We start from the raw sequence: 72,089 nt of genomic DNA on the forward strand, positions 1-72,089 counted from the left end.
TCCTAGCATGCCCTCTCAGCCTCCCCCTCCCCTCGATCTGTTGACCTGTTAATATCCTGCCCTCTCTCCGGCTATTTAGAAGTGATCTCTCCCTTTTCCAACCCCTCAGAGGCAATTTCTAATTTTCTTACGCATGCATTATTTATTTCATATTATACTTGCTATAAGTATACATGTTTGATTTCATATTATGGTTATGTTATAGATTCTGAGCTTCTTGAAAGTGGTCCTACGTCTTTCTTTGTAGCTCCCTCTGCTGTAGCAATGTCTTGCACATAGTAGGTACTCAATAAACGTCTCTTCAATCAAATTGAATTGCTATTGTGGTACCAAAGGAAACATAATGTACTCTTTAAGGGGTACCACCTTGTGAGGTAAGGGCAGTTAGGTGACAAAGCTTGATAAAGCAGTAGCATAATGGTTAGAGCACCTGGCCTAGAACCAGGAAGATTCATCTTCCCTAGTTCAAATCCAATCTCAGACATTTACTAGCTGTATGATCCTGGACAAGTCACTTCACCCTGTTTGCCTTGGTTTCCTCATCTGTCAAATGAGCTGGAAAAGGAAATGGCAACCCACTCCAGGATCTTTGCCAAGAAAACCCCAAATGGGGTCATGAGGAGTCAGACTTGACTAAAAAACAACTAAACAACAACCACAAAGACATTGGGAGGTGGCATAATCAAGGGCGATCTAAGCATTGGAGAAATAAAATCATCTATAAATACACTAGAAAAGAACCATCAGCTAATACTCTCAGGGAAGTCCTAGAAACAAAGGAAATCATTCAGGACGTTGGTGATTGGTATCATAGCTCCATGACACTGCTCAAAAAGTGTCTGCTTTCTAACGATACCACTTGTGACCAGGTGCGAAGTAGACATGATGGAGCTAACATGCTAGGCCTAAGCCAGAGGGCCTGGGGCTGCTAGATGGTACACTGGATAGAGTCTTGGACCTGAATTCAGGAATAGGATGCAGACGCTTACTAGCTGTATGACCTTGGGTGAGTCACTTCTCTCTTCTTTAGTTTCCTAAACTGTAAAATGAGGAAAATAATAACAATCTCCTGCTCTTTGTAGTGAGGATTAAATGAGATAATATTTGTAAAGTACTTAGCAAAGTGCCTGGCACCTGGTAGATACTTAATAAATGCTTATTTCCTTCCTCTGTCCTTATTTTCTTCCTTCCTTCCTTCCTTCCTCCCTTCTCTTCCTCTCTTCCTCCTTCCCTTTCTCTCTTCCATCCTTCCTTTATTTCTTCTCATATGTTGCATATCATCCCTATGTTCCCATGATCTTTCCACATATTTATCAAAGTGCCCTGTGTCCCTTGTTCAAAATTCAACAAACACATATTAACTTCTTTCTGTGGGCTAAGAATTGACCTAGGCCCTGAGGAGACGCAGGCAAAGATCAAACAATCCCTGCCTTCAAGAAGATTATATTCTACTGGGAGAAAATGAGAGTACATAAATAAGTGAATATGAAATACAATAAATGCAAAGCAATCTTTCCTTACTGTCCACTGCCCCCTTTCCCCCATTCACTCCTTTGTTTATACTTAACATTGAGCTGTTGAGATTATTCTGTTTTAAGATAGGGTTTCCAAAAGTTTTATTTGAACCAAGACAACTCCCATGTCCACAACATTCCTCACAAACTCTATTAAGTATAGTCACTCATGAGCTCCAATGAGAAGCCATTTCTCTCCAAAATGACATGATTGATGAGTGTTCATTCTAGCTGAATAAGCCATGTCAGGGTGAGCTGCACCAAAACTGTAGTGACCCATAATGTAAAAACCTCTAGGGGCGGGGAGGGGGGAGAAATGGACAAAACCTGAACAGAAAAGTGTGTGGAAATAGTTCTGGAAGCCAGTGGAAGCCATTGGGCTTCTCATTCATTATAGTACTGTCTTACATACTTAGAGAAAAGTAATCCCAGTCAGATAAGTCAAATATCCAAGCACATAGCTGGTGTCAGGAGAAGGAAAATTCCACTAGGAAGGCTGTTTGCAGTGAAGATAACAGGGCAAAAAGGGATATGGTCCAAATTGCATAATACCTGCTCCTTTAAATCTATGAATTGGGACCTATGATTAGAAGTTGATTCAGTCCGTCAACCAGTTGCTTTGTCTGTACAAATTCCAAGCAGCTGGTTTGGCTGCAGTTGTCCCTGAAATGACAGGTTGTCGGCCCAGCAGAGCATCCCCACACGTTGGATTTCCTAAAAACTACTGAGAAAAATGTTTCCACCAGGACCACTACTGGGGACAAAAGTGACAATCTGCTCTAAATGGGACTATTTGATAGGGAGCAGGGGACCTGAGAGAAACGAATTTGTCTGAGGCCAGGGAGTTCTCAATGTGTGCATCAATCACTTACGTTTCTATATAATTTTACAGCTTTTAAAGTACTTAAATGCCTACTTCTCACGTGACTCTCAGAGGAGGTCTTCTTTTCTCAATCAACCAACAGGTATTTATTAAGCACTTGCTATGTGTCAGCCACTGTACAAAGAGAAAAAGTAAGAGTCCCTATCCTGAAAGAAGAGAAATATAACTGGGGATGAGGATGTAAGTATGCATTTAGAGCACTTAGTATATTATTTTGCATATAAATAGGTGTTCAGTAAAAATCTATTCAATTGAATTGAACCCTACTATGGCACAAGAAACATTTATGGGTATGAACAAAATAGATACAGGATCATTTGGGGAGCGGAAGACACACTCCCAGCTAGTTGGGGGCACATACAACATAGGCAAGAATGAATGAAAGAGAAAGCCTTTATAAGGTGTGCCTTTATTAGGTGTTTAAAGTGTGCCAAGCAGTGATAAGAGTTGTATAGGAGAATTATCAGATCATAGACAGCTGGACGAGATCTTAAAAGCCATCACTTCTTAGCCTCTCATTTTGTAGATGAAGAAATGAGACCCAGAGTTGTTAGGTGACATGCTCAATGGGATACAGCTGGTTGGTCACCCGCTGACCAGCTCCTACCAACAGGCCCTGGGAGTGGCAGGCCCCACCTCCCAATCCTGCTTTAAGCTCATTCCTCACAGCTATCATCTGGGGAAGCAACTCCATTGGAAAAGGGGACAGCCATCTTTACCAAATGCCCCACACAGTGCAGGCAAGCTAGCCTGCTGGAAGGGAAAGACAGGAGGTAGCAAGTGCCAGGCAAGGCAAATCACTATCATCACTTCACTCACCATTTCCCCTCAGCTCCTGATGGGGATGGCCCAGGATCCTGACTCCAGGAGCTTTGACATTAATGCTAATTTCTGTCCTGGTGTCCCCAGACACCATCTTGAGGAGACACCATCTCCTAGGGAGATGCAGCCTGGCAGATTTCCCAGCAGGGACTAAAACCACAGCTAATGAAGACCTAGGAAAGAAATCTTGTCACCAAATCCTTGGTAGTGTCAGTTGGCTCAATCTCAGGAACTGCAATGATTAAGGAAAATTGTCTTAAGGAAGAGGTATTGCCATATGCTTTGCTAATTCACCCTAAGGACCATGGGACGTTTCCAACTTATTTGCCCCTAAAATATCTCATGTGTGTTGTGTCCCACATTAGAATGTGAGATCCTTGAGGGCAGGGACCGTCTGATTTTTCTATATGTATCTCCAGTGATTAACATAGTGCTTTGCATATAGTAAGTGATTAATAAACGTTTCATTCATTCAAAGTGTCAGAGGCAGAAGTCCTGCAAAGGTCTTCTGGTTCTGAGTCCAGCGCTCTTATCTATTTATACCATAAGATAGACAGGTTTGGATCTGTCCCACTGGATAAGGGACCCACACCAATGAGATCACAGATTCCTCTGAGTGTACAAGTATTGCCTACCAAAGAAAATACAATCTCCCAGGGCCTGAGGGGGGGGTGTACTCAGAATAGGTAGTATTATGCTGCATTTTGTCAGTGAGGAAATGGAGGTCCACAGAAACAGTAGGTCATCATGGGAAGAGTTCTGCCCCAGGAGTGAGAAGACATGACTGAATTCCAGCTTCATTTACTAGCATGTCAGTCACCTCTCTCAGCTTGGTTTTCTTATCTGTAAAACGAGGATCATAATATTTGCACAGCCAACCTCACCCTGTAAATGTGAACTGTCATTAAGCAGCAAGTGTCTAGGCTAGGACTCAAATCCATATCTCAGTGGTCCTTCAACTCAGCATGTTTCTCATCCCCTTCGATTGCTTCTTCACACTTTCTTTTTGTAGCCCTAGTAGGAAGAAAAAGTAAGATGTGAGAGAAAGTTTCCTTTCCCTTCTACTCCACTTTCTCCCTACCAGGGCCGTGGGATGGGATACAGAAAGGAGTTGTTATTGTTGTTGTTGTTGAGTCATTTTTCAGTCATTTTTGACTCGTGACCTCACTTGGGGTTTTCTTGGCAAAGATCCTGGAGTGCTTTACCATTTCCTTCTCCAACTCACTTTACAGTTGAGGAAACTGAGGCAAACAAGGTTAAGTGACTTGCCCCAGGTCACACAACTACAAGTGTCTGAGGCCAGACTTGAACTCTGAACTTCCTAACTTCAGCCCTGGCACTCTATCCACTGTGCCACCTAGCTGCCTTGAGAAAGGAATTAACTTTTCATGAAGTTCATTTGACCTGCAAGTGAAATATTATTGTGTCCTAGGCCCTCAGAGATTCAGTCTTTGCTCGATGGGTGAAAAGATGGACAAAGTGTAGGTGTTGCCAGGATGTATGAAATGTGCCCAGGAGTGAGAGCTGGATAAAAGCATCCCTTCTGAATAGCAAAACCATTGCATTGGAATGTCTCAGTTCACAATGGAAATTCGGAAATGGTTTTTGAGTGTGGCAAAGTCAAAGGTTGAGGTTGGGTGGGGGCAAGGAAATGTCATTGGGGAGGGTGTATGACTCAATGAGCTTAGTCTTTCAACCAGTTAGAAAAAGATAGAAAAAAACATTTTCTCTCCTAGATCGAGGTCTTTGATGACAGTCCCTTCTGACTTCATTTACTTCACCATATTTACAACTACATTTTCCATTTCCTTTTACTTGCCTTAGCCTTTTTTTTCTCTCCTCCCAATAAAAAATGCATAGAATGCCCTTTGGTTTCCTTCCCTGTCTTGTGAGTGAGTTGTGTCTGTAATGTTTTCCTGGCTTGAAATGGATGATAATGTTGGCACTTGGAAATGTTATTCATGTTTACCTCCCTGGCTATCCTGCACAGTCTGTAGCACTATCTAAGGCTACTGAAGAGGAGATGTTGATTGAAAAACCATCTTGGCCCTGCCACTGGTGAGCACAGGGACGGTTCAATAGCCCAGGAAGCAAAGGAGGCCAAGCAGTCTCCCTGGTGACTGGATAATGTCTTCATGATGAAGCTCATTGTCAGTTTTCATCAAAATGAAGAAAAGACCCCTTCCGTAATAATGATCAATAGATTCTTTAATATAGCTTGTGGAATAGTGTGGTTCAGAAGCAAAATGAACAGCCATTTCTGAAGTCTACTATGTACCAGTATGTGTGGGAGGCAGCTTGGCATAGTGAGGAGAGAGCTCACATCAGAGCCAGGAAGGCCCGGACTCAAGTGTAGCCTCTGGCAAACAGTGCTTGTGCAAATCTGGGCAAATTGCTTAACCTCACAGTGATCTGGACAACTTTCACAGACTCTAAGTTACAGAGAAGGTGCCAACTTGCACTGGTAGAGGGAGTTTTCTCAACTTGAACTTCTCTAGACCAGTGAAATCACAGTCTAATAATCCCTTTCCCCAATCTCTCTTCCACCATGTGTATGGCACATATCTGTGACTAGGCAATTTTGGACTTAGACTAGTAGCATAGCCCATAATGCTCCAAGGTCAAATGGGGCAGGAGACACCCTCACATGCTTCTGGGTAGACTGTCAATGGGCTGGAAGGAAATTCACTTGAGATTTGGATGCTGATGGGGTAGAGGAAGTGCATGCCATCTGGTAGCATCCTGTTTTAACAAATTATTCTTACTAACCAAGTGCTAAACTCAGTTGTTTCTATACTTGTCAGAGATTTCAAGTGCTTTTGGCCCTTTCTAAATTTTGGTATACTGGGGCAAAGTTATCCTTACCCCACCCTAGTCACATCTCTCTCTAGGTGCTTGTGAGAAAAAGACAGACTTGAAATGGTCCCTGCCCTCAAGTTTCCAGCCTTCACAGGGAAGAGGAAAAATGCCATTCCATCATGAACCAGACTCTTCTCTTCCAGGAAATAATCAAAAGGACATTCTATCAAGTCTCCAGCCTGGTCTCCTGCCCTGGGAGAAGGGCAAAAAAACCATTCCTTTAGCTCCAAGCACCTGTCACCTGATCTGAACTACCTAAGGCCTTGGCTAAGGTCAAACCTCTATGGACAATGAACCCCTTCCCCCTCCTCCACTGCTCAGTCCCTTGTTTCCGTTCCCCTTTACTCACCTCCTCTCCATATCCCACTCTAAAGCTACTCACCCTTTCCTCTATGTTTTCTAAAATGCCTGCTCCATAAGCAACAAACTTGCTTTCATCTTAAATCTTTACGTTTCCCACTCCTTCCGTCTTCTGACCCTCACTGAAACACGGCACCTTCTTTATCACATGGTCTCCCTGGCCCCCCTTTCCAGTTCTGACTATACTTTCATTCATTCCCCCCAACTCATAGGTAGAAGTGAGGGAGTTGAAATACCCCTTGTTCCCTATTGCTGTTTGTACCACTTGGACTAAGTAACCTTTCTTTTGAGATTCTCTCAATCCATATCTACCAATCAGAATTCTGGTAGCTACTGTTTACTACCCTCTAAGACACTTCCCTTCTTTCTTTAATGAGTTAGAGCTTACCTCATAGTCTTCCTCTTCCTTTCCTCCTCAACTCCTGACCCTTATATTAGGGTACTTCAGCATACACACTGACACTACCTCAAACATCTTAACCATCTAGTTCTTCAACTTATTGATTGCTTATGATTTATTCATTTACTGTACCTCAGACACACAGAGATGGCCTTACCCTTGATCTTGCCATCACCGAAAAAATGTACCACTTTGATTTCATTATCTGTTATCATTCCACCTCTTCCTTTGCTTGGTAACCCCAAATCCTATTTTCATTCACACCATGACCTCCAACCCCTCAGTTCTTTCCCAGGTCACCATCCCTCCATCTCCTCCTTTCCTCATCTTGACTCTTTGGTCACCTAGTTCAGTTCTCCACTATCCTCTTTTCTTGAATCCCTTGTTGCTTTATCGTATCAATTAGCTTGTCTTTCAGAACTTCAGCCTTGTATCATTCCCACCATCTGCTGCCTACATTCCTATACCATGCTGTCGAATGAAATTGGAGAAAATCACAAAACTATGCTGACCGGGTCCACGGCAAATTTATGTAAGCTCAACTGGGTCATTTTTGCAGGAAGGCATCTGTTTCCATCTCCTTAATAACCCACTTTCCCACTCACCACAGTGACTTTTCAAAGCTTTTCATCTTTTCTTAAACCTCCATGACTCAACCTCCCCTCCCCTTCATATTTTACTGAAAAAAGCAAGACCATTTGTGGAGATTCCTTTTTTGCTGTCTTTTTTCATTTCCTATCATTCATAATTTATTCTCTTCATTAAATTGTAAGGTCCTTGGGAGTAGGGATTGTGTCTCGTTCGTTTTTTCATCTCACATAGGCCCTTAGTCTTATCCATACATAGTAGCAGTCTGAAAACCTGTTTGTGGAAAAAAATATGAAAGAACTTACTACTCCCTTTCAATATTTGCATTTGATTCTTAGAGTCATGATAGCCTTGGTCAGTGTCCTCATTTTCATCGCAATTCTACCCACTATGTTTCTGTAGTTTTCCCATCTTCTCTAACTCTCCCTGTTGAGAGCTATTCTAGTATACCACCTCTTCTCCCTGTCCATTCTCAACTCCATCTGGACTTCCACCTCATTGCTTACTCATGTTTTCTTCTCTCTCTCATTCCTTCCTTTGTTCTTTACATTTCTCTCCTTCCCTCTTTCTCCTGAGTTCCCTCTTGTACCTTCTTTGACTCCTCTGGGTCTGTCTGTCTGTCTGTCTGTCTCTCCCTCCCCATTTCTCTGTCTCCCTCTTCCTGACTCTATTCTCACTTCCTGGCTTCAAGGTTTTCAGCAAAGTCACCTCTCAGTGCTCCCCATCAATCGGGGTTGGGTGAGGGGAGGCCTGTCTGAATGCATAACCAGGCTGAGTAATAGGCCAGTTCTGAAGTGTCAGTTTTTTTTAACCTCCAAATGAGTGCACCCACTAGGTTTACGTATAGGGAGTGGAAGGTAGGGCCATCCAGCCTAGATGGTGCTTATATATTCTGACAAATACTGTAGAGATGGCTCTGCAGATGCTTCAGCTGTAGGTATTCTTTTATGATTACTATTTCCCTGGTTCCCATCATTAATTAGCTTAGCAAACCTTTTTGAATAGATACAGATCAAATCCAATTAGATGGGAAATGGTAATAGCTTTCTTTTCTTTCCTCCAGGAAAATCCACCTAAATTCCTAAGCCATAAGGAGATGCAGAGGCACAGCTGAGTTAAGAGGCCTGGCTGGGTAATACATGGGATGGTGGAAACAACACAGGATTCAGAGTCATGAGATCTATGTTTGAGGCTACTTACTAACCATGAGACCTTCTCCTCTCTTGTCCTCAGTCTCTTCTGTAAAATAAGGGAGTTGGACTGAATGGTCTCTTGGGTCCATTCTCTCTCTAAATCAATGAGAACTTTCCTCTAAGGAAGCATTTATAGGCCTTCTCTTTACTTATGAATTTACTGCAACAGATGTTGGGGTGTTTGTCCCTTTCTCTCATTCTCCCATTGGGATATCTGGGAAAAAGAAAATATGTCCACCCTGTGAATGGCAACAGGTGGGGCCAGTAACAGGGAGAGAATGAAGAATGGAGAAGAAAAGAAAAGCAGAACCAGAGGAGGGGGCAGTGGCAACCCATTCAAGAAGGTCCCTGAGGGTTTTTGCCTTCATCTTATAACAGTAAGATGGCATTAAATAAAGGGAAGGGGAGAGGGAGCAAGCATTTATTAAGCCCCTACTATGTACCTGGCTTATCTCATTGAACAATTAGAGGGCCCTTGAGATGAGCCTTCACCAGACTTGAAAAACCAATGGACCCAGTTGCCATCATGTAGAACCAGTAGGAATGGGAGGAAGTTGTAGGGAAAGTATGATGCCCCTTGCCCCCCTCTCCATTTTGAGAGGTGAGAAGCAACAGGACAGGCATACCTAAATATGTGTATGAGTATACACACACTCATGGTAACACATGTTCACGGGTTATATATATATACATACATGCATACGTACATACATAGGGTTTTATATGTATGTATATGTGTGTGTATATACATATCTGTGTAATTGGAACTAGTGGAACCTCAAGTCAAGCTCTCTGTTTTTTCTCCTTTTAAAAAAATTCAGAATTTAACAAAAAACAAATAAAACAAACATTTCCATATGTTTTGTTTGTCTTTCTACCCAAACCCTCGCCCTCCTAAATTCTCTATTACTGCTGAGGGTGCCACCATCCTCCAAGTCCCTCAGTCTCAAAACCTACGTGTCATCCTAAACATGTCCCATCTGAATTCTGTTGCCAAGCCTTGTTGCTCATTCCTTCATAATAATCTCTTGGATATACCCTATTCTCTCCTCTGACATTACTACTCCTGGTTGGACTAGTTACAATAGCCTACTGTTTACTCTCTGCCACAAGTCCCTGTTCCAGTCTGTCTTCCACTTAGCTGTCAAAGTGATCTTCCTAAAGCCTAGGTCTGACCAAGTCACCCAGTCCCCAGTCACACACTCACTAAACTCCAGGATCAAATATAAACTCCTCTGTTTGGCTTTGAAAACCCTCCCTGACCTTTCCACTCTTCTTACACATGGCTATCCAGTGACACTGACTTCTTTGCTGTACCTCAAACAAGATTCTCCATTGCCCGACTGAACATTTCACTAGTTATCCCCCTTGCCTGGAATGCTCTCCTTCCTTATCTCAACCTCCTGACTTCCCTGGGTTTCTTCAGGTCCCAGCTAAAATCTTACTTTCTACAGGAAGCCTTTTTTAATCCCCTTAATTCTAGTGCCTTCATTCTGTAGATTATTGCTACTTTATACTGTAGATAGCATTTTTTCCCATAGTTGTTTTCACGTGGTCTCATTCATTAGAATGAGCTTCCTGAGAGCTGGACTAGTCTTTTGCCTTGATTTGTATTCCAACACTTAGCACAGTGCCTGGCACTTACTAAATGTTCACTGACTCATTCATTGATCAATGTACTGAGGACTGATGGTAAAATCTGCCTCTCGTTCTCAGGAGAAAGGTGGTGGACCATAGGGATAGTGTGAGATACTCAACACATTCAATACATTCGATGTGTTACTTGGTTTTGCTTAAATGTACTTCTTACTTAACAGGAAAGGTTCCATATTAACAAGGGGAGGTTTTGGGAATTAAAAAGGCCATTTTCGAAAGCATCAATACACCATTTTTTAAAGGAAAGGAGAGTCAGAAAAGAGATAAAGTATTTTGAATGGCTTTAAAGTAGAGTGAGGATTACTTTGCAATAACCCTTAAAATTCATTGAGTAGGCAGTTACCTATTTCATTGTTGCCTGAAGTCATTTCCTTAGAGACCAAGAGCTAAACCCTTAGGTCTTGAAAATGCTTCTCTTTCTCTCTCTCTTTCTCTCGTGAAGTGACTTATCCAGGGTCACACAACTAGTAAATCTCAAGTGTCTGAGGCAGGATTTGAACTCAGGTCCTCCTGACTCCAGGGCCAGTGCTCTATCAATTGTACCACCTACTTGCCCCTTCCTTTCTCTTAAGAGGCCATCTTTCCACTGGTTTATTCAAGTCCAATCTTTGGGACCACATAACTAGAGAATGGGGCTTGTTCTGTTCCTACTGATGATATTAAGCTCAAGCTATAATTTTTCAAAACCCATTGCAGCTGATTCCCACCCCACCATTGCCCCCACCACGCTTCCTCTTCCCCTATTGCTTTATCTCTTTAGACTCTAAGGCAAACAGGGGTCCAATAAAGTGTAGATATGTTCAAAATCTGAGGTTCCTTCGTGGAAAAAAAGTGAAAGCTGTAGTAATCATAGCCTTTATATAGCAGAGAGATACACAAAAACACAGAAGGGATTCAGTGAAAAGGAAAGAGGAATATTTTATTGCAAAAACCAGGGGCCAGGAACCACTGGGGGAAAAAAGACCCCTATGAGTAATCAGGGTAAGGGTGAAGAGATTTTGTCAAGAGATTTTGTCGAGAGAGAGAGAGAGAGAGAGAGAGAGAGAGAGAGAGAGAGAGAGAGAGAGAGAGAGAGAATGAGAATATATTCCTTTCATCAGGAAATGCCTATAAGCACATTCATGGCAAAGAATTAGAAAAACATAAATCCTGGCAAACAAAAGCTTGTCTTGCACTTAGTAGAATACACCCACCAATATAAGTGGGAGTGAAGCATCACTATAAAGATTTGTAAAACAATAACCCCCAAACTACCTCAAGGGCCCCTTTGGCAAGAAGGAAACATGAACTCCCAAATTTGATAGAAAAAAATGACTGACTCTAGACCATTGAGATTCAACATCTGGACAATCAACTCAGTCAATCATCCAGATGGTTTGCTTATAAGAATGGCAAATATGTGGCTTGCTTGAAATTTTGACTGAATTGGGTGCAGGAGAATGACAGAATTCTGAAAAGGGCTTAGAGTTCATCTAGTCAACTTCCCTCTTGCATTTGGCACAGGAGGAAACTGAGGCCCATAAAGAGAAAGGGATGTGTCCAGTGTCATACAGTGGTAGAGGTTGGGTTAAGATACCAGGTATTCACCAGATGAACATATAGATGCCTAATGGGGAGGGGGGAATCCTCAATTTAGTAGTCAGTGTAAGAGTCCAAAGAAAGATTAGTATTTTGAATTGTTTCAGTCTTGGTCATTGTCAGAACCTTTCCTCTTTCCCTGGCAATCTGTTCTATGCTACCCCTAACTTCATGTAGATGAGTTAAGCAGAAGAAGGCAAAGAAAAGGGAAGTCAGACTCCAAGCACTGAATCAGGAGATCCTGAAGAAAGAATGAGTGAATGGAGCACTTCAGGAGCACTCAGTAAGATAATAAGAGGCTGATACAAAGGCGCACTGGCCATGGAGGGGTGGTCAAAGGTCTGGTGACCAATGCCTCTGGGAATGCTCCATGGTATCTGCTTCAGGTTGTCTGCCCCTGCTCTTGTCCATCTGTGCAGTATTGTTTATTTTTTAAAAAATATTTTAATATCTAATTTATTTTTCAGTTCTCATCATTCACTTCCACAAGAATTTGAATTCAAAAATTTCTCCCCATGTCTCCCAACCCTCCACCCCAGGACAGCATGCACCCCATTCACCCCTTCCTCCAGTCTTCTATTACCCTCCCTTTCTTTCATGCCCCTCCCCTCTATTTTCCTGTAGGGCAAAATAGATTTCTATACCCCACTGCCTGTATATCTTATTTTCCAGTTGCATGCTAAAACAATTTTTAACATTTATTATTAAAGATTTGAGTTTCATATTCTCTCCCTTCCTCCCTCCCCACCCACCCTCATTGAGAAAACAAGAATTCAATATAGGTCATACATGTGTAACAATGCAAAGCCCTTCCATAATAGTTATGTTGTAAAAGACTAACCACATTTCCCTCTGTCCTATCCTGCCTTTCATTTATCCCATTCTCTCCTTTGTCTTGTTCTCCCACAATAATGTTTGTTTCTGTTTATCACTTTCCCTAATTTGCTGTCCGTTCTATTATCTTCTCTCTCCTATCCCCTTCCCCCTTGCCTTCCTGCGGGGTAAAATAGATTTCCATATTCAATTGAGTGTGTGTTATTCCCTCCTTAGGCCAAATCCCATGACAGTAAGGCTCCCTTATTTCTTTTCATCTTCCCCCCCCCTTCCCCTCCATTGTAAAAGCTCTTTCTTTCCTCTTGTATGTGAGATGATTTGCTACATTCTACCTCTCCCTTTCTCTTACTCCTAGTACATTCCATTCAACAGTAAATTTTATTTTTTAGATATTCTCCCTTCATATTTACCTCACCTTGTGCCCTCTGTCTGTCTGTCTGTCTATCTATCTATCTATCTATCTATCTACATACACATATACACCCATATACGTATACATACCTACACAAAAATACACATACATATTCATAAATACCTACACATATAGGTCTTATGAGTTACAAATAACATCTTTCCATGCAGGTATGTAAACAGTTCAACTTTAATGAGGTCCTCTTTCCTGTTTACTTTTTCATATTTCTCTTGATTGTTGTATTTGAAAATCAAATTTTCTTTTTTTTTTTAAATTAGTTTATTTATTTAACTTTTAACATTCATTTTAACAAAATTTTGGGTTCCAAATTTTCTCCCCTTTTGTCCCCTCCCCCCCAAAACACCGAGCATTCTAATTGCCCCTATCACCAATCTGCTCTCTCTTCTATCATCCCTCTCTGTCCTTGTCTCCATCTTCTCTTTTGTCCTGTAGGACAAAAGATGTCCAGATAATTTTCTATACCCCTTTACCTGTATTTCTTATTTCCTAGTGGGAAGAACAATACTCGACAGTTGTTCCTAAAACTTTGAGTTCCAACTTCTTTACCTCCCTCCCTCCCCACCCCTTCCCTTTGGAAGGCAAGCAATTCAATATAGGCCATATCTGTGTAGTTTTGCAAATGACTTCCATAATAGTTGTGTTGCATAAGACTAACTATATTTCCCTCCATCCTATCCTGTCCCCCATTACTTCTATTCTCTTTTGATCCTGTCCCTACCCATGAGTGTCAACCTCAAATTGCTCCCTCCTCCCCATGCCCTCCCTTCCATCTTGCCCCCCACCCTACTTATCCCCCACTTTCCTGCATTGTAAGATAGGTTTTCATACCAAAATGAGCGTGCATTTTATTCCTTCCTTTAGTGGAATGTGATGAGAGTAAACTTCATGTTTTTCTCTCACCTCCCCTCTTTATCCCTACACTAATAAGTCTTTTGCTTGCCTCTTTTATGAGAGATAATTTGCCCCACTCCATTTCTCCCTTTCTCCTCCCAAAATATTTCTCTTTCACTGCTTGATTTCATTTTTTAAAGATATGATCCCATCCTCTTCAATTCACTCTGTGCACTCTGTCTCTATGTGTGTGTGTGTGTGTGTGTGTGTGTGTGTGTGCGTGTGCATGTGTGTGTGTGAAATCCCACCCAGTACCCAGATACTGAAAAGTTTCAAGAGTTACAAATATTGTTTTTCCATGTAGGAATGTAAACAGTTCAACTTTAGTAAGTCCCTTATGACTTCTCTTTGCTGTTCACCTTTTCATGCTTCTCTTCATTCTTGTGTTTGAAAGTCAAATTTTCTTTTCAGCTCTGGTCTTTTCATCAAGAATGCTTGAAAGTCCTCTATTTCATTGAAAGACCAATTTTTCCCCTGAAGTATTATAGTCAGTTTTGCTGGGTAGGTGATTCTTGGTTTTAGTCCTAGTTCCTTTGACTTCTGGAATATCCTATTCCATGCCCTTCAATCCCTTAATGTAGAAGCTGCTAGATCTTGTGTTATCCTGATTGTATTTCCACAATACTTGAATTGTTTCTTTCTGGCTGCTTTCAATATTTTCTCCTTGACCAGGGAACTCTGGAATTTGGCCACAATGTTCCTAGGAGTTTCTCTTTTTGGATCTCTTTCAGGCAGTGTTCTGTGGATTCCTTGAATATTTATTTTGCCCTCTGGTTCTAGAATCTGAGGGCAGTTTTCCTTGATAATTTCATGAAAGATGATGTCTAAGCTCCTTTTTTGATCATGGCTTTCAGGTAGTCCCATAATTTTTAAATTGTCTCTCCTGGATCTATTTTCCAGGTCAGTTGTTTTTCCAATGAGATATTTCACATTATCTTCCATTTTTTTCATTCTTTTGATTTTGTTTTGTGATTTCTTGGTTTCTCATAAAGTCATTAGCCTCCATCTTTTCCATTCTAATTTTGAAAGAACTATTTTCTTCAGTGAGCTTTTGAACCTGCTCTTCCATTTGGCTAATTCTGCTTTTGAAAGCATTCTTCTCTTCGTTGGCTTTTTGAACCTCTTTTGCCAATTGAGTTAGCCTATTTTTCAAGATGTTATTTTCTTCAGCATTTTTTTTGGGTCTCCTTTAGCAGGGTGCTGACCTGCTGTTCATGCTTTACCTGCATGTCTCTCATTTCTCTTCCCAGCTTTTTCTCCACCTCTGTAACTTGATTTTCAAAATTCTTTTTGAGCTCTTCCACGGCCTGAGCCCATTGAGTGGGCTGGGATACAGAAGCCTTGATTTCTGTGTCTTTCCCTGATGGTAAGCATTGTTCTTCCTCATCAGAAAGGAAGGGAGGAAATGCCTGTTCACCAAGAAAGTAACCTTCTATAGTCTTATTTCTTTTCCCTTTTCTGGGCATTTTCCACGCCAGTGACTTGACTTCTGAATATTCTCTTCACACCCACTTGGCCTCCAGATCCGCCCAGCCAGCACTTGGGGTCTGAGATTCAAATGCTGCTTCCCAGCCTCAGGGCTTGGGGTGGGGGAGGGGCTGCCATTCAGTGTGAGATCAAGTTCAGGTGCTCAGGTGGGGGCAGGGCCACCTCACGGGCTCAGTTCCCTCAGGGGGTTTATGTAGAGACCTTCAACAATGGATCCAGGCTCCTGCCTGCTTGGGGAGCCCCCAGTCTGCTCTTGCCTCTGCTGCTGCCTCCCGAGGGGGCCTGAGCTATGGGGGCACCCCACTCCCCTCTCGACCCACCAAAGAAACCCTCTCACCAACCCCCATCACCTGTGGGTGGAGGGACCCACGTGGCTGCTGGAGATTCCACCCCTGAAGCCCACTCAGATCTGCTCCTCTTGGTGCTGCGGTGCCACGGCAGGGCTGTGCTCACTCCGCCTCCGCAGTGCGACGGACCTTTTGCAAGATGTTTGCAGGGCTCTCTGGAACAGAAATCTCTGCTCCACTGTTCTGTGGCCTCTGCTGCTCCAGAATTCCCTGGGAGTTCTTTTTACAGATGTTCTATGGACTGTGGGTTTGGAGTTATGTGTATGTGCGTCTTTCTACTCCACCATCTTGGCTCCGCCCCCCCAAATTTTCTATTCAGCTCTGTCCTTTTCAACAAAATGCTTGGAAGTCCTCTATTTCATTGAAATTCCATTTATCCCCTGAAGTACTATACTCATTTTTTTTTTGGGTAGGTGATTCTTGGTTTTAATCCTATCTCCTTTGATCTCTGGAATATCATATTCCAAGCCCTTTGATCCTTTAGTATAGAAACTGCTAAATCCTACTTGAGTTGTTTCTTTCTGCCTGCTTGTAATATTTTCTCCTTGACCTGGGAACTCTGGAATTTGGCTACAATATGTCTAGGAGTTTTCCTTTTGAGATCTCTTTCAAGAGGTGATAGGTGAATTCTTTCCATTTCTATTTTACCCTCAGGTTCTAGAGTATCAGGGCAGTTTTCCTTCATAATTTCTTGGAAGATGATGTCTAGGCTCTTTTTTTGATCATGGTTTTCAGGTAGACCAATAATTTTTAAATTATCCCTCTTGGATCTATTTTCCAGGTCAGTTTTTTTTTCCAGTGAGATATTTCACATTGTCTTCTATTTTTTTTCATTCTTTTGTTTTTGTTTTATAATTTTTTTGGTTTCTCATAAAGCAATTAGCTTCCATTTGCTCCATTCTAATTTTGAAAGAACTATTTTCTTCAGTGAGCTTTTGAACCTCCTTTTCCATTTGGCTAATTCTGCTTCTTAAAGCATTCTTCTCCTCATTGGATTTTTGGACCTCTTTTGCCATTTAAGTTAGTCTATTTTTAAAGGTATTATTTTCTTCAGCATTTTCTTGGATCTCCTTTAGCAAGCTGTTGACTCACTTTTCATGATTTTCTTGTATTGCTCTCATTTCTCTTCCCAATTTTTCCTCTGTCTCTCTTACTTGATTTTCAGAATCCTTTTTGAGCTCTTCCATGGATCAAAGAATGGCAAATATGAGACAATTGTATATTTTTTCCAGAGGCTTCAAACCTTGACCTTGCTGTCTTCATCTGATGGTATGCTTTGCTCATTCTCATCTGAAAGGATGGAAGAAAATACCTTTTCACCAAGGAAGTAACCTTCTATAGTATCATTTTCCTCCCTTTTGGGGCATTTTCCCAGCCAATTATTTGACTTTTGAGTCCTTTGTGAAATGGAAGGTACACTACCCTAGGCTTCAGAGGTTTTGTGCAGCTGTTCTCTGAGATATCTCTAGGGACCTGTAAGTTGTCAGTTCCTCCAAGGTGGCACAATCAAGGGAGAGGAGTTTATTCCTCTCCTGGCCTATGCTCTAGTGTGTGAGCAACCACAAGCACTTTTTTCTGGCCTGGAACTGTGAGTAGGATTCCCTCTCCACAGCTTTCACCAGCTCCTTCATGCCAGCACTCTTCCTCACCCCAGGTCCACCACTCAGGATTGAGACCTAGATCAGCTGCTTGATTCCCCCAGGGTCTTTAGACAGAGGGCTCCAAAAGTGGATGCTGCAGTGGTTGCCGCCACCCTGAGGCCTGGGCTGGGGTTGGACCATGATCCCCTCTCACCCAGGGGAAAGAGATTTCTTACTGACCTCTGAAGTTGTCTTTGGCATTTGTGGGTTGAGAAATCTGGAAACCGTGGCAGTTGCCCATGACTCCATGCCCTGAAACCTGCTCTGGTTCAGTCCATGCTTCACGGCCCACACTGGGCTGTGCGCTGCTCCAAGCCTAGTGGGATAGACCTTTCCTGTTGACCTTCCAGGCTGTCTTGGGCTGGAAATCTCTTTCACTCTGTCATTTTGTGACTTCTGCTGCTGTAGAATTTGTTAAGAGTCATTTTTTACAGTTATTTTATGGTCTATGGGGGAAGAGCAAGGGTATATCTGTCCTTCTAGTCTTGACTCCATTCCCCTGGAGTAAAATCCCATGAAGTATTCTTAAGGGAGTCAGTCATGCTTTTCTAAAACTTGTAACACAAAGGCAACCTTGAATCACTTCTAGTTCTTTTGAGTTAATCTTCAACAGTGTCTACTTGGGAATAGAAGAGTGTTCCTCTATTAATGTCTTTCTCTGTTGCTGTTTGTTAATCATTCTTCAGGTCTTAGTTGATTGGCATGTCTGGGAACTGAGAACTGTTTGTTCCTTGCTGTGTTCTGGTGTCTCCATATGTGATGGTCTTAGCTATTTTGGATAGGTTTGAAAGCATGACCTATGCAAGAGAGGTCCATACCAGAGCATGGGACATGGAAGACTTAGGAAAACTATCTCAAAGGTATTTCTACTGGGCCTTTTATACAAAGGCCATGACATATTTTGCCAACCTTTTTGGGTGATGTGATATCTTGTATTTCACAAAGTGTTGACCTATATTACATCTGAGCATATGTGTGCTGAGTGGGATCTAAGTCAGTTTGATTTGAATAGCAGAGTATGAAGAGGACTAGAAAGCTAGAAATACATGTGGGGAACTACTAGATAGCAAGATTCAGTGCTTGCTGGCTTGAGTAGGCTAGGTTATTAACTCCCAGACTCTAGCTTCTTGCCTGACACTCCTCAACCCTGAGGTCCAGAAGCAGGAATAAATCTTTCCCATGGTGTCACAATATAAAGAATGCTCAGTTTGGAGTGGGAGAACATATGTTCTAATACCAGCTCTGTTTTGGACATGGTGACACGTTCCTAGGATCTCTGTTACTTTGGGAGGCTAAAGCTGGCCAGTCTAGGGAGCTTGAGAGGTCTGAGCTGCAGTGCAGCTAATGCTGGCTGGCCTAGGGAGTGTGGGAGGGATGAGCTGCAGTGGAGCTAAAGTTGTTCAGTGGTCTGTGCCAAGTCTGGGGAGGGGGGGAAGTTGGGACTAGGATTCCAAAGGATGGATCAGGTCCAAGTTTCCTTGCTCATCAATGGTGAGATCAACCTTGTGTGTAGTCATTGCAATTATAGCCAAGGTAAGATGGGGAGACTCAGCCTCCAGAAAGTTTCCAACTCTTCCACCTGAGAGGTCTTAGGTAAAGCACACCTTCTTGGGGCCTCAGTTTCCTCCTCTATAAAATGAATTTTAAAAACCATTTTTTAAGTACCTACTATGTATAAAACATTGTACTAAGTCCTAGGGAGGCAAAGAAAAAAGCAAGTTAGCCTCTAACATTACAGCTAGAAACAAGATGGAAAGGCCCAGTGTTCTCTATAGTGCAGTGACAAAGCAGATAGTAATGCATCTTGGTGTCATTTCCATTGACAAAATCATACCAGTTTCTGAAGTTGAACTATTTGATGATGTCAGGGACTTTGGTGGTGAGATCTTTTGGAGAGAGGTCTTCAGTAGCTAGGAAGGGAAGAGGCACAGCTCCTGCAGAGACAGTTGCCAGCTCACAGCTCCAAAAAGTCTGGCACACCTGGATGATAGCCAGGAGGGCTCAGGTGGTAGTAGGGTTGGTAGGTGAATACTCACCTTGAAGCTCTGTCTTGTTTCTTTTGGAATCCTCAAGTTTAGGGTTGAATTAAGTGCTTGATTGAGTGTCCGTATCTTGGACTTAATGTTGACTTCATTCCTGATCTGATTCTGAGTATCTAGTTTGTCTACTGTTCTAATTCCTTCCCTCATCCCCTTGGCTTAGAGTACAGGTTCAGATTGCAGTCCTACTGGATTCTGCTCCCAAATGTCATGAGTGCTAATATTGGAATTGAAATTTTGTCCAAGAGGGATTATTACCCAAAGTCTAATTTGATCTCTAACTAAAGATTGAGGATGGGCGTTGATTGCTGTTCAGACTCTCTGGGCTTAGGCAACTTCCTGTATAAATTGTGTAGGTAGTTGTCTATGAGATGAAAAGTACCTGGAAACCTCCTGAGTGTCTTCTATATGACTGGAAACAATGCCTTATAGTATGCTATTAGAGATGAATCATTTGGCAATATGGACTACAAATATCCTTTATCCAAATGTGAATACTTCTGGATTTATGAATACATTATGAATGTATTGGGCATTGAATTCTACCCACTTTTCTTACAAACTCAAAAAAATCTGAGTTGGAAAGGAATTCAGAGGCCCTTCAGTCTAACACATGACTGCACAAAAATTAAATTCTACATTATAAGTGAGGAGTAGTCATCCAGTTTTTACTTGAGGACTGCCAGTGAGGGGGCCCTACTACCTCTCACAGTCCAGCCTACCTTTGGCTAACTCTAATTGTTAGGAAGATCTTCCCTTATCCCAAACCTAAGAACATTCCACTGGTAATTCCTACCATTGCCTCTGTGACATCCACTGTGACAAAGCAGAGCAAAGTGTACTTCTTCCATATGATAGCCTTTCAAATACTTAAAGATAGCAACTGTTTCTTCTTTCCCTGAGTCTTTTCTTTTTCAGGCTGAACATCCCTGAGTCTTTCAACTCATTCTCTTTTAGTATGGACTCATATGACATTGTTTCAAAGCCCTTCAGTATCTTGCATTCCCTCCTCTGGATTCTCTCTAGCTTATCAATGTCCTTCCTAAAACATGTTGTTGTTCAGTCATTCTCAGTTGTGTCTGAATCTCCATGGCCCCATTTGGGGTTTTCTTGGCAAGGATACTGGACTGCTTTGCCATTTCCTTCTGCAGTTAATTTTAAAAATGGGGAAACTGAGGCAAACAAGGGTAAATGACTTGCCCTGGGTCACATGATAAGCATCTGAGATTGGATTTTGAACCCAGGAAGACAAGTCTTCCTGATTCTAGGCCCAGTACTCTATCTATTGCAGTGCCACCTAGGTGTAATCTGATCATGGCTGAGTACACTGAGACTATTACCTCTTTATTCCAGGACACTGACACAACTTAGTGTAGCTTAAGAAAGCTCCGTTAGCTTTCTTAGCTGCCATATCACACTTTTGACTTATTGAACTTATATTGCACCAAAACTCCCAAATCTTTTTTTCATACCAACTGCCATGTAACCACACCTCCCTGTCATGTATTTGTGAGATTAACATTTAACCCAAATTTTATTCAGTGAGTCTGATGAACTCTTTAGAGCCTGACTCTCATCCAATGTTAACCCTCCTGTTTAGCTCTGTGTCAAATGAAACTTTGATCTATACCTTCTATCTACCTATATTTTAATCCAGTCTGTTGATAAAAGTGTTAAATATCACAAGGCTAGGGCAGCTCTCCATGACACTCCATTAGCAGTACTCCTCCATAACACAGAACTATTAATACTACTTTTGAGAATGGAAGAACTAGGATGATTCAGGAGATTTTAAGCCTGGGTGCCAAGGAAGATGCTTGTGCTATCATAAACAGAGGAAAAGGGCATTTTCTTGCAGCAGTTTTGGCCTGCAACTTTGAAATGCAGAAGGGAAATTCAGGTAAAGGTGTTTAGCAAGCACTTGGCAGTGCTGGTCTGGCATGTTAGAATGGAGATTCTGATTTGGGAGTAATTTTTTTTTCCCTTAGAGGTGATCAATGAGGCTATGAACACAGATGAGCTCACCAATGAGGAAATCTAGGCCCAGAGATGTTAAGTGAACTGCCTAAAGGCATGTGACTAGTAAAATAAATCAAGGAAGGGGAGGATGGAACCAAAAGGCCATTGAATTTGGTGATAAGAAGCTCATTAGCAACTTTAGAGAAAGCAAATTCAGGAAATTACTATAGGGAGAGCCCATATTATAAGGAATGAGGACAGCACAGTGTGGTGGAAAGGACTGAGGACATGGAGTCGAAATACCTGATTCCATGTCCTGAAAATTTGGTTTTCGTGTAGCTTTGGGGGAATCACTTGGTTCTCTGGTTCTGTTTCCTTTTCTCTAAAATAAGCAAATTGAACTAGATGGACTTAGCAGGTGCCTTCTATCTTAGTGATTTGATTCTGTGGGTTTGGGAATGGGTATATTGATGGGGAATGAAGGCAACAATTCTAGATTCCTCTTTCTCAAAGTTTGGCAGCAAAGATAAGGACTAAAATATTAGCAGTTTCCAAGGAAAGCGATTTTTTTAAGTGCTAGAGTACCTTTGGGGGCCAAGGGGAAGGGAACAGTAGAGGGAGAGACTGGGAACCTGTGAGAGGGGGAATGATTGATGGAGCAAAGTCATGGAGGACAAAGAAATGGATGTGATTGTGGATTCAAGTAGAAGGGTTAATCATGGCAAGGAGAAATGTTACCTTATCCTCTGAACTGGGAAGATCGTTAACACTACAGTGTTAATAAAATGAGAGAAGTGGATGTATTGGTCAGGAGGAGAAGTACAGGATCCTGCTCTCATCTGGGTCAGGCCCTGTGGGGGTGAGCTCACCTTGGGCTGCCATGGCCCTAATGATGTGGAGAAAGAATCTGAATGGCAGGGCATTGAAGACAAAACACCTAAATGTAGGAACCATTTTAACAAACTGCAACTAAGCAGACTTGCTAAGTCTTTCCCTCAAGTCTGCCTCTAAATAGAGAGAAAAGCCCTTATTAGGAGGTTATTTATCCATTTGACAGTTCAATATGAAAATGGATTTTTAAAGGTTCCAAACTTGTGAATTAGGACTTGAAATATAGTTATTGGTATGTTAAAGACAGTCTGTGAATGAAGAGCTAAATTATTTTGGATGCATCACTTGTAAATACTGTATATCTGGCTATTTCTGCAAGTAAAGTTGACTTGTTTCTCTGTCTTTCTCTCTCCCCTTGCCCAAGCAAATCATTTGACTATACAGAGGGAAATTCAATCCAAAATTAGAGAAATTTCTGTCCATAATTAGTAATATTTTTTTGGGTGATGATTGTTCAGAAATAGTCTGGTGGACCACAGACTGAAATCAGAGCCTCTGTGCTACATTAGATTCTCCTTTAAATGAGGGAAAATTGTGGAACTAGAGTCTCAGTTTAAATTACAGTAGAAGGGTATTGCAAGAAACTAACCTTTAGATTACATTTGCCAGGCTCACAAAATAACTTCACATTTTCAATCCTGGATTCCCACAACAAATGCCAGAATGTCTTATCATTTCTGGTATGAAATTGTTACTAGACTGCCATCTTCAGTGCAGTATACAAAGTAGATTTTTTCCCCCTTTATAGAGTTGTTCGCACATCAAAAATATTCTTTAGGGGAGGCTGATAGTCAAAAGAAAATATTAAGAATCATGGAAAGTGAGATTCCATCTGATTGTGTTTCATGTGTCTAACAACTGGCTAAACTAACTTGTTACTGAAATGATACTCTGGTGTCACACAGATGGAATATATATATATATGTATATGTATATGTATATGTATATGTATATGTATATATATACATATACATATACATATATATATATAATTGAACTATCACATATCAAGTAACTAAGCTTCAGGGGAAAAAAATCTCCTGTATGATATGATGAATCTTTCTGTACAGATTCTGGTTGAAATTAACTAGCCTCTTGGAGTTGGAAGGGACCTTCAAGGTCATGTAGACCAACCTCTCTTCTACAGCAGGAAAACTCTACAACATTCGCAGAAGTAAATCTAGCCTCTGATGGATTATTTTGAGTGACAGGAAGCTCATGGCTCACATGAGTTAGCCTGTAGTATTATTTGAAAATTTTACTTTATATGGACCCCAAATATGTCTCCCTATTTTTGGTAAGCACATTGTGCCTCCTTGAACCTCAGAGAATGTCTCCTTTTCTCATGATAGCCTTTCAGCTATTTGAAGAGAGACACCCAGGAGAATATTTTTAGGTTGTCCCTGCTCATATCATCTTTAAAAAGAGACCTGTATCTTTGCATACAGATGGGCTTGGCTACATTTTGACTAGCATATTGGAAACTGAAGGTTTGCCCTACATATGTATTAATTAGTTTGTATCCAAGTGAACAGCTGGATGTGTGTGTATGTACACATATATACATGCATGCCTGCATGCATATATGTGTTTGTACACATATATACATGCAGGCCTGCATGCATATATGTGTATGAATTTGTGGATCAACAGCTATGATAATGCTTCCATATTTGGAGCTACAGTAAAGCCAGTGCGCTTGAGACCAAATGATGCACAGAAAATGGATGTGCTATATGAGCAGGGAGTTCAACTTCCCTCAGAATACTGACATCCAAGCCTATGATAAGAGAAAAGGAAGTTCAATCCTTTCTGTTGTTTGAAAGGCTTTTGTCGTTTGAGAGGCTGCACCAGTGTTTCTGTGAAGCCTGGTGACTTGATCCAATGCACAGCAAATCTTTCTGAGTTCTACATTAGAAAATCAGCCTTTGAATTTCCATTTTTGAGAATTTCTACGACAGTATTTCAGTAGTTTCAGGTCTGTGCCAAATGGGAGCCAATGAATATTTGATACAAGGGGAGCCCTTCTCAGAAAGGATTGTGCAGCTAGAAAAATAACAACAGAGTTTGTGGCAACACATGGCAAAGCTCACCATCTGTCAACAAGCATACATTTCTTTAGTTATTGCAATGAATCCAAAGCTAAAAGCCCATTTCCTCTGGTAAGTTACACATGCTGAAACTTGGCGTTCTATGTAAAGGAAATCTCAAGTACCATAAGAAAGAGCTCCCCAGCCTTGATGTTGTTTCTAATGATTTCACTACCATCTTGTCCCATTTCTGGGTAGGCATAGCCTCCTTGGGCACTTCCTTCCAACGTTGCATTTTCCATTGCTGAAGGTTGCCTAGAAGTTATAGAAGGAATGGGGCGGGTATAAACAGATGCCTTCACTGTATAAATAGCCAAGAGTTTCCAAATGATCTTTCCAGACCTGGATTCACCCTTCGTAGGAGGGCAAAGAATAAGGTTCTCCATTGACTAATAAATATTTAAATAGGAAAAGATAGAGGGGCAACATGGGATTAATAGGGAGCAAACTAACTAGACTTGGAGCCAAAAGAACCTGGCTCTGCTGATCACCAGTTGCATAACCTGGAGTAAGTGGCTTAACCCTCTTTTAGTCTCCACTGGCTCATATGGAAAATAGGCATGCTCCTCCTTTCCTCTACCTAACTCAGAGGGTTCCTATGAATATCAAATGAAGTAGTGTATGTATAGGAGTTTGCAAAGGGTTTCCTAACTATGGAAACATACACAGAACTGGGCTAGGTCTTTTTAGATAGTGGAAATGATCAAGTTGGACTATACTTTTCGACTTTTTTTTTCCTACTGCAACAGACTGAAAAATATCCATAAGCTACCTGGTACCATAGGTTGTGTCTGCTGTTTATAAACAGCAAAAGAGAAGAATTTCCAGCAGTGAGGACTTGGCAAGCCTGAGTCATCCTGCTATGGAACAAGGGAATCTGTGGCAAAGTACATTTGTTTCCTGGGGTTCTTCACATGAATTGGCCTTGCCAATATATCCTTGGTGATTTTCATTGATATGAAGCTTCTGAAAATTAACAACAGTCAACAACAGCAAAAACAATAGTCTGGGAACCTATTATCCCACGTTTTAGAATTCTAATATCTGTTGCAATTTCTCTGCAGTTCCTCATCAAAATGAAATCTATGTGTGATGGCTGAAGTTTCATTCTTCCCCCCAGAAAAGTACAATACTTACCTATATCAGGAATAAGTTTCTATCCAGACCCCAAAGACACAGGCCTTTTGAGCGATTCCACCCATCAAGCAGTTAATTCCTCAGCCACTGACTAACGGCTTCTGCCAAAACAGCCAGACTGGTCCCTTTGTGTGGATACAGCCCTAATTTCATCTCGGTTTAAGAAAAATAGAAGATCTGGCCATGATCCCAATTCGGCAATTGTTTCATCTGACAAGTAGACATTTTCTCTTAAGGCTCTTTAGCCATCTACTTCCCTGATCTTACACTAACACATTACTCTGCACACAGTAGGAACCCCATAAATGTAGCTGACTAACCACTTTAAAATAAAGGGAGTCTTCCACGCTGTGACTTAAGACAAGTTCTCACTTTCGGGCTCTTTGGCTGAGATGGAGATGTCCTCATAAGCCTCCCCTGAATAAAGTCTATTACAACCCACACTCTCTGGTTGCCCAGGGATCGCATTCAGCACTAAATTTTGTAAGCTTCTCAACATTGAATTGGAGCATGTCAGAACTAGCAGAACCTCAGAGAGATCATTTAGTTCCTAGGTGTCTAACATGTAGTCCCCAGGCCAAATGTAGCTTTCCAGACCCCAAGAAGTGTAATGGATGAAGATCAGTTACCTAGTTAGCTCTCATCCACCTGTCCATCACTAACTTTGCTTAATGGACTGCTACTAACTGGAAGATCAACAGGGCCAATTTGTAATTGTGAATGTGACAGTTTCATGTGGTCTACATATATCTGGATGTCTGATCACGTGCCTATCATTGAAAAGCTTGGATGGCACTGATATGGTTTGATTCCCTCACAGATGAAGGGAGAGAGGCTAGTATATGACAAGTAACTTGCCCAAGGTCACACAGATGAGCAACAGAGCTTGCTTCTAGACCAGCATTCTTATATGCTGACAACACCATCAATGATGATGCTAGCTGGCATTTATGTAACACATTAACATGTGCAAATCACTTTAAATATCTTATCTCATTGATCCTACTAGGACACTGATGGTGCAGCTCATATGTGAGGAGGAACAAAACCGTAGCCTAGGAGAAGAGCAAATGGCTGTAAATCGTGGAAGGCTGAAAGGGCACACATTTGTATCGCATGTAACATGGTGGCCTAGCTTAAATTAGAAAGTGGAATGGCACACGGAGGTAGGCAAATATAATTCAGGCTGAAGCACCCACTTTTGTTGGAAACTGAGGCAAAAAAATATTACTCTTTGATCTAGATGACTGCTTTAGCACCCTAATCGTTACTTGCTTCTGTCTAGCCAGGTATAGTCCTAGCTTTTTTGAATCAACACCCAGCAGAAGTTCTACTGGGCTTCTAAATTCAAAGGTGCAGATAATTAACCGATTGACTATCAATGTGGACTATGGGAATTATGTTTATTGGCATAAAGGGCATTAAGAGTATTGAATGGTCATTCTAGAATTCTTCCACTGAGACGCGGGTCACACAATGTGCTCCTATATACAGGAATACCTATTCTGAAAAAAGAACAGAGCCTTAGAACTGCATTTTCAAACAGGTCCCATAAGTGGCACATAAACAATGAGTTTGCCCTATGCTGTTAGGCCTCAGCCTGTGTGAAAGGGCTTAATATGGGGAGGAATGAGCCCAGAGAGTGAGTGTGGTTTCATAGTTGGAGAAAAAATGTAATTCCATATGTTGCGGTGAATCTTTCTCAGAGCTAATTGATGTTGAAAGTGACTTGATGTGTACATTCATTATATATACATATGATTTGAATAGACCATGGAAAGGCGATTTTAGAGTCTATGTGATTAAATAGAGCACTTTTACATTTATGATATGGACTAGGATTATATGAATGCTGAATTCATTGTATTTGGATAATGTAGCCATTTGCTACAAAAGGAAACTGTCATGGAATGCTGGTGAATTGGGACTGTATAGACAACTGGAATTTGGCCTTCAGAAATGTTTCTCAATAGTTTTTTTTTTTAATTTGGGAGGGAATGGGGAGAGGAGAGGGGCAGGTGAGGCAGAAGATGGAGAGGGAGAAGTGCAAACATTTTCCAAATAATTGTTTCAGTGTTCCACCTTTTTTTTTGCCCCTGACACCAGAGTAACCAATGAAAATTGTTTCCCTCCTCAAAAAGGGAAGTCAAACTAGTTATTACATATTAGGCACATGCACACACACATGTGCACGCACACACATACACATACACAAACATACACACGCATACACACACACCAAAAAAAAAACCCCACAGGTTGTTTTTCTTAAATCAACATTTTCCAATGTAGTTCAAACATATTGTGCACACAAGCACTGTTAACACTTAAAAAGAGATGACATTGAAACTTAAAGTACAATTCTGTACAGTTAAAACAATCCTTCTAGACACTCCACATAACCTATTGTGTGTTGTATGAAGGCTAGGTCAACATGAGTATTGCAGAATGGAGAACTAAAACATTACTCTGATAATTAAGGTTGAATGCCTATATAACGGAGGAAACAGCATTTTGGGGGGACTTTACTTATGTGCATACTTGCAACAATTCTCCCCTTCATTTCACAAATATAGATCTAGCCATGGAGTAGTTAGTTAATTCTGTTCTACACAGCCAATCTGAAATGGAAGGTGGGGCAGTTATCCAGGTAAAGCCAGCCAAATCAATTATGGTCTGACCACAGTGAATTTAATCCTCTCTGAAAATAGGACTGTCCTCCCTTCCCCACTCCCCATCCCAACTATATAACTAGACAATTGGAAAACCAAGAGCCACTACATCAGCAATTGCTGCTTTAGGAAGGCCAGGAAGAGCAGGGAAAGCCTACAAGCCTGCGACTGAGCTGCTTGTGACTTAAAAAAAAATAAAGCAACAACAACAAAATAAAATGCGACATGTTGTACCAACCTACCCAGACTGACTCTTTCTGATGTTTAAACTTGTGATAATTGCATGACCTTTTCCTTTACGGTGGTTGTGTAGATCAGATCCCACAGTAATGTATTTTTTTTCATTTATATTTTCTATCAGGTAATGTCCTGTACATAAATATATTCAGTTAACATCTATTGATTAATACAGATGGTTTACATCCATTTTTAGTTTCAAATGACACTGATCAGCCAAGATACAATCAGTTGATCTTTTTTTTTTTCCTACATTACAACCACAGTGAACTGATGTACAGGTTATCCGGATAATCTTTTCAGAACCAAATTGTATAGATAGTACATTGCCATTGCTGGTTAATTGGACTATAAAGAGTCAAGCTGATGGCTTGTTATAAACTCAGCTAAACTCTATGATAAAATGTCTGACTGTAATTTTTATGTCAAATAACAATATTTGCCAATCAGCTCCTAACCCCATCTGACAATTCTCCAAGGGGGTCACTGGTTGGTGAGAATTCGAATGGAAAATATGGTTGAAAACAAAACATTTCTTAACATAGGTTTAAGTATAAAATTGAATAAATATAGTATCCTAAGCAACATATCTTTATCCTCAAACCTCATGGAAATAGCAATCTTTTTGATGATTGCTTGATTTCTTCTGATAACGAATGGAAAGATAAATGTATTTAACAAACTCTAGCTTCAAAAATGAGTGTACCAAACAATTTTATTAATTTCTCATACAAAATGGCATTTAGTAAATTCTGTCTGATACCTTGATGTTGCCAAAAGCAAACAGAGGTCATGAAACCATTTTCTTTTCAGTGACCTAATAGCATTAACTGTATTTTGTACTATAAACTAACCTAAAAATATTAATGATCAAAGCAGGGTAAAAACAATACAATTTGTTTCTTTACTTTATTTCAAAATAGTGATTATAAATACATTCTTATTATATTTTCTCCCCCAGCTCTTTGGATGCAACAACAATAACGACAAAAAAAAAAACCTCACTGTGCTCATTTCATACAATATCAATGTACAAATCATGCAAAAGATAAGATAGATTAATAATATCACCACCATTAATTTCTAGATGTGATGTTATATCTGAAATATCTGTTAACATTAGTCATGAGGCCATGCCTTTTATAATGTATGCATCCTTATGGCTTTTAAAACAAGAGAAAAAAAGGAAACAAAGAAACAAATCTAATAAAATTGGCTTTAAATGATTTTCTGATTAAGATTTTTATTCTGTTTAATATTCAGCAAGAAAAGCTAAATTTTGACTACACATCAGTTTACACTGTACTTGAACCACTGTACTTAAATAGCTGCTTTCTGATGAAATTACACAAAGATGTACTTTTTCAAAGAAAACAATTAATCTTTATTAATTTTCATAAAAAAATAATTTAAGACTTACTTGAGAATACATGGACACAATATATTTTCATAATCCTTCCACTAGTGCTTATAGCGGCTCATTTCCCTTGCAACAGTTCTAAAAGAATCCATTCAAATGTGCACAGAACCAAGAATGCCATGATTTGTCCAGCCACTCTGACAAGCTGTGGTTCTTGGGTTTTCTCCATTTGAATGCAAGTTCTACTAGAAATGTTGAACCAAAACATATGCACTACCTCTCCAAGGATTAAACTAACACCAAGATTTGTATTTATATCGACAAAATATGGAGATATAGTATCTTGACAGCTTTTGCACTCAACCCAAAACTTACACCTAAGTACAATACTGTAAAATTTTCAAAAAGAACTGTGGACGGACCTGTGCAAAATAGTATACACTATATAATGTAGGCACAATGAATTTGGTTAAGGATAGCATCTCAGCTTTAACTACTAGTCTTCTAACCACCACTCAGTTACAGTCAGTACTTTCAAATAACCATGCTTCTGGAATTTCCTTTTTTTTAATTGAACATTTTTGTTTTTGTTTTTGAATCTCTGTCAAGAGACCAAGATACAGACAATATGCTAGCTAGTTACAGAGAGTCTTCAGACTGTGGCAGGTAGTCTTCTCACTGCCGATCTTCTGGCAACCTTTTAGCTTGCCCACACTGGATAAAAGGTATCATCACAATGGCCTAGCACCCCCAAATGGCCGATGAAACTAAACTATTAGTGTTCATCATTGAAGCATCCACTTCAGATTTCACAATCCATACTTCATTGATCATAGGATCAACTGAAACACTTCCACTTTCGAGGTTTTGTTCATTTTTGTCCTGTAAGATCTCTATGCATTTAGGAAGCCTTGACTCCATGGATGCATAAGTGTTTGATAATGACATCGTAAAATTTCAGATGGCATTTGGTTGGACACCGTCTGTCACACATGTAACTTAATGCCAATTTTCAAACTTGGAATTCAATAGCTGTTTCAGGCTTTTTGTAAATGTGTACAAATTTCTCACACAAACTTTGTGTCAAGGAAACCACACACCTTAAAGTTCTAAGAGCACCACCAGCAAGGAGATGTGAAAACTGAGGAGAGAATTCTTTTCACTCTCCTTCAAAATATTTTTAAAACCAATTATATATATGCATATATGTATATACATATATATACATAAATATATTTTAAATCTAGGTTGTATGCCAAACATCCTCCTAGAGCAAATGCAGAAGGCCCTGGAAATGAAGAGTTTATCACCAAGATTGTTGTTAGAACTTCTGCCACAGTGTCATCTCAGAAGTACCGCTTGAAAAGCATGAAGAAAATCTGTTTACTTTCCTTGTCACTGGATTGATCAATGTATTGATTACAGAAGGTGGCAGAGGGCAACATTATGGAGGCAGGTCAAAGCAGAATGGCTTTCCCATTGGTACTTTGCCAAGAGGGAGAGAGTCTCTGTATCTTGCAAACACCTTCGATGAATGGGTGTTTGAGTATCTTGATCCGTTTGACTCCCATCTTATCTGCCAAAACAACCACAATGGTGTCATTTGGGGAGTCATGGGACTATAAAATACTGTGAACTGAACTGAGACCAATAAATGCATTTTACAATGTGGCCTCTACCAGCCAAGATTACCATGTTTACTGTTCCACTTGATTATCTGGCATTAGTCAGAGATTGAAGGAACAGTATACTGGTGCATGTTAAGATGAAGCTATTTACCTTACTCTTTACTTTTTTTTTTTTTTTTTGTAAATACTTGTAGTGAAAACTATTTAGATTAAGTTGTAGAACCCTGAAAAGCAAGACAACTGATGGCAAATACCAACTGTCTGAGAGACATGATACTATAAAACTAATGAATCTATTTGAAAATGCACAATTGGTAACAAATCTGAAGATATTATGCTAATTTCACAAGAGTAGCACAGAACACCTTTTTTTTTTTGTTTGTTTGTTTTAAATTGTACCTGATCACATTATCCAAAATAGTTCTATACACTTCATCTCTTGCTTTCAGGTTGGTATATTTTCTCTGTTTTAATTTCTATTGAATGATAGATGCACTGTGATCAGGAAAACAAGTCAGGCATATTAAATACATATTAAGGAGTACATATTTGCTATTTAGTGTACAAGGTATTTCATAAATATGAATTATATTACAAAAATATTTTTCTGGTGCGCTCACATGGTAAGCATTTGGCTAATTTTGGCCAACCTTAGAGGATTGTAGCTATTTCACATAACTGAGGACAAACTCTAGTCATAGTTTGAATTTTGAGTTGTATTTAATTCTGCATTAACATCAATAATTTCTTCAGGTCACCACAAATGCTGTATAAATCACATTGATTTTTTTTCTCTTTTAAATTTTATGTATAGACAGGTATGTTTAAAGTGTTCAAATTTATTTTCATCGGTATGTAATAATGCATGGTATATTTTAAACAAATGTTTGCACAATTTAACATCAGTAACTCCAGTGGTTTCAAGATGCAGGCCATAAAGGTTACCAATTTACAGATACTACCGAATGTTCTCTCTTTGCATGCTTTTAAAAAAACTTTTCAGAGAATCTTTAAACAGAGTTGTTACAATGCCACAAATCAAAGGATTACTCCAGTTCCACCACCAACTTAATCCACGTGCAAGATGAAGGACCCAGCTGAGGTACAAACACAGCTACCAGTTTGCTTGTGTTTGCTTTAACAAATCACAAGGAGGCCACGGTTTTGCAATGGGGGAGGGGGTACAAAACCGATTTGCCCCTTGTGGTTAAATTCAGCGTAATATGTATATAAAGCATCCCTTTGGCAATAGAGTTTGCAGTATCCCCACAGGATTCCACAGTCTAAGTTTTATGGAGTGAAATCCATTAAAGGTCAAAATCTTTCTCTATTTGACAACTCATATGTGACTACAGTTAATCTGACACCCTTGGAAACACCTGCCTCTATGCCTATTGATAATATAGAATTTGGAAGTTAGAAGTCAACAAAAGGCACTTTCATCATTAAATAAATGTCCTCTGTAGGAAATAAGACTGCATGACCTATATTTTGTTCAAAGCTGTTTGCTCTTCAAGGACTTGTAGGTAGTCGGGAGAACTCTGAAGTTTTGCTTTTAGTTCAAAATATTCACTCTTTCTCTGCTCTACAACAATTTTACTATGATTACCTCCTATTAGTGATTTCTTATTTTTCTTGTCTTGTTGCTTTTCTGGATAGCGGATCTCAAAGCCACTGACCCCGATGCTGTTGTACTCCTTTTTGCTTTCCAGAAAATTCTGAATGAATACATTTGAATCTCGGCCAGGGAATAATTCATCCAACTCATCAATTGTGCTCAGTCTTTTCCTGGTATCTACATGGACAAGATCTTTGTCTTTTTCGGGCGTGTTTCTCAGGATGACTTTCTGTCCTGGTGGCTCAGAAAACATGAAGCCTGCTTCAGACTCTTTCAAGCCACACGTGTGGCTCTTGCTCATCTGCTCAATGGTCTGCGGGATGAAGGCTTCCGCTGCGAGCCCATCCTTCTTGTTGGTCTTGTGCTCATGCTTCCTCAGCTGCAGCTGCATGGAGCTGCATTCTGGGTTTCCGAGACCTTCGTGCTTCACGATCGGCTTCTTGTTGCGCCGGAGCACAAAGACTAGGAGGCAGAAAGCAACAAACACAGTTAAGATCAAGACCACCAGAATGCTTAAGATTAAAATGGACAGAGGGACTGGGCCTCCAGGAGGACTTCGGATGGGTCCCATTGGGGTCGTGAGGGTAATGGCAGGTATGGGGCTAGTGAAGGGAGAAGAAGGCCTGTTGAGCAGCTTCGGACACAGGATTTCGTTTTTGAGGGACTTCAGCTCAATGCTGGCAAACTGTACAGGTGTTTCACATTTCAGTTCTTTCATCACAATATCATCTTTTAGTTTCTCCAGCCAGAGCTTTAGGGCTACCAAGTCACAAGTGCAGTCCCATGGGTTGCCCTCAAGGTCTATCTGTGTGAGGGACTCGAGCTGATCAAGCACCCCACTCACAGGCAGGTACATGAATTTGTTGTTCCTCAGGTTCAGTCGAGCGAGAGGAGCACCTGCAAAGATGTAAACTGGCAGGCTCTTTAAGAGGTTATTGTTCAAATACAACAACTGCAGATTGGGCATAGAGTCAAAGGTGCCGGCTAAGATTTCTATGATCCAGTTGTATTCAAGATAGAGATACTGCAGGTTGTACAGACCTGCAAACATTTCAGGGTACAGCCGTTCTAGCTGATTGCCATTGAGATAGAGCCTACGGAGATTGGTGAGATTCCGGAACACCTCTCCCTTGATCGCCGTAATCTGATTGCTGCCTAAGTGGAGTAGATCCAGACCTTCAAATTCAGTGAAATCTGAGGTGTCCACATCTTTAATCTGATTGCCATTGACATGCAGCTTCTTGGCATTTAAGGGTTTGGGCATCAACTCGGCCATCGATTGTATATTTTTTTCTTGGCAATTGACACTTAAGCCTAAGTCAGAAGGGTGAGTTTTGCAAAAACAAGGGACTGGGCAAGGTGTCAGTGGTGGTACCCTAGTCTGATAAGACACAATTTGACTCAGGTTGCGATTCGAGAGTGCTTTGCCTGCAACAATGCTAGAGATCTTTGAAGGATTGGTTGTTTTGGGGGGCTTTGTCACTAATCTTTGTAATGAGGTTTGGGTTGTATGGCCATTGGGTGTGGTATAGTCATTTTCCAGCTGAGAGGGTGGTAGGATCCGCACATCAAAATCACTCCCAGTTCCCATGGAACATAATTCTTGTTTATTGGTTTCCTTCAGAAGCCTCCCATACAAGTCACTGGGTGTTTCACAGATAGCTTCTCCTATGTAAATGTTATATGGCATGTTCTCCAGCCATGCTTTCAAAGGCAGCAAATCACAACTGCAATTCCAAGGGTTATCTTCAAGCTGTAATTCAACGACACGGCCAATGTGTTCCAGCACACCAATGTAGGGCAACTTCTGTATTCGATTCCCACGGATATCCAGATGGGTCAAAGATGCGAATCGGAAAATATTATCGGGAAGGAACGAAATCAGATTGTCGTTCAGAATGAGCACTTTCAGTTTATGGAGTTTATTGAAGGCTCCCCGTTCAATATACTTGATTAAATTGTAGTCGGCCTGGAGATACTCCAAGTTCTCTATGCCAAGGAAAGTGTCAGCTCGGAGAACCTTTAATTCATTGTTATTCAAGTGCAACTGTTTTAATGCACTGAGCCCCAGGAAGGCTCCTCCCTCAATGTTCTGCAATTTATTATTCCCCAGCTGCAGGGATACTGCATGTGAAAAATTTAGAAATGTATTGGGATAGAGGACAATTAACAAATTATTTTGAAAATTGAGGTGGTAAAAATTTGACCAGGGTGGTTTCAATTGATTTGGTCTGAAGACAGAAACCTTTTCACAGTTGACATAGAGCACGTTTTCCACCGACACACAGGAGCACACATTGCAAATTTCCACCGAGGGCTCAGACTCTGCATTTGTCGAAGCAGAAATGGGGGTAGATAAAACCAGAAAGAGCCAAAGTAACATCTTCTTGCATTCAGCAAACAACTTTATGCTTCTGAATAAAGATAAAGAATCTAAAAACAAAAAGAAAGAAAATATTTTTTTCAATGGTCATTGTTTTGAAAATTCATCTGAGTAGAAACTAAACCCTAATGAATTATTAGGCAATGTGTGTGTGTGTGTGTGTGTAGAGACATATATGTGTAGCTATCTTTATATATGTACATATATGTCTACATATAGATATGTATATGTCTGCATATACAGACATATACATATATAAAATATATATTTAAACCACAGAAATTCAATTTATACTAAAACCTGACACTGATCCCACCCAGAAAACCCAATCCAAACACTGCATCTCTTTGACTTTGGTTCTAATGCTTTGTATGGAATGTACATAATGCTGTAGGGCAAAAACAGAAAATACAAGGAAAGATTTCTAATTATGGCAAAAGCCAGGCCATTCTGCAAATATTTCTTTTACCCAGCTTGTGCCAAAGCCTTCCTTAGCACTGACCCCAGTAAAAGTCACTAGTCTTTGAGTGCTCAAGTCCAGAACCAGTACCACAAAGGAGTTCCAATGTGTGAATTTCAATTCTCTAGGTGTTAGCATGATTAGAAAGGGAGATCAGAAGGCAGAATAGTGTAAGGCTTGACTGAGGGACAAAATAAAAAGGCTAGATTAGTGTGGAGCTCAGGGAATTGAGAGATAGAAGTGGCAAGGGGCACAGGGCAAAAACACAAGCAGCAGCAACAGCAATGCCTTTCTATTTGTACAGCAGTTTAAAGTATGCAAATTGCTTTCATAGTCACCATCTATTCCGAGCCTCGCAGTATCCCCCTAACGTAGATGGGGTAGGCAGCATTGTTGCCCTTTCTACAGCCAGGGAAACTAAATTTTAGAGAGAAAAATTGAGTTACCCAAGGTCACGTAGCTTCTCCCTCCAAGGCCCCTGGTCTTTCAACCACACCAATGTGGTTTGCCTTAAGTCTACAGTTAGGCTGAATTGTACTGAATTCACACTCTCGTGCTTTTCAATGTAAGAGAAGGCAGGTATTGATACAGCAAGGGGAAAAATAACCTGGGGGGGGGGGTGGTAAAAGGGGAAGGATTTGTTATCTGGAAGATGTCTCTAGCCACAAACAGTCACAGTCTCTCTCTCTCTCTCTCTCTCTCTCTCTCTCTCTCTCTCTCTCTCTCTCTCTCTCTCTCTCTCTCTCTCTCTCTCACACACACACACACGCACACACTAGCAACAAGCAACCACAACAAAACTTGTCCTGAGGGAGTCCACAGAAAGGAATTTTCTGTTTGAATGCAGAGATGAATAGCTGATCTATCTTGGCATTACAGAGACTGTTGCCTCACTTTACTTCATGTCTCTCTTCCCTTTCCTTTTTAGCTTCAGTCCATATGTTGGCTGCTACTTAGTCCAAACTCCTGCTCCAGCCTTCTTTTACCACTGTCTACCACTGCCTGGGATATGGAGTTCACACAGCGACATTCCTATGTGGCTCTAGCTGGGGAGCTAGATATACTCTGTAGTCACAGCAGATTCTTGTCTTAAATTAATCAGTTCCCAGCTGTTTCCCCCTTCCCCCACACACCCTTCTTACCCCTGATCTCTAAGCAAATAGAATAACATTTGTTGGTAGATTTTAATCCTTATAGCAAATTAGCCCATTTTCTCCAATTCTTCACTTATTCCGAACCATATACATGAATTTCTGCAAGACAGATTTCCATCAACATATAAAACATGTATTTTCTTTTTATTTATGCAGGTTTGTCCACGTCGTTTCTTTTCATGGTAAATAGCCAGAAAGCTGCTATTTCAAAGTGGTTACCTTCCTACCAATCTATAAATTACCTAGGAACACAGAAGAGGAAAATGATGCAGTGAAAGACACATCCTATAGACACCCCTTTGTTTATTTTACCCATGAGGAATGTCTATAATAATAACATATCACATCTATAAAAGTAGACAAGCCATTATGCAAGACCTACAGAGATCTGTAGTTTTAAGGTGGGCCAAACAGAAACACAGAACTACGCTGCCAGAATGCTAATTGGATGCTGTAAAGATATACATTGACCCTAGTTGGTGTGACGGCGTGACTGGTAGTGCAAAAGAAGTCACAATTCATAAGAATGACATCACCAAAATCTCAAAACAACTCTCATTGTCAAATCGAGATTTTTCGGGGACCATTTGCTCCCCGTGTCCAGTTCAGCCATTTCTAGACACTTTTCTTCCTCAGGTATAAACCTAAATCTTAACCAGAAACAAACAAACAAAGCAACACCAGCAGAGAGCCTCAGTTGAAAAGGGGGATCCCTTCCCCCTCTAGATTTCTACTGTGGGTAACAAAAAAGGGGGGGCAGGGAAGAGCTAGGAGGAAGTTAAAAAAAAAAAAGGCAGCTCCCTTCGAAAAGGAGGAAACAAGAGCCAGCTGGAATGGGAGAGAATAGGAAAAGAGGGAGTTCCAAGGAGAAGAGAATGACAGGAAGGAGCCAGAAAGAGGACAGAAGGGATTAAGAGAAACTAGAAAGAGGGCAGAGGGGATGGAGAAGAATGAAAACAGGGCAGAGGGTAAAAGGACAGAGTCAAAGAATTGCAGGAGCTAAACAAACATTTAGCAAATGGGAGAAAAATAATGCACTACTTCAAGCACTCTTGGGATGCTGCTAGGCGCCTCTCCAGCCTTCCCAAGTGTCAGCCAGATGCCCCTCTCGAGCTCCCGGGGACAGGCATAGGAAGTCTTAGCAGAAATCATTCACCCACTCTGCGAGCGTATGATCGCATCTCATGCCCAGAGAGGGTGGGGGAGGGAAAAGGGAGGGGGAGCGGGGGAGCAGAACAGGCACAGGGCTAGTAGGAAGATGGCAAATGAAGCAGCCGCTTGCCTGCCTAGGGAAAGACCGAGGCAATAGAGATGCTGCCGCTCCGAGCTCCGAAAGGAGTCCCGAGGTGGCCGATGGCAGCGACAGCGAGTACCGCATTGCCGCAACCCCGTGCCCAGGGCCGGGGCCGAAGCTGGCCGGGCTGCTACCCTGGGTGTCCCCCTTCAGCTGCCCAGGCTGAGCGACTGGCACAGGGGCAGTCCTATCCCAAACCACCGAGGGTAGCAGCTGGAGTTTCCCAGACGCCTCTTTAAAGCCACGGAGAGATGGGGGTTGAGGGGGAGGAGGGGGCAGGGTTGAGGATGCCAGGCTTCGAAGGCTGGAATCTCTCCGCAATCCCCCTTTCCTCCCTCCCCCTCCCCGTCGAAAGTGCCCCGCTCTCTCCCCCCACTCTCAGCCCGTGCCAGCCTAGAATGGACCAGGGCAGAAGGGGAGCGATATTCAGGCGTCTCCATCCTTTTTGCTATCAGAACGTCCCCCCAGCCCCAGCCAGAAGCCCGACCTTTCAAAGTCCCTTTTCGCGTCTCCACCCGGGTTTGGCTGCTCTGGGCGGGAGCCCCCGGCTTGCTTACCCACCAGATCGTGCTGGTTGCAGCATCTCGTTAAGGTCCCGGGCAAGTGCTGAGCCCTGGACCGACGAAGGCGCCGAGAGAGAGGAGCCCTGTGGACCAGCTGGCAGGCTGCGAGAGTCGGAACCGGGGGGCAACTCGGTCCCCTTCGGGTGCCCGAGCCCAGGGCTGCCGCTATAATGACAACCGGCGCCGGAGAGGCTTTCCCGGGCTCGGAGGCGGCCACCGCAAGCCTTGGGCTCCGAGGGCACCCGACAAAGTCGGGATGCTCTCCCACCTTCAACCACCTCGCCGCCTCCCCAGGGTGCCAGGGTGGGGGAGGGAGCGCCCAGCCTGCCTCCCACTGGCTGGGCACCTACCTCTGCTCTCCTCACCCCTCCGCTCGGGTGTCCTCCCCTACTGGGTAGCTTCCCTGCTTTGGTTGGGCGGCTCGCCGCCCCTCGGTTCTCTCGGGTCCCCTCCCCGCTGCTCTGCTCTGCTCTCCTCTCCGATCCGGACACATCTAAGCCTGCCCGGCTGCTCCTGCCTGCCTGCTTCCCTCCACCCCTCCTCCTCCTCCCCCCTCCCTCCCCTTCTCCCTCCCTCCCGTTCTCCCTCCCTCCTTCTCCTCTTGCCTCCCTCCCTCCTTCCCTCCCTCCCTCTCTCCCCGCTTGCCTTCCTATCTGCTCTGCAGTTTTTGCGATTGTCTGTCTCTACGTGATCTGGACTTCTGCTCCTCCGCACACTCTCGCACACTCCTCGCGCGCGCACACACGCACACACACACACACACGCATCTACACAGACAGAGGGAGTCACAGACAGAAACACAGACACACATACACACACTCACAGCTGCGCGCACTTGGGTGCAGACAGACGGACGGATACACACTTAAACCGATTCCTCTGACAGCCAGACTGCACCTTTCCATACACTCACAGAAGTATTTAGTTCCCTCTCCCTTCCCCACGCGCCCGCGCGCGCACACACACACACACACACACACACACACACACACACACACACACACACGCACATTCACATATAACCCATCCACAGTACTGCCTCTCCCCAAGCACATTTCTGGTCCCCTACCTCGGCCACGGTGCCCCAGTCCCGGGCGCGCGCACACACGAACACAGACACAGACACACACGCGCACACACACACACACACACACACACACACACACACACACACACCACAGAGCCCACTTTTTTCTGTCCTCCCCCACGGCAGACTTTCCCCAATGAGGCAGCCCCCAGCCTCCAGGGACCCCCAAGTAGAGCGAAGGTCTCCGCCCCCCCCCCCCCAAGTCTTTGCTCCCACCCCCGTGCATCCTAGCCGGAGCGCGCGCGCACACATGCACACACACACACACACACACACTGACACAAGCGCACACTCACAATCAATCAATCAATTGATCGATTGATCAACAAGCAAAGATGTCTCTGGGGACATTTCTGGGAGCTAGCAAGCAGGCACTCACAGCTGAGGAAAGACCCTCCTTTCAGGGCGGGGGTGGGGGGGGTGGGGTGGGGGATGGGGGATGGAGGAGGTGGGGTGTCACGCAGCCGCTGCCACAGCCGCGGAATTAAGAACTACGAGGCTAGGATGCAGGAAGGGGTGAAGGCATGGCAAAGCACACCAGCACTTTGGAATCTAGTTACTGTACCTCTCTCCTTGCTTCCGTCCTTCCGTGACAGTTGGATCGCCCCGCAGCCCAAGGAGCAGCAGCGGCACTTGTGCAGAGCGAGCGGTCCTTAGGTAGGGGCTGAGTTCCGAGGATCGCAGAGGCTTCGCACTCGCCCAGCCTACGTGTGTGTGTGTGTGTGTGTGTGTGTGTGTGTGTGTGTGTGTGTGTGTGTGTGTGTGTGTGTGTGTGTGTGTGTGTCCGGGGCCGGGGGCTGGAGCCTGAAGTGAGACTCCAAAGTGGAATGGGGGGAGGGGTCACGCGGCTCAATGACCCCTACGCCCACCCCACGAAGCGCCTCTGGCTGAGATGCGGCAAGGGTTAAGCCTGGGGCAGCCTGGGGCTTGGGCCCGGGCTGGGGCCAGGGAGCCAGCAGAGGTGTGGGACGGGGGACATGCCGCACTTGCGACCACAAACCTGCCTGGACTACTGAGCATGCCCAGATCCAGGGCTATAGCCCTATAAGAGAAGCATTGTGTGCATTCCACTCCTCCAGGGTTTGGTGGTGGCCAGGAGGGGCCGTGCGGGGACAGGCAGGGGGAGAGGACCCTGCTGGAAGGAGGGGAGGTTGGGGGTGGGGGTGGGGGTAGGGGGGGAGAGGGAGAGTAAGCCGCCAACCAAGGGAAGAACCCCCTAAGGAAAGTCGCTTCTAGCTTGACAGTAGTTCATTGTCATGATCAATATCAGAAAAACCGGAGCACTAGGTTTCCTGGTTATTCCGGGGTTGAGCCAATATGTGAATTACCTAGGCCTATTCCCGATACCCATTTCGTTTGGGTAGCGAGTCCACTAGGGGGTAGGAAGGGTCAGAGGAAAAGAGTAAAATTCAAACAAGTTAATTTTTCTGCCAGTCACTAACTATGGCAAAAAAAGGAGAGAAATAAACAGGGAACGAGGTCTGGTGGGACAGGAGAGTTAAACCCCAAAGTGGCCCCGAGATCTCTGTGGTGGGCATTTCCAGACTGGGTACAAACAATAAACCTTGGCTCAAGCCCTTCTTCTATTCTACTCAAGCCCTGGCTGTTGGAGGTGCTTTGCAAACAAAGTCAGCTCCCTCTGTTTGTGGGGTATAGGTGAATACCACCCCCACCCCATTCCTTTTTCTTCTCCTGCAACAAATATTTATTGAGGCCAACTCTGTGCAGAACCTCTTGTAAAGCTCTATTCTATATATGGGGTGGGTGGAGTGGGCAGAGTGCACAGGGAGGAATAAAACTGAGTTTTTTTTGTTTTTTTTTGTTTTTTTTTTACTACTCTGTATTTAATCCAGCCTTCTGCCCCATCTACTAGTAGTGTCCCTAAGAGGCTCTAGAAGCAGAATGGGGTCTATCCAGTAGCCCACAATGATTTCTGTTTAAACATCAGAAGCCCCTAAAACTGAAACAAGCAATGGTTTTTGAAACTAGACTTTTGATGCTGGCTGAACATGAACCAGAACCCCTAGTTGTTTAACATGCAAGCCTGATGGGCATACACTTTGTGCAAACCCAGTCCTACCCCTTTCTGAGGAGCTAATGGGGCATCTTTCCCTGTGCAAGGGACTTATATGTCATTCAGCACAGCCCTACTGATTTCACCAGATGTATGTATCTCATTCCCAAGTTTGAATTCGTCCTACTAGCTTGTGCAGATACAGCTACAGTCTTTACAGAGTTAAGTGTTACACCTTGCAAAAAAAAAAGAGGCCTCTCCACAGCAACACCCCCCCCCCCCCATTCTCCTGCCTTATTAAAAACAACCTAGGGAAGAAATTGAGTGGGCAGCAGTGGTAACATTTGCTGTATGGAATGTGCAATCCATTCTGAAAGAGCCCTGCTTAAAGGAAACACCAAGGCCTTTTTCCCTAACACTATGAGTATTTGTGTAGCTCATCTCTGTGAGGTGAGATTCTTTTCCACCATAGGTAACAGCTGCACCGTGGAAAAATTCCCTCTTCTGTGCTCCACTCGAACAAAACAGACTCTGCTAATTAGGAACTCGAAATTTGCATTATATTGCATAATGCGATTGGGAAGTAACAACAGATACCAAAACAATGTGGCATTTCTTCTAACATACTATATACATCTCGAGCTATATATAGCTCGAGATGTATTCATTATCAGGATCCTGGAATTGTTTGTACTTTACCATAAATGATAAGAGGCTTCAGCAGACTATAGGGAAAACCCAGACCTGCAAATAAAAGGCACAGTGCGAGGATTGGCTTGGGGTAGCAACTAGCAGACAATTTAAGGGCCTATCTCACTTCAGCTTTGGAAATAGCTAGTTGAAATAATCGTGGGCTGTTCTCTTTCATGTGGGTTTTCTGGTGGAGACCTGAAAACAACTGTGTGGGGAAATGTCAGTTAAGTTGCATAGCATCATGGTCCTAAGAGGTATTATTTGATTAATATACAACTTATTCAGATGAACTGTTGGAAATGAAATCTTGGCCTGCTTCAAGAGAACATAAAACTGTCTCCAAATGCAATCGAGACAGCACTCCCAGCTCTTAGAGGATACACATACCTTGCTCTCAGATAATGGGAACTGCCTATTCTTTAACATCCTCTCCCCACTTCACCCCCAGTCTCCTTTTATGCCCCTTGGAATTGTGATCATGTGATCACAATTCCTGCCAATAAAGGGGAGGAGGTGTCCCAGATCCAAACAAGATCAAGTCTGATAAAACTGTCCCCCACTATCCACACCCTTCCAAGAAGGCTGAAGGTAGCCTATCCACCCCCCCCTCCCCCAGTCCCTCACAGTATGGGATTACCTGAGATTGTGCTGATAATTTTCCTCTGGGTCATGGATAAGGAAAGTCAGGTCAGTGATAGAGATCTTTCCTTTTCACTTCTCTACTGGAGGGGGAGCCCACAGGGACATCTAAGCACAACTTTTTAACTTGCTCTCTCAGTAGCTATGTCCTTATCCCCTCCTCCACTTGTTATCATTAGCTCTACTCCCACTGACTACACTGGTCCCTTCCTAGTTCTCCCTACCCTTCAAGAAGTCATCAATATTCTTTCCCTGTCCTGAAATTCTTTTATGTGAATTTTGTTTTTACTTACCTGAGTGTATGTTATGACCTTACTGGACACCCTCAGTAGAATGTAAGCTCCTTGAGGGTAGAGAATGTTGGACTTTTTTGGTTTTGTCTCTGCATTCACAGTGCTTGGCACATAAAAGGATGCTAAACGCTTATTGAATTGAATCTGAAGTGTTGAAATGGAGGCTGGATGACCACTTACTAGGATGTTCAAGAGACAATTCTTGGTCTGAGGCCCTTTTAGCTCTGACATTCTGAGTTGTCCTTCAAATTGAGGATGGGGAGCTGCGTTCCCACAGCTAGCCTCCCCGCACATACCCAGTCAGCAGCTGGGAATTTCCATTGGCTCAGGAACCCCAAACTTTAATCCCATAGGACTTTGTGCAGAACAATTAATAAACGAAGAAAGAGTCCAAGATTTAAATAAAACCACAACAAACAGTATCCCCAACTGATTTTAGAATAAGCTAAAAGAAAACAAAGTTGTCGTTGTAAAGGTGCTGTTTTAAAGCTGATCTAGTTCTTGCTGTCTTGAAAACAGTGTTTTCCTCCAAATGGCCCACTCTACTGGAACTTGGCTTTTTAAAGAACTCCTTGACTGGAACCATAGGGCTCTGCGCTGTTCCCTCTCCTTCCTTCAAGACGCATAAACCATCACGCTAGAAGGAGAAACAATCCCCCAGACAAGCCCCAGTTTAAAGGCAGTTGCCAATGATTAAAACATGAATGGTATCAGTGTCAAACACTGTGAAATGAAAATCATTATAACAGCAACAAAACTTTGCCATAGCCTCCAGTGGCATTCACTTTCACCTGATTCATTATTTATCCCCACTCTTTAAAATCATAACAAGGCTAAGATTTGCCATATACCAGTCAAAGTGAATGCATTTTTTTCTTTAAGAGAGAAAATATTTTGTCACTGTTTAGGACGCTAAATGTTCATTTCTCCTGGGACTGGAAGAGATCATAGATTTAGAGCTGGGAGCAACCTCAGAGTTCATTGAGTCCAAGCTTTCCATCTTACAGGTAAAGAAATTGAGGTAGAGAAAGGAGGAATGACTTGTTAAAATTGAAATTCAAGCTTAAGAACCTGGAATCCTAGATTTAAAGCTAGAATGGACCTTCGAGGCTAGCTTGTCCAACTCTCCCATTTTACAGATGAGAAAATTGTGACTGATTTCGGGTCACATAGCTAGTAAGTAACAGAGACAATGATTCTAAAGCCCACATTCTTTCCACTCTATCATGATGTCACACCTCTTTCTCCAAATTCAGTACTGTTTCCATGACACAATCCAATCTAGAGAACATCATTAACCCCCACCTCACTTTACACAGGAGGAAACTGAGGAACTGTAGGGTTTAGGGCATACTGGGGAAAAAAGAGACTTTTGGTTTTTGAACAAAGGTAAACATTCAGGGAACCGTCTTTCACAGGTATAAAATACAAATGCTCAAAGCAATTCTAAAAGTATTACCAACATGAAAAATCCTAAATATCAAATATCCCTAATGGGTCTACTTTCCAGCCAATCCGAATCTCAGAAAATTATGGTATTTTTCTATACAGCCTCGGAGCCTAAATTTGCAGAAGTGATTCCACTACTCTCCTTTGTATCTTTTGCCATTGTACAATGGAGACCCAGGAAAACATGGCAGGCACATCTGCAGCCCTCTGGGAACCCCAAATGATAAAGAACAGTGGGAACTTTATATGTGCCCTCTGACAGGCCAAATGAATTGGAAGAAATGTGAAATATATGCTTATTTGGTTTCATCTCATTTTGAACTAATCTGACATTCCATTTTATCCCAGGATACCTTTCTAAAAGTCATGGCTAGTAAGTAACCTGTCACCTTTTCCAGAAACCAATGTATCAACTGTGAATACATAAAAGTCCCCTTCTCTAGGCAGTTTGATTTAAAAAAAAAGGAAAACAAAACCTGGATGTCATTCACTGATTATTTGGGGGTCAGTGGGTAATGGAGTTGTAAGCCATTCTTTTAGGGTCCTTGTTATTTCGTTGACAATGAGTACTTGTCTGGTAAAGCCTGCCTGTACTGCAGATACTTTCCAGAATATCATTTCACTAAATCATAGCTACCAATGTGACATTGTCAGGGCTGTGGTTTTCTTTTTCTTTCCGTGTACTCTGTAACTTGGAGAAATCTCATCTTCTTTGCTTGCTGTCAGAGATTACTGCCCTGAAACAAACTCAACCGCCTTCAGACAACTCAAAGATAATAAAGATTGGGAAATAAAAAATAAGACGTTAATAGCCAAACAATCCACTGTGAAAATTACTCCCAAGGGCAATACAAGCCCTATAACACCAACTGAAGCTCAGTGAGAGACAGAGAATGTTCTTCCGTTTTAACCATGCCCTAGTCTATCTGGGGAACCAGCATGTTGTCTCTGGCTGCCAAAACCATTTCTTCCAAAGAACTATTGAGGGTCTTCCTCTTCAACCCTTTGCTAAATGGATTTTTCATTTTCTTTTTCTTTCTTATGAACAAATAGAGACTTCAACCTTTTCTCTCTTTATTATAACTCAGAATTTCCGAGCTGAAAGGAAACGTTGGGATTCATTTCTAAATATCCTTTCGGAGCAATTAAAAACTTTTATCAAGATTATGTGGGATAAGGAAGCTAAAAAAGACATAACAGAAGGATGATTTCAGATATTATATAACTTTATAGGAACTCCCTTTATCAATGCCAATCCGTTACTACTCTGCAACTTATCATCTTAAAGAATCTCTTGGGGAACTGAGAGATTAAAGAACTTTGCTCAGGGTTCCATAGTCAATACGTATCAGAGGCAGGGAATTGAACCCAGACCTTCCTGACTCAGAGACTGGCTCTCCATCCACTATACCATGGGTGGGGATCTTGTGGTCTTAAGACCTCATGTAGCCATCTAAGTCCTTGGGTGTGGTCTTTTTACTGAGTCCAAGTTTTACAGAACAAATCCTTTTATTAGGGGAATTTGTTCTGTGAAGTTTGAATTCAGTCGAAAGGCCACTCTTGAGGACCTAGAGGGCAACATGTGGCCTCAAGACCACGGGTTCCCCACCCCTGCACTACACCATATTGCTTCTCAAAAAAAAGTAGTAATGCTCAGAATTGTGGGATGTTAAAAGTTATCCACACCTTTATATTTGTAAAGTTGACTAAAAATTATGGAAAATCAAAGATTCTATGAAGAATCAAAAAATCCTATACTGATTTTTAAATATTTTTAAAAGCATTTGGTTTGAAAAAGATACTACCTTAAGGGCTCATATCAAATTATGTCTCCTGTGCATATGTTAAAATAATACAATATTCCTTCAAAGATGCAACAAGAATGACACCTTTGTTTGATGTATTCCCTAGTGATTAATGTCAGACAAAGCACAACTCAGGGAGACCTATGCTTGTGAAAGGTGGTCACTGCCATCACCAGGAACATCCAGCATAGCGTCCATGAGGACATTTCCTCATGGAAGAAGACTGTTGTCTCTGGCTGCCAAAACCACTTCTTTCAAAGAACTATTGAGGGTCTTTCTCTTCAATCCTTTGCTAAATGAATTTTTCATTTTCGTTTTCTTTCTTATGAACAAATAGACTGCAACCTTTTCTTTCTTTATAACTTTATAACTCAGAATATAGATTCTCTATAGATAGTATGGTTCTGTAGATGCTCCTGTTTGGGATTGTATCAAGTCCTGGAACAAGGCAGGACCTACTAAATGATGTTCACGAGTACTCAAACCCATCTGGGCTAACTATCCACACAGAATAAAACTAGTAGATGAAGACTATTTTTCATCCTACGATATACAGTTGGATGGACTGTCCATAGAGCTGGTGTATTAACATATGTAGTTTGGAAAGACACTGAGGATATATAATGAACTGGTTTCAGAAATGAAAAGAAGAGCTAACTGTATTGTCTTTGAGAAACTACACAGGTCTTTTCACGACTCCGTCTCCCCTAGGAACAAAGGCCCATCTTTTTAACACCAATTCTTCAGACTAGCCTATACACCTGAGAAGCATGAGACATCTCTGATTCAGGGGGATTAAATGTGCTGGTCACCCAAAGCTCAATGAAGAGATTCTTAGGCTAAAGAGACTGAGCATATTAATTACATTGTGCTCAGTGCCTTGAACACTCTTGATGCCTGATAAATATTTGATTAATTTAATTGATGACATTGATAGGACTTAGCAGAGCTTGTGCTTTGTTGACATGGGCTTCAAGTATCCTGAATATACACAGAAGAGGTTGATACATACAAAAGTTTTAAGGTTTTGAACATTTAATTGTCAAGGTATCTGAAAGAGGTGAAGATATCAAAAGCAGAGGACAAACTCTTGGATAGGATTACATTTTTGTTTAATAAGGTAATCAGGAGAATATCAATAAATACTGATCTACATGCCTAGGATCAAATGAGCTAACATATGTGAAGTGCCTTGAAAAATTTAAAGCATGATATAAATGCTAAATCACATCCTACAGTAGACTGTATCTTTAAAGTCACACAATTGGCTGGAAGGTGTAGAGAGTACCACGTCTTTGTTATTTGTTGACTATTTTTAAAAAAAAGTGAATTTAATAAAACAAAATAACATCTTAAAAGACCTCCACCAACAAGATGTCTCCTGTACAAATGTCAAAATCGTGTGTGATTCCTCAAAAGATAAGACAACAGAGATAATTCAGTTCAATGACTCTCTAGTTATTAGCATCAAGTGAGGCTTAAAGTAGGGAGACGTATGCTCAGGAAAGATGTTTGCCCCTTCAATGGAGTACGTTCAGAATAGATTCCAAATTGAAGAGGATTGACCTCTTCATTATGGAGTATGTTAGGTGATCTTGCATGGGGATTACATTCTACTAGATCCACAAACACTCAAAAAAGTTTGGATTAACTATCCACACAGGAAAAAACCAAGTGAATGAAGTCTGCCTATTGTCTAGACCATGATAAACAGTTAGCTGGACAGTGCTTAGTAAATAAGTACATGTATCTTGGACAGACACTATCAATGGGCCATGCATTGGGCCTAGAACTGATCAAAAGAAGAGCAGGATGATTCACTCTGGGGAACTATACAGTTCTTTTCAATTTTTTTCTTGTTATGAACTTATCAAATGTGGATATTTCAATACACAGAGAACAGAAAAGAGGATTGTATATGACACTACGAACCTCGGATATGAACAGCTTTTTTTAAACAGCATCCTGAATTTCACATTGTAGCAAAAACATTGCCCTACTTGTCTATGCCTCAAGCTTTTCTCTGAAACAAAGACCCATCATTTTAACATCAGTATTTTGTCCAGTGGTGCTGTATGAATATGAGCCATGAAATATCAAAATCTCCAAATGACCTGAATTAAGGATCACCTAAAAGGAAATGCAGAAACACATGGTGAACATAAGCTGGTTGGGTCACATTATAGAAGAATTATACAGGAGAAGTACTATAAAAGATTTAATCATAGACATATTTGAAAGGAAAGACATGATGGGCCAATCATATTGTGAAAGTGATGAGTACTCCATGGACAGCCATATATTTCATTCATATTCATCCAAAGTTAAAAGAATGAAAGGAAGGCACTCAGCTATGTTAATTAAGAAGAGGACATGGAGAATGGTTACAGAGAATAGGCAGGCATGGATGGGTTGCTATCTGTATGATCGGAAGAAATATCTAAATGAAAGATATCACAGATCCATTGGAATATTGTTATACAATATTTAAAATATTAAATGTATTCAGTTCAACAAACATTTATTAAGCACATACTGCATGTAAAACACTGTGTTAGATGTTGGAGACACAAAGACAAAAGTTGAAATAGTCCTTGCCTCCAAAGATCTTATGTTCTACTGTGAGAAATCCAATATATATATACACAAGTGTGTGATATAAGCTAGGGTGCGATGGGGGCAAAGGAAAGATCTGGGCCAAATGCTTTAGGAAGATTTGAGGAAGGAGAGGAAGACTTCCAGCTGGAGGATATGAGCAAGGATCCTTAAAGGCTTCATAGAAGCAACCAAAGTAAGCCTTGAAGAGAAATATTCTGAAAAGTGGAGATGTGGAGGGAAAATATATTAGCAATAGGGAAAGATCTCTCTCCTCCCCTCCTCTTCCTCCTCTATCTTCTCTTTCTTGTCTTCTCCCCCATCAATTTATATCTATGTATCAATATAATTATAAAATCTATTTAAATAACTACCTAAATGGATGTCATCTAGCTATATCTCCCTCTATATAAAGAAATTATCTATTATCTATCTACCTACCTATCTATCTACCTACCTACCTACCTATCTATCTATCTATCTATCTATCTATCTATCTACCTACCTACCTACCTACCTACATACCTACCTACCTACCTACCTACCTACCTACCTACCTACCTACCTATCTATCTATATATCTATCTATCTATCTATCTATCTATCTATCTATCTATCTATCTATCTATCTATCTATCTATCATCTTAATTTCTGCTGGTACCAGTGGGACTGGAGCACTGTCCCTACTCTTTTCTCCACTAAGGGTCACTTCTGCACCAAATCCATGTCAGGTCTAGTCCTGGGGGAGCCTGACTTCTTAAAAGAGAGATTTTCTTGCTTGCTTTAGCTCATTGTGCCCCCTCCCCTGTACCATCCAGGTGCCCTGGGGAAGAATTACAGCTTTGTTTTTGGCTTATATCTAGAGTCTCATCAAAAGGAGAAATAAAAGTACTCAATATACAATATAAATCTCAGGTATGGAACAGATATTTATTCCCTGCATTCAAAAGAAATACTAAAAGGGCATTTAGGCAGTGCAGTGTACAGAGCACTAGGCTTTGTGCCAGGAAGGCCTGAATTCAAATTTGGCTTTAGCAGCTTTCTAACTGTGTGACCCAGGGCAAGTCACTTAATCTATTTACCTGAGTTTCTTCATCTGTAAAATGGGGATAATGATAACACCTACCTCCCAGGTATTGTGAGGATCAAATGAGATCACTATAAAGTGTTTACCACAGAGACTGGCACATAGTAAGAGCTATTAGCTAAAAAACAAACGAACAAACCTCATTGACAAGATTTAAGCAATCAGATGATTGCTTCATCACTCTTAAATTGTTTCAGTGTTTACTTATACCTGACTGTCAGAAGTAGCCAGAGAATTCACTCTTCCCAAAGCACTGAACTAATACATATGGTTAACTTCAAGCCAGTAAGGAAGCTCTGTCCATGTCCCGTTACACATATGTGCATTTATATGTATACATATAGGTCGAAGAATGAACGGTTTTAAGAAAGGGCTGATGAGTTTTTGTTTTCTTTTAGGCAGTTCATTTTTGAGTCCTCTCTAGAAAGCTAGGTGCCATAATTTGAATATGGTCTGTTTTTTCTCCTTTGGTGTTTCCTTCTTTAGTTACTTTTTTTCTGATCTAATTTCATCCACTATTAGATTTTCATTCATTTTCACAAAGGCCTCTGTAGGGTTGAGTTTCAAAAACTATTTCATTATTTAAAAGAAACAGTGTTCCTTGCCAGACAGGTTTCCCTAAGCTCTCACATACAAGATCATCAAGTAGTCAGTTACCACAATTTGAACAAAGTATTTCATAATCAGTCAACATAAGATAGCAGATAATATTTTTTTCTCCTCTGAAGATTGTGATTGAAGCGCTCTTAGAAAAACAAACTGAAGGAAAATTGGTTAATATTTCCTATCGGTTAATAAAACTGTTTACGTATAGTCCAAAAAAGGAATTCAAGTAACTCAAAGTTGTAATTTCATCATCCACTGTCTGAAAGTCAGGGCTTTTGCTGAATGCTATGTTAAAAAGCCCTCTAACCCACCCCCTTGAGGATGAATCAGAGAATGAAGGCCCCTCATAGCCTGTATATCCTGAAGCCATAGCCCTGTTTCTTGAGTCTGTCTCAGAAGATTCATGGGGTGAGAAAGTAAAAAAAAAAATTACATTGTTAGCACAGCAAGAAAGGCAGGGCTGCTGAGCTCTGACAGAGATGAGGCAATGTCGTAGGCATTAGCTCTGAAAGCCCACCAGCATCTTTTCAGTGGGATTGTCCACAATCAACACTTAGAAGAAATTTACCGATACTGTCAGAGACTAACCCTTGGAATGCTGCTTGAGCAATTCATTTCTGTAGTAAAGGAAAGAGAGAAAAGACAAGCGGGATCTTGTCATGGTAGAGCAACGTGGCCATGAGGTTGGATATTCTAGAATGTCTTTTCCTATGTCTGAGTATGTTTCTCTGATGCTTTTTTTGTTTTCCCTAGAGGATTTTGTTGTTCTGGGACATGATGCTAAACTACAAGGACCTGAGATGCAGGGGAAAAACCAAAAGATATGACAGTGATCAAATTATGTCAAAGGGATTGTGACAGTTGTGCATCCTTCATATTATGATATTTCCTGTTGTTTAGCATCTTGCAAGTTGGTGTAGGGCAGTGGTGGGGAACCTGTGGCTTCGAGGTTACATGTGACCTTCTAGGTCCTCAGGAACAGCCTTTTAACTTGGTCCAAAGTTTACAGAACAAATCCTTTTCTTAAGGGAATTTGTTCTGTGAAGTTTGGATTCAGTCAAAGGGTCACACCTGAGGACCTAGAGGGCCACATGTGGCCTCGAGGTCAAAGGTTCCCCACCCCTGGGGAAGTTGTGGAACCCTGATAGTCAGTGATTGTGGGACTCTAGCAAAAAAAAATATTTTAGGCTGGGACAGAACTCAGAAACGTCCCCAAAATGAGGCCATTTACCAGGGAAACTCCATCAACACAACTGACTCTCCTTGGAGAGCTCTTAGTGAGTTTTACCTCAGGATAACCTTTGCCTTGCCCTCTTTGATTCTGGCCCAATTTTTTGGTCCTGTCTCTGTCTACCTATTTTTGACATTCAATCATTTACCTAGTCGACTTCAGTAAGAAGCTCATCCCTGACTCAATGAACCTCTGGAACCTCAACTTTCCAAGACTATAAAATCTCTGTTGCTTTTCCTCAAAGTCTGACCCCAACCACCCCACCTAGTCAGGTGGAGCATAGTCATCTCACTTCAGGCGAAGAAGATATAAGTACTGGTGAAGACTTAAATTCCTTAAAGAGTGTTAACTTTTCATTGATAGTACATATATATATATATGCATATATATTTCTAACCTTGCCAAATAATATTAAACAGTGCTCAGAGCTGGCAAGCTGCCTTTTAGGCATATTTCAAATAATGTCTACATAGTAATAATAACAAATGGTATTTACATACCCCCTTACATAGATTATCTCTTCTGATCCTTACAACCATCCTATGAAATGGGTGCTACTGGCATTTTGATCCCTACATTACAGGGGAGGGAATTGAGACTCAGAGAGGTTATTACCTGTCCTTGGTCACATAGCTAGTAAACATCAGAGGCAGATGTGAGCACAGGTCTTTCTGATTCTAGAGCAATTGTCTTTCCATTAGATCATGCTGCCTCTCAGACTACTTCAACGTGTATTATCCAATATCTATCAAGAGGAAGTAATGGAGAAAGGCAATTTGCTTTAAGCCACAATTATTTTTATTTTCTTTTAAAAATCAGTCATCTCAAATGTTGAAGTTAATTACATACTTTCTGATTTCTGTTGGTACCTTCTGTGGATGGAAAAGAAATTTAGGGGTTTAATACTATGGAATCTGGGATACTGTGGTGAGACTTCCTGTAATCATTTAAGATGCATTTCCAATAACAGGAAGGCTACTGCTTAATCTTTTAGAAAATCATCCCTCCTCACCATCAGTTTTTTTTTTAAATCTCATAATGGGAGAGGCTTTTAAAAATCTAACTACTTGCCCACTTCTTTGGACAGACTTAAAATTATTGGGCAATTTACCCCCAAAGTCATTTTCCTGAAGTGTGATTTCCTTTTCATTGACTTAAAAATTGCTGAATGGATGGAAGAAAAATCCAGAAAGCAAGAGCTGCCTCCTCAGGACCATCAGGAAAATCAAACAGATTTTCCAACAGACCATGTTCATGACAAATCTCAGTCTTCTCTTCATATGCTAGGAAATGGGTGTTCCTTGAGTACAGATGGAAAGAGGAAACTTTATTAAATAAAAATCACAGAATCCCAACATATCAGAGATGTAAGGGACCTCAGAGGATATGTAGTCTAACCTGTACCTGCAGAATCACTTATGAGGTGGCCATCCAGATTCAGCCTGAAGACCTCCAGTGACGTGGAGTCTCTCCCTAAAGACTCATTCCATTGGAGGATAAGTCCAGCTGTTAGTGTATTGCATTTCACATCAAGTCTCATTTGTTCACTATGTATCTTCCATCCATTGTCCCTAGTTCTCTCTGAAGTCAAGCAGAATGAATCATATCCCCTTTCTGTATGATAACCCTTCAGAAAGGACCAATAGCTGTGGTCCAGAATCACAGGTCCTCGGAACTAGAGGGGCCTCAGTGGGCATCGAGGCCAGATCCTAACTAAACAAGCATCTCCTCTCCAAAATCCCTGAGACATTGTCATTCAACTCTAGCCAGAAAAATACTCCCGGCAAACACCTAAGAATTCTCCCTCTTTGCTGAGGCTGGTACCAATAGAAAGCCCACAAAGTTTTCGGTTGCCCTTTTGATTATTTATTCTCTGCAATGGCTGTAATGTGCACTCATGACAGAATGACCAAGCAGAACCGATGACCTCCTAAACTTGTTCCTTGCTGGCTGAGAAGTGAAATCCCTGTCACTGGAAAAGACTTTCGCTGTGACGAGAGATATGCATATCCTCTTCTGCTATAACTAGTGTTGTGGTGTCTCTGAATGATTACTTTTGTAAATGATGAAGGCCAGGCCTATCTTTGTCATTATTTTCCCTGGGTGGGGACATTTGTCCTTACAGAGACTGAGTTCCACTAACTAGTTTGGTTTTCTATCCTATAATTCTACCCATGCTAGCCTATGGGGAGAGGATTGTCTCTCAAAGACAGTTCCCATGAACTTTAGGATCATATGACCATAGTTTTTGAGTTGGAAGAGAACTTAGAGGAAATAAAGTAAAATTTGCTCATTTTAAAGATGTGGAAACTGAAACCCAGGGAGGTGAAGGGATTTGCCCAGAGTCTCACAGTTAGTAACCACCTGGGGTCAGATTTGACCTACAGCTTCCTTATTCCAAGTCCAGTGCCCTATCTATTCCACCATACTGCTTGTGATCTTTCCTCTGAGACGGAGTTCCTTCACAACCTGCAGATATGAGCAGTAAGACAATGCAAACAGCTTCTCTGCTCTCCAGATGGAGATGAAGTTGTGCCATCTTCTTCTCTGTTCATCCTACCTTTCCAGATTTATCTCATACTACTCCCCTGCACATATTCTATGATCCAGCAGAACTGGCCTACTTTCTATTTCTTCAACCACATACCTCGTGCTTTGCTGCTTCTTTGCCTTTGGTCACTTTGCTTCTCATCTCTTGTATACATTTCTCCTCCTCACCTGGCACCTATGGAGTTCTTTACCTGTCCTTTAAAGCCCAATTCAAATGTCACTGCCTCTATGAAGCCTTCCTTCATCTTCTCTATTGGTCATGCCTTTCTCACTAGGAACTCTCTTTTGCTGCTTTGCAACTCTGATGTGCTCATCTAATATTGTGTACTTAAGCCATGTGCATCCTGCTTTAATGTCTCATCATGGTATGGACATGACTCTGTTTGCAGGAACTATGCCAGTAGGGTGTAAGGTTGAACAGGTTCTCCTAAGTGGAAGAGACTTCCCTTCTATTCCCAGCGATAAACTGTTTCTCTTTTAGTTTTTGCCTTTCTTTGTATCTTCAGTGCTTAGCATAGTGCCTGATATATAGTAAATATTTAGTAAAATGTTGTTGGCTTATGGTCTTATGAGGACCAGCCTAGCTCCTTACCACCAAAAGTATGGCTCCCATGTAAAGAACTTTTTTGTTGCAATGACTCATGATAACCATCTAACTTGAGGACTTGCAATCTCCATTAGTTCAGGAAGCAGTTACCTTCATAGATTCACTGAAGTACTCAAGAATTTAGTAATTTCTGTCTGTTCCATATCCCTGTACAAGTCTAGCAAACTCCATCAAGACAGCAATCTGGTCATAGGTCTTTGTATGTATTCCCAGAACTTATTAAATGTTTGTTGAACTTGAACTTGAATCTAGTCCAAATGAATCATGCAACAAGCAAATATACAGAATTCATAGAAACATAGGAAGCTTTGCTTGGACTGAACCAGAGCAAAGAATGCAGAACCTGTAGACTACGATGCTATAAATGAAAACAACCTTAAAAGTCAGAGGAACTTGGACTGAAAGGCAATGACTTATATTAATTCTGGAGGAGAGATGATGAAATGCACGTCCTTCCTCTTTGTATAGGAATCTACAGATGTCAAATATTGCATATGCTGACAGATAGGGTTACTCCATCTAGTGGTTTTCCTTGAGGGCATCTAGGTAGCACACTGCCTATCTATAATGCTGGACCTGGAATCAGGAAGATAAGTCTTCCTGAGTTCAAATCTGACCTAAGACACTTACTAGCTGTGTGACCCTGGGCAAATCTCTTAATCTCATCTATAAAATGGGCTGGAGAAGGAAATGGCAAACTGCTTTAGTATCTGCCAAGAAACCCTAGATAGGGTCACAAAGAGTGGAACATAACTGCAAAGGGGACTGAACAAAAACAACAATGGTTCTGTTGTGTGGAATGGGAAGAATGGGTTAGATATCAGGAAATTTCTAGGTTGAAAAAAGCCCTAAGAGGCATCTCTAAGCTTTTCCTGAAATATAAAAGCAAAGAAAATGATGCAGAAAATTGTCAGTGTAATGGCTAAAGTTTAAAAAGGTTCTAGAAGATTCTAAGACTGGGTGAATGTCTCGAAGTTAGTACTAAATAGCTAAATTTTCATGCTTGGATTTGTAATGCCTGGCAAGAGTCTCTCTCTCTCTCTCTCTCTCTCTCTCTCTCTCTCTCTCTCTCTGTTAATTAACAGTTGTGCAAGGTTAGAGAATTTAACAAAAGGTGCATCTACAATGATCTCTTGCTCTAAAAGAAGAAATTAGTTTGGAAAAAGTCATGGAAACTTCATAAGGGGAAAATTTCATGTCTGATCTCCATGGTAACAAAGTACTGGCAAAAACTTGTGATTAGGTGGTTCTTAGATCAAAAGGTAAATGGTGTTTGGGTCTCTTTTCAGCTCATGGTTAAATATTATTATATAAGGCATCTCCAACTTATTAGATATCCTACTTTTATAGTTCATCAAAATTTGTAGCAGTAACAGGATGGAACAAGCCTAGAATGGAAGAGTGGGGGAAAAAAGGGAGAGACCCAGATGACATTTTTAGTGTAACATAAATATGGCATATTACATTTCAGATTTTCTTTAAGTATTTTATTTTTCATTCAATTCATTACCCATTTATGATGTCATCTTTTCTTCAACCAACCATTTTACTACTTTTCTTAATGACAAAAAGTTTTGTATCAGTTACAGTATCACTCACAGCTTCTCTGAGTGAATTTTCCTTTTTTGTTTGATCTGTCAAATCCCTAGACATACATTTTGGCTTTCATGCAAGGTAGGCATAGCAATCCTCGATTTCATTACCCAAATCCAGAATCACCTACAGCAAAGTCGAGCACATAGACACAGTCAAAATTTACAATAAAAAAGCAGTATTCTTCTAAGTAATATTAACTTTGCGAGTGTGAAAAATATCCATTTTTTCAGATGAAAGAACTCCATAGATTTCAAGAAGAAATTAATTTCAATGTATCAAAAAATTGAAAGTAAAGATTGTTTGACCACAAAGCAGGTCATAATGGCCTAGTAGAAAGTGCCTTGGATTTGGAGTTAAGAGATTTGGTTTTGAATCCCACTTCAAATACTTCATTCATTCACCAAACATTTATTCCGTGTGTGTGTGTGTGTGTGTGTGTGTGTGTGTGTATGTGTGTGTATGTGTGTGTGTGTGTGTGTGTGTGTGAGAGAGAGAGAGATGATTGCTATCATCAAGAATTTGGAAGACTGTTATGTTCAGGAGAAACTTTCCTTTTTCTGGGGAAAAATTGTTTACAGCAAGTATCTCAAATACATTGAAAACTGAGTCAAATTTATGAGAATACAAATCATTCTCCAAAGTGGCACAGTGGATAGAGTACTGACCCTGGAGTCAGGAAGACTCTTCTTTATGAGATCAAATCCAACCTCAGATACTTTCTAGCTGTGTGACCTTAGGCAGGTCACTTAACCCTGTTTATGTCAGTTTCTTCATCTACAAAATGAGCTGGAGAAGGAAATGGTAAACCATTCTAATATCTTTGTCAAGAAAACCCCAAATATGGTCACAAAGAGTTGGACACAACTGACACTACTGAAAAACCACAACAACGAAGGATATGAGCAGGAAGTTTTCAGATAATGATATCAGCTATCTATAGTCCTAGAAAAATGCTATGATTATTGATTAGAGAAATGTGATTTATAAACACTCTGATGTACCACTTCACACCTCTCAAATTGGCTAATATGATAGAAAAGGAAAATGATCAATGTTGGAGAGGATATGGGACAATTGGGACATTAATGCACTGTTGGTAGAGTTGTGAGGTGATGCAAACTATTCAGGAGAGCAATTTGGAACTGTGACCAAAAGACTATAAAACTGTATGTATCTGCATACCCATTGACCCAGCAATAGCACTAGTAGTATAAGAAAAAGATTTTAAAAAGGTAAAGGACCTGTATTTTCTTTCACAACATGACCAATATGGAAATATGTATTGGATGATTGCAATTGTGTGACCTATATAAAATTACTTGCCATCTCAGGGAGGAGGAAGGGAAGGAGGGAGGGAAAGAATTTGGAAACAGTATTTTTTTAAAATGAATGTTAAAAATTATTTTTACATATAATTGAAAAAAATAAAATATTATTTAAAAAAGAACCCTTGTTCTTGGTGACCATTAAGGTCCCTTTCAACTCTTTCATTTTGTAATACTATGATCATGTAACACAAAGTAATTTCAAGAGGGAAAGAGTATTAATAACTAGAGGGACATGGTCAATGCCAAGTCATTTAACTTTTCAGACTCAGTGTCCTTCTCTGTAGAACAGAGATAATCATGCCTGTGAGACCTTTCTCACTGGATTGTAGAGTGTTCTTCACACCTTGAAATACCGTATGAATCTGAGTTAGGGCCACCAAGAGGGAAGCATTCTCGACTCCAGAAGTACTATACAAATACTGAAATACAATTTTCATCATATGACAGAAGATTCAACACAGAACTTTAGTAAACTTCTCATTTGTATAAAATCCTGTGAAATCCTATATTTGAAGGCAATAAGGGTAAGCTTTCATGGCATACATTCAAGGAAATTAAGGAAATAAGAACAGAGCCTTCTACCGAATGTCAAGGTCAACAGTTCCCATGTCCTTCTAGAGATGACAAAGTCCAAAACTTTGGTTTTTCTCCAGAACACATAGTCACAATTTACTATGTGCCAGATATATTTGGAAAGAATATTAACAGGAAATGTTCTATAAAATAAAAAAATGAAATCATTTAGAAGGGCCAGGAATTGGAATAACAACTCTGAGGGGAAAAAGCCAGTTCTAACAAAAACAAACACAAACAACACGGTAAAAGAAATATCCTAGACAATACAGACATTTTCAACAGGGATCCCCAATTAAAACCTTAGAAAGATGTGAACTAGAAATGTAGAGGCCTAGAAAAGAAGGCTCAGGATTAGTTATAAGAGGAAGAGCTATCCATGCATCCAGTATTCTCTCCAGAATTAGCTTAATGGTGACACTTCCTGTTTAACAAACTTAAGATCATAGAGGCCTTCAGTTACTTAGCATCATTGCAGATTCTGCGCTAGAAGTGATCTTTAGAGTCATCCAGTCCAGTTCCTTCTTTTTAAAAAAGAGGAAACTGATCCCCAGTGATGGAACGTGCCTTTCCCAGAATCCCCTAAGTTGTTGGTGGTCCTTAAACTCAGGTTCTTTACTTTTCAACCCCAAACTCTTTCTACTCATTCACTGCAGTTAAAATTGATCCTGAGTTCTTATGTCACTGCTCTCTCTTAGTTCTCTTCCTATCTGTGTGACTGCTACCACTTACTCCCCTTTGCACATTTATTACTGTACCTTCCTACTGATTCAGATTATATCACAAGACTCTTTTCTGGACCCTCTTCTCTCTATATATATTCTCAGCTGATGACCTCATCAGTTCCCAAAAGTTTGTTGATGACTCCCACATGAATATATTGAGCCCCCCTCTTTCCATCCTGAGTGCTTGTCCTCCATCTGCAACTACCCATGGGTTTCAAATTCAACCTGTCCAAAACAGAGCTCATTATCTTTACCCCAAATTTAACCCTCTTCCAAAATTCCCCCAATTGTTGATGGCATCACCATTCTTTTCAGTCAGCTAGTTTCATAAACTCAGCAATATCATTGACTCCTTAATCTCTCTTGCTTTGTCTAATCAGCTGCCATATTTTTCCCCATTTCAATCTTCAGAACGTATTTGTCATCTCTTTTCTTTTCTCTACTCACATACCTACAATATTAGTTCAGGCCTTCTGTTACCTGGACTATTTCAATAGTCTCCTAATTAGCATCTTTGCTTCAAGTCTCTCCTCAAGCCAATTCATCCACCCTACAGCTACTGGAGTGGAGGATTTTTCTAAAGTACAAATATGACCATACCGCTCCTCTACTTCTGAAATATCAATGACTCCTTGTTTCTTTTGGGATCAAATATTAATGTCACTGTTTTACTTTTTTAATGCCCTTTACGACTGGCCCCAATCTATCTTGCCAGCCTTATACATTATTACCCCTCTGACACTGTATGGTTCCAACCTGACAGGCCTTTCTGTTCCTCAGACCCGGCACTCCAGCTCCCATCTCCATGTCTTTACACTGGCTGGTCCTCATGCCTGGAATCTATTCCCTCTTTGCCTCTATTTATAATTCCTTGTTTCCTTTAAAATTCAACTCAAGCACTACCCACTACATGAAGACCTTCCTGAAACCCCAGCTACTAGTTCCCTCCAAATTACCTTTGGTCTATTTTGTATATCCTTACATATATCTATGCTGTCTCCTGTGATGGAATTAAAGTTTCCTGAGGGCAAGAACTATTCCATTTTTGTCTTTATGTATCAGAGGCCAGCACTGTGTTTGGCACATAATTGGTCTTTAGTAAGTGCTTTTTGATTGGTAGGTTGTGGGTCTGCCAATAAATTGTGGGCCTATTATCCTAGGATCCCTCTATCTCAATTGACAGTGACTCAGCACTAGAGGACTGGCCACTAAGGGATAAATCCTCTTGGTCCCAGGATATCACCCAGACTACCCAAGTAAAGGCATGGAGAGAGTGTCCACTATGATGAAATTAATGGTGTTTTCAGTATTAAAGCATGTCAGGATGAAGTGATAGGGAAGCAATCCAATCTCCCAAAATAAAAATGCTACAATGCAAGTGATTCCTTTAAAGTTATCACTTCCTAGGTAGCTTGATAGTGCAGTTCATAGGACCCTGGACTTGGAATCCACAAGACCAGAGTTCGAATCCCACCTCAAAACTGTGTCACTCTCTTTAAGACACTTGACCTCTCTGGACTTCTTTTGTCAAGTGTAAAATGAGAAGGTTGGATTTGATTGCCTCTTGTCTCCCTTTTAGCTCTTTGATTTAGCTCTTTGATTTCATGATAATCCCTGTTACGTCTTCTGTAGAATTGTGCCTAGAGGTAAATGGAAATAGAGCTTTCCCAAAATATTTCCTGTCTAGAGGAAACCACCCTCAGCTCATTCTGACCAGAGCTGCAAAGTGCATCACTCTTTATTATTGGGAGCTTCTTTAGTAGGTCAAACAGACTGCAGATTTCCTCTATCCAGCTGTTTAGCCTTGGGATTCTTGTCTCTGCCTGACAGTGATGCCTTCTAATTGTTGTTTATAGATGCCAAGAGACTTTGCCCTTCTTTGAGATTAGTCCAATTCTTCTTCTTCTTTTTCTAACATGGGATGTATTTCTCTCTTCTTGGCCCACCATCATTTGAGGGAATTTCGCATTTGGATTTATGCTCAGCTCCTCAGCTGGGCTCCATCGCTTCATAAGAACTCCCACCACCACCCCTCCCTTCCCCACCACCATTCTGCATTCTCCCCCAACAACGACAACGTTTGGTGTTTAACATCTTATACTGAAGCCCTTTCTGCTATTCAATAAACTGGATGCTTTTGCTTTAAGGAAATAATTTAGGGGAAAAACACATTTGCTGTGGCCATACTGTTGTTGGGTTTTTTCTGTGTTTTTTTTTGACTGATTTTCCATTTATTAGTCATTCATCTGGATGGGTGCCTGTACATTTTCCAAAAGGTTTAATGTGGAAAATTATATCTTTGACCATAGGAAATCCTTGCTCAAAATTACATTTTTGTCCATATCTAAGGAGCTCAGGGTACTCGGCAGATATTTTCTTATTAATGCTTAAAACTCTCTGGTGAGATGTATAGCAACAATTATTGGACCCATTTAGAATGCGAGCAAGAAAGACTAGGGGAGGTTAACATTTTTAATGTTAAGGTTAGCTGTGGAATATGGGAAAAGAACCTGACTCTCCCCACACCCAGTCAAGAGCAGGAAATTTACCTTCTTATATTAGAAGAATAATAATGATACCTGCTACTACTGCTCTGTATTTATCTTATTCGGACTAATGTATGTATATGTTGACTCCTCCATAATAATGTTAGTTTCTTGAGGATAGGACCTTTTTTATTTTGCTTTTTCTTTGTATCATGAGCGTTTAGTACGGTGCCTTACACGCAGTGAATGTTTAATAAATACATATTAATTGATTGATCTAGAGAATTCCTTTGAGAGGGGGGAGATGGAGTTAGCAAATGAAATACATAATTCATGAAATGACCATTGCTGTGCATATCACATATAATAATAATAGTAGCTCCTATTTGTATAGCACTTTAAAGTTTGTAAAGCACATTAACAAATGTTATCTCACTTGTGCCTCATAAAACCCCTAGGAAGTAGATGTAATTATTCTTGGCATTTTCTAGATGAGGAAGCTGAAGCAGACAGAAATTAAGTGAGCTGTCCAGGGTCTCACAGCTGGTAAGTTTCTGAGGCAGGATTTGTACTTTGGTCTTCCTCATGCCAGGTCCAGCACACCAGTCTGTGCACTACACCCTCTAGCTGCCTCTACATATTTCTTTCTGCATCTCTGACTCTGAGAGAAATATCGGCATAGGGCAGACTGGTGACCAGCATAGGTGAGGCCATTGGCAAACACTGATCTGCCATCGGTTAAATATCTGTGTTAAACAAATAAGTGTCGTTAAGAGAAAATATCATTTCCCAAAGGATTATAGATTAAGAACCAGAAAGAACTTCAGATAGAGGAGGAAACTGAAGGCCATGGGAGAAGTGACTTAGCCAAGGTCTCATTGGTAGGTGGTAGCAGAGCCAGGATCCAAAACCATGTCCTATAACTCTAAAGACTTTTCACTCTGGTCTACTCTTATCCTCCTGTTCCATTCTTAGTCTATATGTAGATACACATAAACACACACACACATGGAATGAAAAAAAATTTTGGTTTCTTTCTCCCCTCCATCTAAGGGAATGGAAAAAATGCTAAAAATAGAACATAATCTTGAATCATTGATAGTCAAGTGTCCTTTAAGTAAAGCAAAGCATTGACTGGTTATCAATTTTTGTCTGGAAACTTTTCTCAAGGTAGACTGGCAAAGGCTTTGAGACAGGAGTGGAAACCAAAAAGGAAAAAAAGGTGGTTTATATCCACATTCATGAGCTCATTTTTCTGGGGTGCTTCTGAGTCCTGTTACTGACTTATCAGATGATTAATTAAAAACAAACATCCCCTAAACACACAAAATGATCGCTGTCATTGACAGGCAGAACAATGTCATCTCCCTTTCCTTTTCCCCACAACAAAACTTTCTAGAGTTATTGATTTCCAGTGTTTAAAGCGATAGTATCCACATTGGAAATGATTTCCGTTTTCCCCTCAAGTAAATCCTTTTCTAATTTAATGCAAATTACTTTAGAAGGTGGAAAATTCAAGGTACTTTAATCATCTTTTCCTTAAATAATTTTTAATCAACCAAAATTATACAATCTTGCATGCAATTAAGAATGTCATAGATGATACTTTGAGAAAACCTCCTGGTTCAGTACATCTCTTAATATAGTTTTGGATTGTAGGGTTTAGTTTCCTTTCAATGTCTTTGTCGTAAGGGAAGCAGATAACAGTTTGAGAAGACTATATAAGCCATTAGTGCCTAAACAGAGTCGCTAATTTAAGGTAAAGAACTCTTTCAATGTATATTAATTCATGTTTACCCTTTTATTTAGATATTTTGATTCACTGAGTATATTTTGCAAATATTCAGTCCCAGGAGAAAGAACATCAACTACTTGGATGCAAAGACATTTTTGTTTCCCTGGTGCCTAGCACAGTGCCTAGCATATACTAATAGCTATTTAATACGTTTGCTGAATTGAATCCAATTGACAGTATAAAACCCTTTCCACCCCAATCAGCATATTCCATGTTAACTTCTCTCTCTCTCTCTCTCTCTCTCTCTCTCTCTCTCTCTCTCTCTCTCTCTCTCTCTCTCTCTCTCTCTCTCTCCCTTATCCCTCTCCTTCTCCCTCTCCCTCCCTCCCTCCCCCCTTCCTTGTCTTGGCCTTACAAGGCTCTAGACCCATCTTCAGTGAATTATTACAAATTTTCATCCCACATCTCATGGGCCTCTCCTCCAGTTGATTGACATCAGGCTGAGTTAAGTTCTTTCTTTGACTTAACTGTGGTACCATGATTCTCAAAGTCCTTTAGTGACTACTCATCATTCTTAGGCTTATGGACAAGATATAACCTTTGGAGATCTTCACTAAAATGGATAGAATGACTTATTTATCTCTTCAACAAATTTTTTTTTTAATGATTGAACACTGTAATGTGTGCACAACACACTATTAGAAACTATGGGGAGAGTCCAAGAGGTATTAAAAATATCAACTTTGCCCTCAATAAGCTTTTAATCTATTTAGGGAGAAAAGCAATGATCATGTGACAATATAAGTGATAATAGAAGATTAAAATAATAGTCCATTAAAATGGCCTTGATAGACAGTAACGGCTCTAAGAGTTTGGAGGCCAAGGTCAGTATTGGTTGGGGTGGTATAGGAGGCTTGTGGAATGTGAGCAGCCTGTAAGATTGGCACAAAGGAAGAGGAGGAGGTGGCCATTAAAGGCAATAGCATTGCAGAGTAAAGAATGTGGGAGGTAGAAGAATAACCTATCTTGATGCTCCTGTTTGTCTGAGACATATTGTTCAAAGTTCCCATCATATAAGTCATCTCATTGCTTCCCCTGAAATTTTTCAAAAGTCATATCTTGACTCTAGAGCAAGCATTTCCATTCATCCACCAAAAGTGATCTCTCATCAATAACATGTTGCTGAAATCTTGCATCTTTCACAGGGAAGAGTAATTTTTTTTCTTCTTTTCATGTTCCACTTGGACATGCAACTGGCTATTCTCCCAGATCTCTTACCTGTATGAAGCAGAGCCCTGGCTTGAGAATCAGGAAAACATGAATTTAAATCCTCCCTCAGACACTTATTGGCTACATGACTTTGGGTAAGTCACTTAACTTCTCTCCACCTCAGTTTCCTTTTCTGTAAAACGAACATAATAATAGCAAATACCTTTCAGAGTTGCTGTAAGGATCAAATGAGATAATGCACACAAAGTGTTTTGTAAACTTTAAAATACTATTTAGATTTGAGCTATAATCATTATTACCCACCTTCTCTAGAACAATGCATTCATTGATATGGCTTGGTATTTGGTTTCTCTCCTTTGTGTTTGCTCATGCATTGGTTTCCTGGGTCAGTTCTACTGTCTTCATTTTCTGAATCTGTGTATTCTTTTCCTTGCTGTCGGTGTTGGCCATCAGGGGAACAAGGTCTATGCCACAGGACTGGCTCTCTGACATCATATCTAGCCCAGCACTGGGCATAAGTATGTATGGTGATAATTCCACTCATTTCAAAGAGGGATAGCACTCTTTAGTCTTTATAAGGAGTGTTTCTCCCATTAAAGTTTATACTGACTGGCTTGAATAGGTATACATCAGCTAGTCTTTGGGCAGCTTTTCACTGTTCTATTGGTCCTGTCCATTTATACCTGAAAGTGGATCACTTTTCCTTGCCTCTTTTTTGAGTGGGTTGCTGTTTGGGTGGAGAGTGTCAATGTTTAAGCAATATCACATTCCGTTTAAAACCTCCTCACCTCATTTTCTCTTCTAAGCTACAAAGCATGTTGCATTTTTAAGAATTCTGCCCAGCAGTGAGAAGATGCTCTTCTTCAAGGGTGAATATAAAAGCCAGACAATTCAAACATTATCTGACAATCATGTCAGTGCCAGAGGATAACATGCTATACCTTTTAGGTTCAGTTTAATCCAATAAACACTTGTTTTTTGCCTACTACATACCAGGTACTTTGCCAGGGCCCAGGTTATAATGACAAGAATAAAACAGTCCCTGTCCTGTGGGAGCTTATTTTTATTGGGAGGAAGATGGTGTGTGGCAGCTAGGTGGTGCATAGGGTGGATAGAGTACCCTGGCCTGCAATCAGGCTGACTTGAGTTCACATCTGGCTTCAGAAGCTTACTAGCTGTGTGACCTCGGGCAAGTCACTTCACCTTGAAATGGAAGGGTTAGGATAAATCTTGTGTAGCAATGGCATCTTAGCTGTGCTTAAAGGAAGCTAGGAATAACTATGAAAGCAACAGCAACATATATACAGCACTGTAAAGTTCACAATGAGCTTTCTATATGTTACTTCATTAGCTTCTAAGAGACTGATGTGAGGAGGAGGAAGAGGTGCATTCCAGGCAAGGGGACCAGTCTATGCAAAGGCCCAGAGACTGGAGATAGAACCTTCTCAATGAGGAACTGCTCAATGCACATGAAAAATGAAAATAAATTGCACATTTCTGTAAATGTTGTTCTAATTCCCCATGACAGGGAAAACAAAGTTTATAAAAAAGTTCTTTCTGAAATCTGCTAGCACCTCCAATTTAGACAAACTATTTAAACACAGCTTCCTTCATCACAGCTGGCTGCTTGTGAATAAGAAATATTTCAATACACTGCTAAAATGTCCTAAATGGAATTTTTAGAAATCCCACGTTATGCATCTGCATGTGCAATTCTGACTAAATCATAATACTGCATAGTGGTAATGTATTTCATACTTTGCTAATTACTTTATTAGCTAATTGGTATTAAAACAGATTGCGCGAATACCTAATATGATTTCCTAACTGCTGCTTGGTGTTAAAGTGTGAAACGGCAGCCCTGTTAATTCATTGAGAGACATAGAGAAGGCATCATCATGGCAATAAACGTTATGAATGATCGGAATATGCAGAGAACCCACATACACAAACCCGATTTGTAGATGAGCCATTTGATTTCCCTAAAGAATTCTGTTGTGAATTTGCAAGCAAAAGGTCAACCCAGCAGAAGCCTAACCATCTCCATATTTTGAGACTGCATGGCAAAGTGGATTGAGGCCTGGCTTTGAAATCAGAAAAACTGAGTTAGGAACCTACCTTGGAATCTTATTAGCTGCGTGACCTTGGTCAAGTACTGGGCATCTCTGAACCTTGGTCTTCTCATCTATAAAATGGGCTAATATCCCCAAGTGCTAATAATAACATTTCCCTAGTAGTCATGAGGACTGAATGAGACAATATGAATAAAGCCTCTGGCAGACTTTCAAGAACTTTACGGATGCCAGATACTATTAATCTAAGCAGGCACTTGGCCTGCAGCATGGTGATAGAGCTCAGCATCACCAGCTGCTCTTCTCTTCTTCCCCCCTGCTTGGGCAGCCACATAGACCTATGGGGGTTCCATGGGGCATAGACTCTATGTACTTACCTTTCCCCCCCCTTCATCTGCTTGCTACTTTATAGTATAATTTCCATAGGTGGTGAGGATATCTGACTGTAAGCTGTCCAAAGGCAGGGACCAGGTATCACTCACTTTTGTATCTGCCCTGGTGATTTGCATATAGTGAGTGGTCAGTGAATATTTGTTGAATCCTCCTCAAATGATCATGTGTATATGTATACAATTGTTCATATTTATTATCTATCGCCCCACTCCCACCCCAAGCAGAATGCGGGCTTCTTAGGGCAGGATGACTTTCTTCTGGTATTTGTGATCCTAGTGCCTGGCACATTCCCTAGCATAGAATTGATATTGAAGAAATGCTTATTGGATTATTGAATCCTAATTTAATTTGGAATATAATTTGAGTCAACACGGGTCACTAAGAACTCTCAGGGCACCTAGTCTGTGCCTAATGCTGTTCTGTAGAAGATGCAGAAGAAACAGATGTCCCAGCCCCTACCCACAAGAAGCTATAACCTATTTAAGGGAGTAAAATATATAGGAAATTTCAATAAAATATTTACACACTTCAGGAAGAGAAATATTTATTTGAAATGAAAATGGTAATGCGAGAACATTACAGTATGTAGTTAATGGAAGGAAATGTTCAAAATCTTCACTATCAGCTCCTCTGCATTTCAAAGAACAATGTGCTTCAGACTTGGCACAGTCGCCCACATTTTTTAACACCTCTTTGTCCCAACCATATTCAGGGAAATGTGCATTCACTCAAGGAGCATTTCTTATCAGCTAGTGTATGTCAGGTATCATGCTAGCCAAGAAAGATCCAAACAAAAAAAAGGTAGCAGTTCCTGTCCTCAGGGAGAGTCTCTACTCTCAAGCCCCCATTCCCTAGCCCCCAGGTCCTTATTCCCTCTTGCCTCCAATGTCCTAATTGTTCTTCTTACCTTTAGTTCGGAGGTTTCAAACAGGCAATTCACTCCCCAGTACAGTCTAGATTAAAATGGAATTGGGAACTATTTCACAACCTAAATAAAAGTATAGTTAGACATAGAAAATATTGCATTTGAAAACTAAGTCAATATGCAACCACAGGGATCCTTAGGTACAGTTTAGTGGCTCATTTCTATTTGAATTGGATACTGCTGCTCTATTCTCCTCCCTCGACAATCCATCCTCCACACAACTTGGAATAGGTCTGATCATGTCACTTCTCTGTTCAAAAACTCTTCCATGGCTCCCTATTACCCTGTAGGATAAAGTATTTCTTCCTCAGCCTGGTATTTGAGGTCCTTCCCAGCTGGTTCTACCAACCTTTTCAGTTTGTTTCATTTCATCCCTCTGCAATGACTCCATGTGAATAGCCCTAACTGGGCTATGAGCTGTCCCCTAAATTGGACTTGCCATTTTCTGCTTCTATGTATGACACAAGTCATTCCTCCTACCCTGAAATGCACTCCCTTCTCATAGCTAGCTTTCAGAATCAGAGATGCCAACTCCTTCTGGAAGGCTTCACTGACTGGCTTCGCCCCTAAAACATTAGTGCTTACTCCAACCTCAAAAGACTGTATATTTAATAATCTTGGCATGTATTCAATCCCCCAGGAGAATGGAAGCACCTTGAGAGTAGATCACTGCATTTTGGTGCCTTGTACTGTATTCTTGGTGTTCCTTCTGCAGATTAGGTCCTTAATAAGTATTTGTTGACTTGAATTCCATTATTATGTAGCTTTAAAATGGTTACATGTATTTGAGTTTCAGTTCTAAAATCGTGTACTTAGAACTCAGTACTGGTTTCCATTTTGGGGCATTGAAACACCTTTGTTGTTCAGTCATGTCTAGCGCTTCATGATCCCATTTGGGGTTTTCTTGACAAAGATGCTTGAATGGTTTGCCATTTCTTTCTCCAGCTCATTTTACAGATGAGGAAACTGAGGCAAACAGGATGAAGTGACTCGCCCAGGGTCAGGCAGCTAGTAAGTGTCTGAGGCCAGATTTGAACTCAGGAAGAGGAGTCTTCCTGACTCCAGACCAGGCACTCTATCCACTGCAGCGCCACCTAGCAGAACCTTTACATTGTTCAATATCCGATATTGCTCTACCATTCTGAATGGTTGCTTTTCCACTCACATTACAATTAGTTCACCCCATTGGCATGCATCACCACTGTCCTCTCACCCAATAGCACATATTTGTAGATACCACAGAATCCTTTACACCCTGCATGTGCTTTGTATGTGCAATATTGCATGTACAAAAATTAACTGGAGAACCATATGGTAGAAAAAACAATGTCTAGACATGGAGTTGGGAAATTCTCACACTCAAATACTACCTCTGGCACTTATTAACTAACACAACCACTGATAAGTTGCCTAATCTCTTTGAGACTCAGTTTCTTCATTTGTAAAATGGGAGTGATAAGCCTTGTTTTGTACATGTTGTAAAATCTCTCTATAAATACCTGTTATTCTTATGAACAATCTTATTGTTGCCAACTCTGGATGTCCTTACAAGTCATAGCTAGTTATAATAATAACATTTTTGTTCCCTTTCTGTTTTCCAGTCACATAGAGACAGATTTAGACATAGGCAGAATGCCTCTGTCTCCTTAACTTATGATCTGTCTGCCCCCTCCAACTACAAATCACTGACCTTGTGTGACTTTCAGCACACAAAGAGAATCAGCCTCAATTGGGCCTATTTTCAGATGTCTCTGGGTCGTGCTATAGAAGGTATAGTGTGACCCTCACCTGTGAGAATGGCCATGGTTAGTTCAGCAATCTTCACTGACTGAAGGAAAAACCCTCCCTGTGTGCAGCCACTTTCCTTTCTAGGTGCATATCTGAACAAATGATTCCAGTGGGAAAGCAGGTCTATGTTTCATGAGCTCAGAGCCTGAGCTTCCATTTTGGTGACACCTGGGGCAAGGCCATCTGAGAAAAGAGGAGTTGGGCACCACTTCCATGTCAGGCTGAGGTCATCTAGAGATGGAGGTCATGGGATCTGGAGAATTTGTGGACCTATGTAGCCAGGGTGTTCAAAGGCAGGAAGAGTTCTCGAACCAAACCATTGTGGAGGAGATAAAAGTGACTCTGGAGGTCCCCAGGTAACAGCAATGCACCACTGGGCAGGATGCAGTGAACTTGAAAGGAGGACAACTGGTTACTGAATGATGTCTGGGTATCTAAAAGCAGTTGTGGAGAGCAAAACATATGCCAACTTTTCTATACTCTGTGGCAAGGGTGTGAGAGAAGGAGCAGCCAGCCTTGGTAACACACAGTGAAAACGGGGGAGTTTTCTTGAGAAAGCCAGGTTTATGTGAGCTATAGAAGATACAATGGATGTGAGAAATAGAGTTCTAGGATGAACAGGAACTTAGCAAAAATAAAGGAGGCTTCCAGAGAGTTATGTGAAAAGGGAGGACAGAGGAAGATAGGGGCAAGGGCATGAGCCATGCACATCCCCTTCACCTCGGATCCCCTAGCTTTTTGCACCCTGATCCAGAGAATCCTTCATGATCCATGTTATCAGTTGAGGTAGTACACTAAGAACAGTCCTCCCACCCTTTGATGGAAAAGCAGATCCCAGCATAAGGGCATAGGACCATGGGACTTTGTAGTGTGCTAGCCCAGAGACTGGGGAAGGGAGCAGTTGGTAAAGCAATCAACATTTGGGGGGTAGCAATGTCAGCACCTGGTGATAAGCCCCTGTATCTCAATGCTAGTTCCTACTCTTCCAGTAGTCTACAGCTTAATAACTAAGTCATAATAGAGGTGCTTGAGACCCTGAGTTAAAGTGACTTGTCCAGAGTCACACAACTAGTAAATATCAGAGGCACTATTTGAATCCAAGTCTTCCTAATTCCAAATTCAGAACTCTATCCGCTCTGATAAACTGCCTCCAAGAGTTAAAAAAAAGCCATAATAATATTGCCAATTACTTGAGGTATCAGAGTAAGGACTTGATAGGAGAAGCAGATGAGAATGGAGAATATTAATTGTTCATGCATCCAGAATGTCTGTCTAGTTGAATACTGGGTTCAAAAGTGGTCAGTGAGATTTCCCACCATTGTTTGGCTCCTACACAGTAGGATGTAGGGAAATGCTTGTTGATGACGTCTTTATTAGAGTTTCCCATTGAAGTCTTTGAGGCTTTGACTTACAGGATTTTCTGGATCTACTTCTGTCTGTATTTTTTTCAGCCACCAGGTGGCATTCTCTTTGCTACTGAAATACTCAATGGAAAGACCTAACCAAAAGGTGTCCCAATAGAGATCAATTTTCTATCTCTTGCACAAAAATAATAAGGGTGGCTTTTTATTGATCGTATTGTCCTAGATCTAGGACTGGAAGGGACCTCC

General features: G+C 41.1%; 1 protein-coding gene across 3 annotated transcripts; it reads right to left on the minus strand.

Annotated features, from left to right (window-relative positions):
* Nucleotides 1–29,207: 29,207 nt before the first annotated feature.
* On the minus strand, nt 29,208–41,036 carry SLITRK4 (SLIT and NTRK like family member 4). Of its 3 annotated transcripts, XM_072627195.1 has the most exons (3): nt 39,322–39,493; nt 33,109–35,550; nt 29,208–31,447 (listed from the first exon to the last, which is right to left on the minus strand). In XM_072627195.1, exons 2-3 carry the CDS (start codon nt 35,498–35,500, stop codon nt 31,329–31,331), a joined length of 2,511 nt encoding a protein of 836 aa, XP_072483296.1. In that variant the 5' UTR covers nt 35,501–35,550; nt 39,322–39,493; the 3' UTR covers nt 29,208–31,328. The 3 variants fall into 3 exon arrangements, with proteins under 3 accessions (XP_072483296.1, XP_072483295.1, XP_072483294.1); XM_072627194.1 differs by lacking the exons at nt 29,208–31,447; nt 39,322–39,493 and adding an exon at nt 40,624–41,036 and having other exon boundaries at nt 31,658–35,550; XM_072627193.1 differs by lacking the exon at nt 29,208–31,447 and having other exon boundaries at nt 31,658–35,550.
* Nucleotides 41,037–72,089: the final 31,053 nt, after the last annotated feature.

The sequence above is a fragment of the Notamacropus eugenii genome, chromosome X (genome assembly GCF_028372415.1).
Source record: "Notamacropus eugenii isolate mMacEug1 chromosome X, mMacEug1.pri_v2, whole genome shotgun sequence".
Classification (NCBI taxonomy): Eukaryota; Metazoa; Chordata; class Mammalia; order Diprotodontia; family Macropodidae; genus Notamacropus; species Notamacropus eugenii.

Bases quoted from the DNA above. Each gene is read 5' to 3' on its own strand.
- SLITRK4 (XM_072627194.1), bottom strand. From the start codon at position 35,500: ATGTTACTTTGGCTCTTTCTGGTTTTATCTACCCCCATTTCTGCTTCG.